This window comes from Lissotriton vulgaris, chromosome 3_1 (genome assembly GCF_964263255.1).
Source record: "Lissotriton vulgaris chromosome 3_1, aLisVul1.2, whole genome shotgun sequence".
Taxonomy (NCBI): domain Eukaryota; kingdom Metazoa; phylum Chordata; class Amphibia; order Caudata; family Salamandridae; genus Lissotriton; species Lissotriton vulgaris.
This window is the reverse complement of record NC_141689.1, coordinates 1385407209-1385479297: the sequence shown is the minus strand read 5'-3', so window position 1 is coordinate 1385479297 and position 72089 is coordinate 1385407209.

The window sequence follows — 72089 nt, the reverse complement described above, 5'->3', positions numbered from 1 at the left end:
CAGTCCATGTTTCATCACCAGTCCACATCTTCAGCCCCGCAGCCAGGGATGCCCCTCTCCCAGTGCTACTCTAGCAGCTCCAGGCCGACGCACCACTCGCCCATCACTGGGCTAGGCTGTGGTATCATCCCCAGCAAGCAGCGCCATCCAAGCTCTCCAATCACCAGTGAAGACGGGTTCCAATCTCATGCCAAGGAGGCCAATCTCATGCCAAGTGGTCCCCTCTGGCTCACAGCCTCAGCCTTCAACAGAGGCAGCACCAACTCCCGGCCACCTCCACCTCCAGCAGCTGCAAGCCGCCACGCTGTGCACCCAATTCAACAACAGAGCTCTGACCCCACAACAGCGTCCGGCTCCTGCCCGGCTTACCAGACTTGAGCAATGAAGGGGTCCCCACCTAAAGGAGAGTCAATCATATGCTTGCACTGATCGACGAGCGTGGATGCCGCTGTATAAGATGGGTAAAAGCAGGATTAGTCCTCCAGCCTGCAGAGGCTCAAGGAGTGTCGGAAATCTTGCAGGTGGGCTCTCTAGCACCCCCCCAATAGCCACCAGATTTAAATACATATTTGGAATGTTAACCATGATTGTTCAGACAGATCTGTTTTAAGAGATTGATGTGCTAATCAAAAAAATCAACTGAGGGATTCCTGGCCCAGACCTCTAAGCCAAATGTTATGTCACTGCTAAATCTCGAGGGGACTCTCTTCCCTCCCATTCATACCTATTACCTACCTCACAGGTTGGCACACATGGTGCTGGATTTCATGAGGGTATTTCTTTGCCCCCATTGCTGGTGATTGACAAACACCTTGGATCCATCAGGAATAGGGTGGGAGTTCTCTATGGTAGTTTGTACGGCACAGGGATTGATTGTAACCCCATACTTTTCTTCGCAAATAGTGTATAGGTCACAATATTGAAGAAACTAAAAATGCATTGACATTTCCACTTAGACATTCAGATTTTTCCTGGAGTGAATGGCTTGAGTGAGGGATGAGGTTCATTCAAGACCTGCCACACGTGGTTTGACATCTTGCTCCCAGTGGCCAGTAGACACAGTGTTTTTCCTTTATTTTAGGTACATAAACATGATTTGAAAACAATGAATTGAGCATACATGGTATGAGTGGTATGTGAGAAGTTGGGAGTGTGATGTTTATAGTTTGTGAGGGTGAAAAAATTCTGTTTGTTTGTATTAATGCTTAAATCATTGTTTTCAGATCATGTTTATGTACCTTAGCCCTTTCGCTGCGGCGGCTATGCAGTGCTAAGGGGCAGGGGGGCCGCGCGGCGCTCCAACGCTGGTGACGGAACTGCTCCGTCACGCCCCTCGGGTGAGCTGTGCTTGTAACGGAGCGAGTCCGTCACCAGCGTGTGAGGGGTTTGAAGAAAAGAAGTAGAGACAATTCATAAAAGTTGTTGTGTTGCTAGATTTGATTTTTGACTCTTTATATAGAGCATAGATTTGGAGGTGGGTTTCATTGTTCTATTTTCCCTGTTTGGCTCCTTTATCAGTTTTCTCTTTTGGGGAACTGTTTTGCTTCTATTGCCAGTAGTCACAGTGTCATATTTATAACTGGAAAATACAGCCATTTTTTGTTTTAAATGGGAGTAATTTAAAGTGCAGAAAAATGTTGAATTTTTTGACCATTTTTGCAGAAAAATGTTCTGCACTTTAATTTCTCGCATTTAAAAAAAAGTTTTGTTTTTGTTATAAATGTAACCGTACTACATATGGCGAAAGTTATGTTCTGTGCCACAAGTACATATTACACAGGCTTTCAGTCACCCATACACATATATTCTATTCATTTACATACATGTTCATACATCCCCACAGATCATGCCCCCTGGTCAAAGTATTTTGTTCAAACCATGTTATCTGGCTCTATGGACATTATATTTAAAGTCAATGAAGCTGGGCCTGGGGTTGTGTGGTCACAATGCGCAGGTTACTTAACTCTCAGTAGCTCACGATGGTTTTCACTTGTCAGACAGAACTTTCATTATAGAAAAGGTTAGAGACCCCTGTACTAGATAAACTCGACTTTGACTTGGTTCCCTCTGTAGTGATGGTACAAATGGGGGGAAAGCAGAGGAGTGGTTATGGACCTATACTGAACCATGGTGGTTGCTCTGATCTTTACCCCAACAGAATATGTGCTTAAATTGAAATGGCAGGACAGACACTCGGAGACATTTGCAGAATAGTCATGGATTGCACTGTGGGAAGGGGCTGGCGGAGGCTTATCCCCAACGGGAGAGAATGTGGCACAGCGGCCAGATCTGCTGACTCAGGAGCTGAGGATCTGGGTTTGCATCTCGGTGTCGTCTCAACATCCTGTGACTCAGGGCAAATCACTTAATCTCTCTGTGCCCATGGGCAGAGCCTGGATACCCTCACGGGTGATAAGCTGTGCTACATAAAGCTACAAATTATAACGAATTATTTGAATTTATCAATGTATTGCATGAGTGGCACTGGGCAGCATCTATGCTGTATCAATTTAAATGATGCCCACTTATAGCTATTGGCGATATGGCCAGGTGAGGCGGAGATATACTGAGCATCCTCAGGTTTAATATTGGGTTTAATGAAGAAATTAAAATGTCCTGTGGGTTTGCGTTCATCATGGTTGCAGGCATGTTTATACTGTACAATGCCTTCTCCTTCTCCTTGTGGCCAATTTCTTTGTGGTAGGGTTTAAAAAAATTAATGTTTAAGTTGAGGCCCAGATTTTGCATCAGGGATGCATCAATATTTTGGAACAAGCCCCCATGCAAAATCTAATTTGATAAATATTCCAATGTGCTCAAATGTACTCTTGATAGACTTGCTAAACATATGTGAGGTCTTAAGATCTGATGTCATTTCCTCTGAGGTCATGGGCTGTGATACCACACGATGTCATGCACTGTGATGTCACACACAGTGATGTCAGACCCATTCCATTCTGCCTACTTGGTGAGTCCCCCACTTCTGTTTTTAGGTCTCGCTAGAGCCAGCGCATGCGCTGCTCTGGCAAGACATTTAGTGAATGGCTGTTCAAAGTGCTACCACACGCTGGCCACTAGCTTGAGGTTACACGCGCGATTGAGATGACTTTTACTTTCACGGCCACAAAACTTTCGGCCAATGCATGTTTTGTATAATCTATTTTTTTGTATTTTAGGTCACACCCCTACTGAAAGCTTTGTCAAGGAAAATTAACGTATATGTTTGGAGGGGATTTTGAGTCCGCTCCTTGCTCGTAAATGAATGGATCTTCTCCCCGCATTCCCTTCTCCTGGTTCAGTGGCTTTTCTCCATTTCTTGTGTGTCCAGCCCAAGGAGAAACTCAGCCTCAATCTGTTTCGATTGCATGAGTCATTCTTCCGCTGCTAATATCATAAATTTGACTTGCAGTGAGTGCATGAGGGTCTACTTTGTGCATCCCCTCTGTTCAGCCTCCCCACTCACTCTCTTTGAGCTGTATTTGTGGCGCCAGTCTCTCCAGCACTCTTGCGCTGTCACTGCTGCGTGCACTGTATTATTGGTAGGAAACCAAACACTTAAGGAAGAAAAAAGCATGGGCAAGGCCAGTTAGCGTCATGCGAGACACCTATTGGCTTTGCGGGGAGTTGTTTAACAGTACTTGCTTTTTGCATCTTTTCAGTTATGTTCTGCAAGGACGTACATAAACGTGTCCGACAAAGCAGCGAATTTTATTTAATTATATCATTTTTCAATTGCACTCTTAAAAAATAAATCCTCCTGAGTGTTTGGCTTACCAGTATAATATCATTAATAATGTTAGTGCAGCCGTTTCTTTATTATTATTTTCCATTGTCTAAACAATCATTTTAATGTTCCAAAGAAAGGAAGCACGAACTCCAAAATTATTTCTCAGTGGACCAATTGACGTGTAAATGTTTTTATGTTACATGTAAGTTGACTCGGTAGAGATAAAATGCAATTCCGAGAAATATTTGTTTAATCTTATTGACATTTGTATTCCTGTACACTAAAGTGTCCTTTTGAGTGAGACAGTTGCTTTTCTCTATGGAGAAAGTCAGATAACTCGGTCTATTGTTTTAATAATAAGAAAGAAAGGATACATTCCTTCCAGCAATCAATGCAAAATGACTGTGTGTTGCTAATATAAGCAGAGCTTATTATTCTGTTCCCCAAACATTTACCCCAGTTTTTCCTTCGTTCTGTTCCTTAGGAGCTTTAAAAATGTTACATAAATTAAAATGTTGTTAGCATTGCCCCAGTGCAAATTGAAGTCTCCAAGGAACATTCTGGCCTCGGACATAATCATTTGGGTTGTAATGAATGCTTCACTAGTATTTAACCCCTCCCCTGCTGATGACGGAACCGCTCCGTCATCAGCCGCGGTGGTGCTGTGCTGATGACGGAGCGGTTCCGTCATGGCCCGCCCGACGCTCCTGCGCAGCACGGATTCCGCGCCTGCGCTGAGCGTTCTATTGATCGGGCGGGCCATGACGGAACCGCTCCATCATAAACACAGCGCAACCGACGCTGGTGACGGAGCGGTTCCGTCACCAGCATGCGCCCGCCGCATTTCCCGCCCCACACCCTTAGCACTGCGGCGGAATAGCCGCCGCAGTGAGGGGGTTAAGGGAGAGGCAGTAACGAAGGTTTGCTTTGATTAACGTTAGAAACATTTATATCTGTGTATTTTATATTATTGGTAAGGGAATCAGGCATTCTTTAAGGACTTGTCTACATACAGCTTTTAATTGTAGCCAGTTACCTATTGTGTACTATACCAATATTTAGTGTTGACTTTAGCGTTTCCATTTCCTTACCATTGTTTAGTATTTTTTAGTCCATCTCATTTTCTTGCATCTTATTCCATAACTTTTCCTTCCTCTTCTTGTGTTTGTGCCTCCCTGAAGCACGGATTTGTTAGCATAATTTTCGATTAAATAACTTTTATCTTTCCAAAGTTTCACATCAGGGAACTTATTTTTATTTGTAGCATTTCATAGGTATGAGCTTTCTTGCTTTCTCCTCCATGTTCTGTCCCACCCCCACATACCTGACACCATGATCTTCATGTCCCCTACTCCCAAGTGTATCTGTTGCTCCCACCAGCCATCCGTGCATAGTTTGTTATTGTTGCTTTTTATGTCCATATCTCCTCTCTAGCTTCTCCCCTGCTCCTCCCTGTCCTTGGTGCTCCCACTGTTCAGTAGCATTTACGTGCTCCCCTACCCACTCCATCGTTGCTGCATCCCACCCCCCATGTTTTTTATCAATTTTTTTTCGTTTTTGTAGAGTTTCGCAGCTGCAGTTTGCTGCTCCTTTCTTTAACAAGCATTGGCATAGCCAATAGGTCTCGCTTTTGGGACCTTATATGTGTTTAATCATGCAACAGTTGATGTTGTTGCACCAAAGATATTGTGCAACAAAACACTTATAAGGTCCCAAAAGCGAGACCTATTGGCTATGCCAATGTTTAGGACTTGAGCCCTGTCAGTGTGTTACTCCTCACCTCTGGTGAATTTCGGGTTGCCGCTTGCATGCTCGATTTTTCCTGAATTCTGGGAAAGACAATTTCTGGTGGCAGGCGGCATAAACTGCTCTTCCTTGCCACACTCTAGAAGCATCACGTTCGATCTCAGCACGCCGATTCCTGTACTAGCTCCGGACTGATTGGAACTATTCCTTATTGTGATTGGCTGCTATATTTCAGTTGTGTAACTGGATGGCAAATTGTCACATGTTTTGGAAGACACTGCTGTGGTGTAGCGGTCTAGTGTTTCACCACGCCGCGAGTGACGTCACAGGACGTCCGGCGGTGGCCATTTTGCGGGGATGAGCGCGGACCTCCGATCGGAGGACAGAGCCTGTGTCCGGCGCTCCCGGAGCATATATTGTTAATTAAATAATAAGTACAGCCAAACAGCCTACTGTGGTTTGTGCCTGATACCTGACGATATTAGGCAACTTTACAATGGTGACGAGGTAGTGAGGGTGCCACAAGTCCATCAGTGCACCCAGAACCCACGCAGGGGCTGTCCACCAGCCCCATCCGAGCCAGGCACGTCCACCGGCAGAGCACACACCGGGAGCATGGCAGAGACACCGAAAAGGCTACAGCGAAGAGCGCCACTCCTCTCCAACACGACAGGACCCACAACTGCCTCCAGGTAGAGACCCTATAGCCGCGGATAGCGCAGATAGGGATAAGTAGAAGGGGTACCACCAGGAAGCCAATTACGCTGGCGCATAAAGGCGTAGCGCATAGAGGGAAGGAGGATAAGTCCCAGGAAGACGGCGAGAAGTCAGGGGACGTACACGACGACGCCACACCTGTAGAACGCAACATCAGCCCTGAGCCACGAGCCGCCGCCAAAGAGAAAATGAGTGCGCAGAACTCTTCCCTGACTAACCCAGTACCGTTCTTGCCCAAGGTAGGCGAGCCGGAGATACCGTGGGAGGACTGGAAGCCCTACTTCCTGAACCTCCTCTCAGCACGGTAGGAAGAAGGTGATGAGGAGTATCAAGTGCACGCCCCAAAAAAGATACTGCTTCACAACTTGGGCCCAGCAGGGCAGAAACAATATGATAGCATGGTCAAAATGGAAAGACCAGCCACGGACACGAATGTATTTCAGCATGCATTAGAGGATCTGGACGCACACTACCGCCCAGTAGTTTGCACAGCCATAGACCGGTGCAATTTCTACCAAAGGAAGCAGGCGAAGGGGGAGTTCGTCGAAGAATATGTAACAGCATTACAGAAACTAGCCCTCACGTGCAAGTTTGCAGTACTACAGGAAGAGCTAACCCGAGACCAGATAATCATGCACACGACCAGCACGTCCATACAGGAGAAGTTATAGGTAAATGGAGACGAACCACTCAAAGTGGTGGTGGCGATGGTAAAGAAGGCAGAAATGTCCAAGAGATGTGCAGAAGCCGCGAAACAAGAAAGCAAACCGGGGACAGCAGTGTACAAGGTGATGGACAGGAACACGACGGAAACCAAGCAAACTACAGGACAATCAGGAACACACAATCAGAAAAGGTACACCCCTAGGCAAAGCAAACAGCAAGAACGGAGGGGTTGGCACAAAAACACATGCTACAGAAGTGGCAGCAATGCGCATACGCCCAACAACAAGAACTGTCCGGCCTTTGGAGCCAAGTGTTCATATTGTGGAATCTTCAAACACTGCGAAAAAGTGTGCGGGAGGGAGGCATCCAGGAGTGAAGTCAAATACGTGGGACCAGACTCGCACAAGGAGAACGAAGGTGGGGAGACAGAAGACGACGAAGAGGTCTTGATGATCGGAGAGCAAATCTTAGGGTTAGAGTGCCCCACCGACAAGAAGCCCGGATGCGAAATGGTCATAGGAGGGGTGCCAGTGACCATGGTAGCCGATTCAGGATCGCCCTACACGATCATGCAGAGGAGCGTATGGGAAAAGGAGTTTGCACCCAGGACAGGTCTGTTACCATCATACATCCACCCAGTGACATTCACGGGAGAGCCCATCCCTATGGTCGGGTACCGCACCATGACATTCATATTCAAGGGCAGGACGACAGAGGGCAAACTATACGTAGCCGAGAAGGGGCCATCCGTGTTGGGCTGGAAAGACCAAGGAGCCTTGGGAATCAAACTAATCCCTGGGGGACACACACAAGTCCTCATGACAATGGACGAGAAAGATCTGGTGGCACAGAAGTGGAGAGAGGAATGCCCAGAAGTCTTCAGGGACTCCATAGGCAGATTGGATAAGTACACGCATAAAATCTATTTGAGAGAAGGAGCACAACCCATGTGCCATAAAGTGCGCAACATCCCGTTCCGGTGCAGGACTGCGGTACAGGAGGAACTGCAGAGGTTGGAGAAAAACTGAGTAATAGAAGCGATAGACAGCGCAGAATGGCTAGCGCCATTGGTGGTCGCACAGAAGCCGAATGGGAAGGTGAGATTATGTGGGGACCTCCGAGACCTAAACAAAAACATCGTGGTTGACAAGTTCCCGCTCCCCAAGATAAATGAGATGCTGGCAAAAACCAAAGGGGCTCGATGGTTCACCACAATAGACTTGACATCGGCCTCTCACCAGATAGTGTTACACAAGTCATGCAACCACCTTACCTCCTTTATCACACCCTTCGGCTGCTACAAGTTCTTGAGGATGCCATTTGGATTGGCCTCAGCGGCCGCCGTATTTCAAAAACTGATGTACCGTCTCTTCCACAAAATGGAAAGCATCCAGTTCTTCCAGGACAACATTTTATTAACTGGAATGACATGAGAAAACGACGAAAGGAAGGTCAGAACAGTGCTGGACACTCTAAGGCAGAGAGGGCTCACCGCCCAGTGGGAAAATGCAAATTTGGAGTACAGGCTGTTTCCTATTTAGGACACGAAATCAGCGATAAAGGGATTGAACTGAAGGCTTCAAACGTGTCCGCCATCAAAGATGCACCCACTCCGGAGAATAAAGAAGATATCAGAATCTTCCTGGGGATGGCGGAGTTCTACAGTAAGTTTGTCCCCCACTTCGCCTCGAAAACTCACTGCATGAGACAGATATTAAAGAACAAAACAGCGTTCAAGTGGACCACAGCAGACCAGGAGGAATTTGAGGAAATGAAATGTAATATCTGTGAAGCCGTGCCCATACAGGGATTTGACCAAGATGCCCTGACTATATTGACGACGGCCGCAAGTGACCGAGGACTAGGTGCAGTGCTGTCGCAGATGTCGTCGGACAGGGAGAATACCACGATAAGCTTCGCATCCAGAGCATTGGCCCCCAATGAACTAAAGTTCAGTGTCATCGAAAAAGAGATGCTGGTGGCTGTATGGGCGATGGAGAGATTCCGGCAATTTCTGTGGGGCGGAAGGTTTGTGCTGCGCACCGACCACAAGCCCCTGGTGAAGGTGCTCACTTCGAGTGGGCTCGAACATGCCACCCCCAGAATAGCGAGAATGACCTTGAGGCTGCTCGAATACGTGTACGAGGTGGAGTATTTGCCAGGCCACAGAAACAAAGTGGCAGACTTCCTGAGTAGGGCAGCGTCCAAAGAAAGTGCTGAGGACCAAAGGGTCAGCGAGTGAGAGGAATACACCATCGCCACGACAGGTGAACCGGAGAAGGCCATAAGTGCGCAAGAATGGGAAGCCGAGTATGACAAAGACACGACACTCAACGCCGTCAAGTCGTACGTGACCACAGGTTGGCCGGACAAGAGGCTGATGGATAAGGACATAAGACAATACTGGGAAGTCCGAGAGGAACTCTCGATTGGAGACAACCCGTGTTTCCTGTTAAGGGGCACCTAAGTGGTCCTGCCCCAATCCCTGACGGAGCACCTGTTGACCATAGGGCACGAGGGCCACCTGGGGATAGCGAAAACCAAGTGGAGAATGAAGGAAGACTACTGGTGGCCAGGAATGGACCTACAAGTTGAGAAACATGTTCGGGCTTGCGAACAATCTGCCAATGCAGACAAGACACAAAGATTACTAAGACCACCCTTAGGGAAGTATGACTGTCCAGAAAACCTGTGGGAAGAAATATCCATAGACATCTTAGGGCCCATCCAGGACGGACAAGGCACGCCGAAGTACGTCACGGTACTAATAGACATATATTTAAAGTGTATTTCAACAAAGGGAGAGGTAGGGAGAATCAAGGACACTCTCTCAGTCCCTGGTTAAATGTACTTCAACAAAAAAAGAGAGGTCTGGTCAGTCACAGGACTGCCACAAATTTGGAGCGAATTATGAAAGGCAGTCTTTCTGGCGTCGCAGCACACCAAAGAGGCACTCGGCCTCTTTGGTGGGGCCCGATGATGAAGCATGACACTGACCAGGTCGGTGTGTGAGGGCTTTCCTACTCAAATTGAGTGAATGTGTTTCCCTTTCATAATTCGCTCCAAATGTGTGGCAGTCCTGTGACTGACCAGACCTCTCTTTTTTTGTTGAAGTATATATTTAAAGTGGCCAGAAGTAGATGTGACGGATAACACAGAAACAGACACCGTGTTATCCTTTCTAACAAACGTCTTCATAAGGGAAGGAATCCCCAAAGGGATAATGAGTGACAATGGGCCACAGTTCGTCTCGGCCAAGTGGCATGCATTCATGGAGAGGAACGGCATAACAGTAAGACACACACCCATATACCACCCAGTGGGAAACGGATTCGCAGAGAGATACGACAGGGTAATCATGGGGTCTGTACAAGCAGCGATCAGTCGGGGGAAGGACTGGGAGAAGGAGCTCAAGAAGCTGATGTGGGCATACCGCATAACACCCACAACCACGGGATATAGCCCGTTCAGAATCCTGAGAGGGCGAGAGCCATTCACAAGAGACAATGCCACCTAGAAACACCAAACTATCCAAAGCCACTGGTCACCAAGAATTTGGAGAAAGCCCAGGCAGTGTATACGGATCAGTACAACAGGAGACGAAATGCAAAGGATACTACCTTGGAGAGAGGAGAATGGGTGAGAATAAGACAACCCACGATGACGAGAAAGGGAGACAGCAAATGTACTCCCCCTCTACGAGTTTTGGAACCATACACCAGATCAGCTCTCCTCAGTGACGGAAAGATATGGTTGCAAGACAGGATGGCAAAGTGCAGTGTCCTAGAGAGTGGGAACACTGTGAATGGAAGTGAGATCGTTACGACAGAGAAGGAGGAGTCTCCTAGGAGAACCCGAAGAAATGGAGGAGCGACAACTTTCGAGAGAAGGCAGAGCGCCACGGAGGAATGCGAAGAACCAGCTTCCCAAAGTCCAAAGAGAGTGGTGCCAGAAGAGGAGAGTGAGGAAATGGACGTAAACACAAATGATACTCTGGACAGGGGACTGGGTATCCAATCACCCTACAGAGGGAAAGGCAGTACCCAGACTCGAAGGGGCAGGAAGATCATTCTTCCCAGAAGATTCGATGAATATTGCATGGGAAGCAAGAAAAACTGTTACAGTTACTTATGGTTGTGTTGTGCAAAGGGGGGGAGATGTGGTGTAGCGGTTTAGCATTTCACCACGCTGCGAGTGACGTCACAGGACGTCCGGCGGCAGCCATTTTGCGGGGATGAGCGCGAACCTCCGATCAGAGGACGGAGCCTGTGTCCTGCGCTCCCGGAGCATATATTGTTAATTAAATATTAAGTACAGCTAAACAACCTACTGTGGTTTGTGCCTGATACCTGACGATATTAGGCGACTTTACAACTGCATGACCTTTCATAACTAAGGATTGACTGGCAGTGTTCTGCCAGTGGATTGGTAATCGCATTTCAGTTGCGCCACTGGCTGGCAAATTTTCACATATAGTTTGACTTTGGATTGGAAAATTACACGCTGTATATAGCAGGATCCTCGTTACAGTACACCAACAAAGTTTCATTGACCTTTTTATTTCATAGTGTTTCCTCAATATGCAAAGTATTAATTCACTGGTGTCTTTTTTACCGGAGCGTGGCACTACAAAAATGAAGTGGCAGCAATGGTACAGATCTTTTTAGAGTTATTTGTTGGCCATGGATGGTGTCAACTTTACCATAGTGACGAAAAAGACAATGCTATGTAACTGTTTAGGAGGGTCAAATAATTATTGATCATCAACCTCAACTTATTCCTCCCCCATCTGTGGAGTGAGATGTTTTCACAGAAGTGGTGAAAAGACTGGAAAATGACTTTAAAGACGATCCCAGTGTGGAAGTTGAAAGGCATACCATTTTCATTTGCAAGCAATTTCAGCATGAACCCATTGACAGATTTTTAGCAGACCTAAAAATAGTATCTCCTACATGTGAGTTCATTGGTCCACTTGATCAATATTTAAGGGATCAACTGGTAGGGAACTGCTTTTCGAGGTTGCGAGAAGGATTGAGAGGTCTGTCATGACTTTAAATGAACTGGGAAAGTTCAGATAGTTCTTAGTCTAAATGTGAACACCATTTTCTTGAAACAAACCCCCCATTGAGTACTGTAGGAGATTCCAGCAGAATTGACAAAGGAGCGAAAATGTTGACTGGGGTTTGTTTTAAATGTGGCTCTAAAGGTCCTGTGGCGAATTCAAGTAACTGTCCTTCTGTGGGAAAAACATGTTTGGAGTGCAAAAAGACAGGTCACTTTGCTTGAGTTTGTGAGACTATGCAAAATGTTGTGTTTGTGGGTGGGCAGGAGGACTCACTATCACTTAAAAGTCTAGAAGAAACCAGTGGCGTAGCAAGACTTGACAAAATGTCAAAAAATGTGTTTAAAACACATATTTTGCCATTTTGTCACCCACCTCAGTGAATATTACTTTTTGTATGTTTATTATTTAGACCCAAAGACACTTTGTTGCAGTAAAATACGTTTTGTAAAATCACAGTTTTCAAGTATAAAAAGTGAACACTGCATTTCTCAAACAGTTCAACGTTAACCTATGGAGGAACAACAATGTTGTCATTTTACAGGTAAGTACAAAAATTACAATTCCAGTCTTCAGGTTTTAGGACTAACACTAGGCAAGGGTCAGGTAAATATAGACACTGCACCAACAGCAGCACTGCGGAGGCTGGGTGCAGAGGTCAAATTCGGTCACTGGGGCCCAATGTTAGTCAAAGGAGACTGGGGGCATGCAAAGAGGTGCCGGTTGGGGGTCAATCACCAGGGGTTAGGGCCAGCACTGGGGGGCCATGAGACAGCACCAAACACACACCCCCAGCGGCACAGAGGTGGCTGGTTGCAGAGTGCCAACACAGTATCGGTGCCCAATCCAAAACAATGAAGACTGAAGATTTTAAAAACAAAGGCTGCAGAATTGGACCAGAAATCTGGACGAAGGGAACCGGTGGCTCCGGAGGTAAGTTTGGATGTTGAAGGGCACCTGGGCACCATCATTCGTGCTCTCCAAGGCCTGGGGGCTACAGGTGCAGGGTTGTCCTTTGAGGTTGGAAGATTCTTACCAGAGTCGGTCGCAGTTAGGGGGGTCCTTTGTGTTGAGGCTGCAGGCGTTTTGGAGTCCAGGAGAGGTCGCTCTGGAGTGGACTCGATCTCAGGCCCGCTGCTGAACATTCTTAGGACCGGTGGGGCACTTTGACTCAGACCGAAGGTGTCGGGTGCAGATTTAGGTCCGGAGGTCTGGTTGTGCAGTTCTGCAGGGCACTGGAGCTCTACTTGAGAGTTTCTTTGTTGACAGTTCTTTGAGAGTTCTTGGTCTTTAGGGAAGGCAGGCAATCCTCCCAGAGTTGTGGAGGCAACTGGGCCTGCAGGATGAGTCGCTTTTTGCCACAGGTTTTTTCGAGGACTGCAGAAAGGGCTGGGTTCAAGTCAGTTGTCATCTGAAGTCTTCGCTGCTGGCATGGCTCTTCGGTCCTTCTTCTTCTTTAGGTCACCATGAATCCAAGGATCATGGTTCAGGGCTGCACCAAATACTCAATTTAGGGGCGTTACATGTAGTGGGCATATATTCGGCATGCTAGCCGGATGCTTAGTGGCTAGCCTGTCCGTAGGCTGCATGTGTTTCTTGCTCTTTGTAATTGTTTCCTGTTTTAATGAGTGTGCAGACCAGTGTTTTGAAACAGATTATATCTTAAGTAGATTATCCTTATCTCCATCTTCCTGGGTCACTTCCATTGTCCACTGCAGCATTTCATGCCGATTGTGCAGCGGGAAGCAGAACTCCTCATTCTGTGATTTGCAGCACTTCTGGCTGGGTTAGAAGCCCAGTGCTCTAAGCAGCAAAATCCCTATATTCGGAATGCTGGACCCGATACGTAGCAAATGCATGTAGTGGCACGCAGTCGGTGTACCAAAGGTGCGCCAAACGCAAGCTCGTCTGTGCCCGTCCATGCCTGGACTGCATCATGCGCCAGGACCCCTGGCCTTTGCACCTGGGATAAACTAGATTTACTTGCCTACTCAAAAAAACAGCTTCTAGACTTACGGGGGCAGAAGAACACTGATTGTCACTTCCTTTTAAATCTGGAAGCTCATTCGACTGATAACACTATCACTTGCTCTGTCTGCAATTTTCAGCTCATTTCCTCTAAATTGGGCCTTAGGCCTGCTCAGTATCCCTCCCTCCCCCTGACCTAGGTGAGAATACCCTCTCTGGATTCTTAATCAATGCCAGATCTTTGATTAAAAATAAAATCGAGGTTTTTGACTTTGTCTCTCATCAAAAGCCGGACTGGGTGTTCATCACAGAAACCTGGGCCAATGATTCTTCTGATCCTGACCTAGTTGATGCTATTCCGCATGGATATACCCTCTCGCGACTAGACAGAATAGGTAATTGTGGAGGGGGGGGATAGCCATTATTTATAAGGGTTTCTACACCTGTTACATCGAACCAGTAACTACTCATAAAGATTCTTATGAAGCATTATTCTTATCACTAAAAGTATTCCCGACGGAATCTTTTGCTGGAGTCCTGACCTATCGGCCTCCGGGGCCTAGGTCTTCTTTCATCCTGGAGTTTAACAACCTTATAGAGTCCTGCCTTGAAAAACAAAATCTTACACTTTTAGGAGATTTTAATTTTCATTTGGATAATACCTCTTGCAAAGTATCTCAGACTCTTAAAGAAACGTTGTCATGTTGTGGTTTATCCCAACTAGTAAATAACAGCCACCTATGATGCAGGACATATTCTTGATGGCATTATTTCTAACGATCTTCGTCTTATGGTGGCTGAACCTCTACCCCTGACCACCACGCTGTTCCTTTTTTCCTTTCGTTTCCAGTAATACCTAAAGCCGCCAATAAGGGAAATAATAAGGTGCTTAAAAGAAATTATGAACAAGCAAGGAATCGTTCTCTTGGGCCCTTAGTAAACAACAATGAACTGAGAATAATGATCCTAATCTGGCAGCCATAGAGGACTCAAATTGGCTCATGGCAGCCATTGATTCTCTTGCCCCCCTCAAAGTACTTTATGTAGGCAGAAAAAAGCCCACAGCTCCCTAGTATTCAGAGAAGCCTGTCGCCGTGAGAGCGCATCTGGTGGAGACACTTTGACTTGACTGAAAGAATAAATCACACAAGTTCAAGTTAGCAGACTATAAAGCAGACATTAAATTAGTCCCCATTTAACATTAACTCTCAATTTGGTCATTTCCTCTGGATGCTATCCTGTTAGCGGAAAAACAGCGGTTGTTAAGCCTCTGCTTAAGAAAACCAACCTGGACCCATCTGAACTCAAAAACGATTCCTCCATTTCCTTATTACCTCTTTCCGCTAAGATCTTGGAGAAACATCTAAATGCCCAGCTGAGTACTTACTTGGAACAACAGCATCTGCTTGATTCCTCTCAATATGGATTCAGGAGTGGCCATGGGCCTGAGACTGCATTAATATCTGCAGTAAACAACATACGCATTCTGGTAGATGCCGGGCAGACTGCACTGCTGATTCTCTAGGACCTATCCTTGGCTTTCGATACTATCTCCCCGACATGGCTGATTGACCGCCTTCAGGAAATTGGGATGACAGATTCTGCCTTGGAGCTCTTGTCCTTATACCTGACAGATAGGTCACAGAAAGTTAAGTTGGACCAATTTTACTCTTATCCTACACCCACCTTCTGTGGAGTTCCACAGGGCTCCACCCTGAGCCCCACTCTATTTTATATAAATGTTCCTCCTTCAGCTAAGCTGAATAGAACCTTTGGGCTGAAGGCATTATCCTATGCTGATGATACACAAATAATCGTGTCTATCACAAAGGATACATAGGCCTCTGCCGGCAATTTTATCAACTGCATGCAGGCTGTGGCATCTTGGATGGTAAATAACTACCTTCGACTTAATGGGGACAAAACTGAGGTTCTGGTCTTTGGTAGCCGACAATCTATATGCACCCATTCATGGTGGCCAGGAATGCTTGGACTATATCCTGTCCTGCTGCCTCGGCAAAGAATCTTGGAGTCATAGTTGACAACAAGCTGTCTTTTGATTTCCAGGTTAATAGGACTGTTTCATACTGTTTCTGGATTATAAGGACCCTTAGGTAGATTTTCCCATTTCTCTCTCTCTCTACGTGCAAACAAGTACCTGTGGCCCTGATTCTGTCCAGGATGGATTTCTGTAATGCACTCTCCCTGGATATTCACAAGACATCTATTAAGAGGCTGCAACTTGTCCAGAATTCTGCAGCAAGACTTATCTTGGACTTTCCTAAATTTCACTTGATTTCTACTGCCATTCGGAAATTGCATTGTGTTATATCCTGCTTATGTTATCTTATCTAGCTGGGTACCTATCTCCCTGCTGCTCAACCAATGTGAGTGTTGGCAGTGGAGTGTTGGTGTGACGATGATGCTTGGAATGCTTGAGTGCCTGTGTGGATGAGTGGTAACAGTTGGAAAATGGTCTGAGCAGCAGGCAGGCTGCTCCTGGTGGGGTTAGAGATTAAGGAACACTAGGCTAATGGACATTTGTACATATTTAATATCCTGCAACAAGAAGTCAATAAATAAACCTACAAAACTTTTCTCAGCTATGACTGGTAAGGTACAACACATTGGCTTCCAGCTGAGAAACGAATCCTGTTCAAGGACCTATGCATTGTTCACAGGGCGTTTCATAACTCAGGTCCAGTGTGAATCAAACATCTACCTCTTCCTGCATTATGTCCCTACTAGACAGCTGCATTTTGCTCATAAAAAGTGGCTTGTTCTTCCCAGGTTTAGGAGGGCAAGGTAAGGAGGAAGAGCATTTGCTGTGGCAGCCTCTAAACTTTGGAACACTCTCCCTATATCAATCTCCTGCCTTGAGTCAAATTTCTCCTTCCCCAAATCTTTAAAGACCTCGCTCTTTGCCCTTTAACTGTTTACCTAGAGGGTTGATGCTCCCATCTTCTGACAGTGGAACCGCTTTAGCACCTTTACGACTTTGGGCAATTGTTTGGGCTTTACAAGATGGTCATTCATTCTTTCATTTAGTGGCAGGTAGTAGCCAAAGGGCTACTTACCTTTAGGGTGACTACACACTTTGTATGTCCACTCCCTTTGGGAACAGGCGCAGATCCCTAATCCTATTGGCTAAAATCCTCACAACCAATATGGAGGATTTTCAAAGGAGGGGGTCACTTAGGGGTGGTCCTGGCTGAAATGGGACACACCTCTCCTGATTACTAAGTTTCCTGCCGACCTTTCTACCAAAAGTGGGGCTTGGTCAGGGTGGCGGGCATCTCCATTTGCTGGAAAGGCCTTGGCTAGCATAACAAAGGGAAGGAAGCTTTTGAGGCTGCCACCTCAGGGGTCAAAAACATGTCTGGAAGTGGCAGGCTGGTGGAGACCAGTCAGCTGTACTTTAGCGGTTGGCTAGGTTTTGATGGGGCACCTCTGAAGTGCCCTTTGAGAGCAATTTTTAATGAATTCAACTCTGACATTAGTTTGGGCTCATTAATCGTAGATGATTGGTACCAAACATCATGGGATTCGGTGAAACGGACAACACAAGCACTAGGATATCTTGTTCTATTCCTTAGCCTTGAACTAAGTGTACTGATTATGTCACAAGAAAGGCTTTCTAAAAACAAGCAGCATGTGCAACACTTCTTAGAATAATACTGTATAAACAATATTGTAGCTAAAACGAAGTCTGCTAAAATGTGTAAAATATAAAACTAAAAAGGAGAACCAAAGTGGGTCTAAGAGGGCTTCCCCACATATGGGCTGCAAGCGGTAATAGAGAGGGGAGACCAGTGCCCTAACTCATTTTCTTTTGGGCATGTAGGACCCAGGTAACCACACCTCTAGGGTGGGCAACCTAGCGTCTAACATCCGAGGAAGCGTGCAAACATCATGAGAGTGGGCAGAATAGTGCACTCTGGATTGCTAGATGCCATGCATATCAAGAAAGTCATCAACAAAAGGGAGGGAACCTGAGCCCATTGGTTAGTGATCACATCACCTCCAGGGCACATTCTAGGGATACATTTGGCAGCCCTGGCATCCTGAACGTCAGATCACGTCAATACTGGAACAAGGACTGAAGAAGGACTGGCCTGCTGACTCCTGGACTTGGCACTGAGATGCTGCACCACCTGCGGGGTTGCACCTGCCGATCCTTAGGCTAGTGAAGAGAGGACTGTGACTGTGACTCCTGGCTCAAGAGTAAGTCATTCCAAAGCCCCAGACCAAAGATGTGACTCCTCGTGGTGATGGAAGTCCTGCTTTGCAGCAATCTACCAGTAATATTGATTACGGTCAATAATAGCCTGTTGTAGATAATAGTGTGGAAAGGTGTGTTGCTCATTGGGTCGTTGGTGGAGGTTCTAGGCACAGGAGGAATACTGGCATACCCAAATATCTAAATGTCTTTGTGTTGTATTGATTGCTTCTGCACCTATTATGAGACACCTGATGTTACTTGATATGAGATGTGTATTACATGAAAGTATCTAGGTTTATTGGTTTGTTTGGCTTAACCATTTTTATTTCTTGTTTTGCTTCAATTTTTTGGGAAAGGGAAGATGTGTTATGGGGTTCCATTTGGGAACTTTGTCTTTAATTAATTAAATGTTTATGCATGAAGTTCTTTCCTTTTTTGACGTAGATCTGTGGATGTTACAGGCCTCTCAGTTGACTACAGAGTCTAGACCAACTGCAGAGAGACGTGTGTTCTCTTTCCCTTTCCCAAAAATAAACTTTTCTCTTCAACATCTTTACCAGTAATGGATTGTTTCTCCTTGCCGGCACAACAGTTAGTTTTCTTTTTTAGGTCTCGCCTGATCCAGCGCGCAGGCGCTGATCTGTGAGGCTTTTCGTAAGGGCTTCCGACTGGGACCCCACGCTCATGCATGTGTTTTGTTTTGGACTCCCACACTATTGGCCTTTGCATGGGTCTTTCTAAAAAAAACAGCACCCAATTGGGCAAATGCAGGTGCATGTCCCACCTTTGCCTGGATTGTAGCTGCCCACGGCCTATGGCTTGCGGTTACGCGCATCCTGCCACACAGCGCCATCTGTTTCCAATTATCGCGCTGGCATTAATTGTAAACAGATGGCAGTCGGGCTGGCAGACCGGGGAACAGGCACCGTGTGCACACTTCTTGTTAAGATAAATGGGCCAATCCAATTGCAATACACTGAGGCTTTTCATTAAAACCAAGAGTATTTTTTGCAGAAATGGTTCTATGTCTATTTGGTGCAATGATCCTTCAATGATCCTGTCTTCCATATCAGGAAGTTAAACCTGTGTATGTCAGCTTTGAACTGCTACAGGCATCGCTTCCCACACGCCACCCCAGCAACAAAATGCATAAAACAGGCCAATGAGACATCACCTGAAGCAGAGGAGTACTGGGCGTGATAACTGCAGTAGAGCTTGATCCCACTCCCCCGCCCAGTGATACGACCCAGAATACAAGTCCTGGCAGAGCTGTGAGAGTGGTGGGGAACTCACAGCAAATGTACCTTACCTGCGCAGAAACTATTGCAACAGGTTCTCAAGGTAAAAGGGGAATCCCTGGAAGAGGTGACTTTCCAGTGCGAGCTGCTCTTGCCGCATCACTGTGCTTCCGTGTAGACAAGACAAAAATTACATGGAAAAAAAAATGGTATAATGCCAGAAAAGAAGCTTTCTAAGTTTAGGCGGGTTTGACTCGCCCGTAAATTACACACCGTTATTTTTGCAACTCACTGGGCTGTGTGACTGCTGCAGGGGGATGTATGTCGTTACAACACATACTTTTACAACGCATACCTTTAGAACGCATTTTTTAAACCGCAACATCCATTACAACGCATTCCATTACAACGCATGCCATTACAACAAATTCTTTGAAACTACCTTTACAACGCATTCCACTACAACGCATACTACATTTACAACGCATACCATTACAACGCATACCATTACATTGCATGTATGGTAAGTATTGGATAGTGTAGGGGTAAAAATTACTATTCTAACTCCAGGGGGGTGCAACAGTAGGTTAAGTGTTGGATAGTGTAGGGGTAAAAATTACTATTCTAACTCCAGGGGGTGCAACAGTAGGGTAAGTGTTGGATAGTGTAGGGGTAAAATTACTATTCTAACTCCAGAGGGTGCAACAGTAGGGTAAGTGGGATACTCAGGATAGGGAAACCCACAAAACTCTTTTGAGGGAATATAAGGCTGAGGTCATGAGAGCAAAGCAGGAGCACTTTTCGAATCTTACCACCGCCCTTACCTCGCCGAAAGAGTTATTTAAGATCGTGGATTTGTTGACTACCCTGCAGACCCCGGACCCCGTCACCTGCACTCAGCAGCTCTGTGACGATATTGCCCTTTATTTTCATACCAAAATTGCTGATATTGTCTCGGCCTTAGAGTTACAAAGGGCCTCAATATCTTCCTCCCCCTCTCAGTCTATTCCCTCCCCAGTATCTGTTGGACCCTCTACTCTGGTCTGTCTGTCTAGTTTTCCCCCTCTTTCCCTACAGGAATTGGATGTCCTCCTGACTAAGACTAGGTCGGGCTCTCCCCTTGACCCCTGCCCTATTAAACTTCTCAAACAGTGTAAGGATACTCTCCTGCCCCCTTTACTGGAGATTATGAACAGGGCAATGCGGGGCCGGGATGGCATTTTTCAGAAAACAGTTTTGAGCCACTAGTTGGCCCGGAAAACGCCTCTGATTCTGATATGCACGGTTCCATCACATTGAGTGTTCAAAGGGCTCAAGGTGTGCAAAGTCAGGCTTCCTCTTCACAGCCCCCACCGGGCCTTTTCGACAGAAGTGCCGAGTTAGGATCTTTGCCAACACAGGAGACTGCCAAGATTTGGGAAAGCTAATGTTAACAATGCCATCTGAGATTAGGCACCGGTTTGTTATCTCCGAGGATAACTAAAAAAAATTCAAGGGCTATGTGAGTTATTGGAAGAGAAGATCAACGGGTTAGTGGAAAGGGTATCTGTCATGGAACATGCGTATGGGCAGCTCGCAGCAAAGGTGGTGGTTAATCAGATGGGATTTACCAAATTACAAAAGAATGAGCAAGAATTGAGAGACACGATTGAATCTCTTGAAAATAACGCAAGAAGTAACAACATTAGAATATTAAATGTCCCCGAAGGGTCAGAGGGGGGGGGACATAAAAACTTTTCTAGTTATGCTCATTCTAGAGCAGAACAGTGATCTTGATCAAGCCTCATTAGAGGAGGATATACAGAGAGTCCACCAAGACCCCTTTGTTGCTCGCACTGGTAGAAAGACAGCCAGAAGAATATTGGTAAATTTGAGAACATACACTCTGAAGGAAAGGATACTTTCAGGTGCACTAAAAGCAGGCTCAAATAAAAAGAACGATTGGTCGTACCATATAAGGTCGGATATATCGCGGACCACGCTTGATCGCCAGTTGGAGCTTGGCAAATTCATTTCAGAATTAAGAGATCTCGGCGCAACAGCAAAAATCAGATTCCCTGCATCTTTAAGAGTGATGTTAAACAATAAAATGCATAATTTTTGAGACCATAATGAAGTTAGAAGTTTTATAGATGAGATCAAAGTACAGCCACACTAGAAAGGAAATTGTATCTTTAAGCCCACTGAGGTAGGGAAAGCTCAAATAGAGGTGTAATATTATACCTCAAGAAGATTGGGAGGGTTCCCCAGGGAGGGTGTGCTGGATCACAGATAAAAAGTTAAAATGCAAAAAAAAAGACAGCAGAATTAGAATTTTCACAAAGGGTGGGGGAGCATGTGGGATTTTTTTTTAAAAAAAAGTCCTCAATTGTTATAGCCTTGATTTATGTTTTTTAAGCTACCTAGAAAGACATAGTTTGTTTTATTTTACGGAATGGCAGTACAAACTAGATTTAGTCGTCTGAAGATAATGACATTTAATGTCAATGGTTTAAGGGTCTTGGGTAGAATACAAAAAAATTAAGAATACTTGAAGCTTTGCGACTCAGATATTATTTTTTATCTAAGAAACACATCTTGTTAAAGAGGAATGGCTAGAAATCCTAAAACACCAGCAATGGTTAGATTCCAGTATTAGGGGTGTCTTTCATAGGTTCACATGCTTGAATATTCCCCGTCGTCGAAGTGGGAGTCCCACGGTACATAAAATAGCAGTAATATATGCATATATAAGTAGAATTATTATAATTATAAAAAATACATATCTATACTACTATTATAAAGAGAGAACTGTGACCTTTGAGCCGGGTAAACTCAAAAACTACACCACCAATCCAAACACCCAATACATGTTTGAAAACGTTAGGACAAGCAGAAGGACATAGGCTATATAAAAAAATATATACAACTTATTTAAAAAATTTACAATTTAAAAAAAAGTAGTCCCTTGGAAGTAGCGCCGGCCGGCCGCGACGTGCGTGCTGACATCAGCAGCGCAGGGAGGAGCGGCGTACAGGAGCCCGAGGAACAGCGGTGAACATGAGCGCGGGGTGGAGCTACAGAGCGGCGAGAAGCGGAGGAGCAGTGGAGCGGTAATATCAGCAGCGCAGGGAGGAGCGGAGGAAGAGGTAAGAGAAGCATCCGCGTGTGCGCACCGAGGGACGGACGGGGGCCATGAACACTGAGTGCTCAAAAAGCTTTTTCCTCAAAGTCAGGACGTAGGGGGAAACAAAGCGTGGGCAGAAGCGTCCAGAACCAACGACGGGCGGGGGCCATAAACACTAAGTGCTCAAAAAGCATTTTCCTCAAAGTCGGGATGTAGGGGTGGGCAGAAGCGGCCAGGACCAACGACTGGCGGGGTCCCTAAACACTGAGTGCTCAAAAAGCATTTTCTTCAAAGTCGGGACGGCGGGGAAAACAAAGCGTGGGCAAAAGCGGCCAGGACCAACAAAACGGCCGCTCTGCTGCACCACTCCTGCTGCAATGCTGCCCCCAGCCCCCTTCTGCCCGGGCAACGCCGGGGCGGGCTGCTAGTACATATATATAAATACAGTAAACTCAAAAGTACCATAGAACTGCATAGGCCCATAGAAAGCCTAAGGGAGATAACTCAACTTAGTAACATATCAGTGTCATTGTGTTTTGGTCCAAATTCCAGCCAATCAGGCTGCAGTTCCCTCTAGAACCTTCTCCTCAGAAGCCCAAGACCTCAGATTTTCTACCGCACGTCGTGTGAAGGGAGTCTCCCTGAGCTCTGCTCAGTTTTTTCTTCAACCTTACCTGTTATTTCTTTAAAATGTCTTCAAATAAGAAATCTTTGTTCAAGGCTTGCCCTTTCTGTGGTAAACTACGTCTTTCCATGAGGATCCTCACAGTAAATGCATTTACTGTCTCTACCCAGACCACGAGGTTAAGAACTGTAAGTACTGTCGCACCTTTCCTCCCAAGACTCTCAGGGATAGAGAGGCCTGTCTCCTTCTGTGGCTACAGAAGTTGAAGACTTCAGAGTCTGTAGTTTCTGATGTGGAAAGTTTTTCTTCAGGCATTTCAAGATCCTCTCAGAAGCGTGGGTCTGAAACTGAGGTTCCATCTCCTTTTCTTAAGAAGAGTAGACTGTTGGAATCCTCCAGGACTGTTTCCCCACAGGATTTGCTTCAGGGCACGTCTACGGGACCTGGTTCTCTGACATCTGCGCCCAAAGCCTTGCCTTCCTCTCAGAAATCCGGCATTGGCTCGTCGATGGACTCGTCGACGCGCCCATCAACGTCTACAGCGACGACGAAGTCTGTATCCTCTACGTCGACAACGACATGTTCTATGTCTTCCACTGCTGCGTCGGCGACTATCTCCTCGTCGACGACAGCCCAGGAGACGAGACCCATTACGTCGATTGTTAAGATCTCGTCGACGAGTGTCAAGTCGATGCCGTCGACGAAGAAATCATCGTCGACGCTCCCATCGTCGACGCGAACTCCGTCGACGGTTTCGTCGTCGAAGCAAATTCCGACGACGAAGATCAAATCATCTAAAAAAAGCTCGTCGACGGGCCCATCAACGTCGACGACAACCTCGTCGACGGCCATCGCATCAGCGACGACGACTCCGTCTACGGCTAGCTCGTCGACGGTTACTTCATCGTCGACGACCAAACCTTCAATACCGTCGACGGCTCCGTCGACGGACAAGAAAACTTCGTCGATGACGAAAAAATCTTCATTTTCTGCACCTCAGGTTGGCCAGACGACTACTGCTGTTACGTCAACGGGCTCATTGGCTTCTCATCCTCCTCCGGCCTCAGCTAGCACTTTTACAGTGATTACTGCTTCTACCTTGAGGACTGTGCCTCTCATTCAAATAAGCCCAATAAGGAGTGGAGCACGTCTTCCTGAAAAATTGTTTCAATCAGGTGGAGAAGAATCCGGCCATGAATCGGAGGTGGAACAACTGTTTGGACAGGCATCTGGTCCATCTGACTTTCACATTAAGTGCCAGGAGTACAGTGATGAGGGTGACGAAGAGGAATACGTCGAAAGTGGGAATGATTTATTTCCTGTTGACGAAGCAGAGACAGTAACTTCAGAACCTGTTACTCAAATCCCTTTATCTTTAGTCAAAGATTTACAGCACATGCTTGATGACTATAACCGCAGGTTCCCTCCATCTACACCTGCCTCCCCAGCATCACAACCTCCCCAGTCTAAACCTCAACCCCTGCACCTGTTCCGGTTCCACCCGTGTCACCGGAAAGAACTCGACCTGACACTGACAATGAGGATCCTGCTTCTCACGACACTGATGACGACGATGATGTCGATATGAATGAGTGGGACAATTATAGGGCTCAAACACCATCCACTCCGCCCACCTCACCTCTTGCATCGCCTCCAGTGGACATTGCAAACTTCCATAATTTAATGGTGCGTGCAGCGAGACGCTTTCATCTCACTGTCGAGAAACAGCAACATGAAAGTGAATGCTTCCTGTATGATTTTAAGGACGTCTCTCAAAGACAATCCCACACAATTCCAATTATTGACTTTATTTGGACAGAGGGTCTTAAACTCATGGAACATCCTAACTCAGTACCTGCAGTCTTGCCCAGATTAGACAAAAAATATAAGGCTCCAGCGTCCGCTCCAGCCTGTTTAGTGTCACAGCCAAAAGCAGAGTCCGTCATTACTCAGGCAGCACAGAAAAGATCTCGTAATCCAGCTACACCACTCACGTCTCCTCCTGATCAGGAAGGCCGCAAGTTGGACTCTATAGGAAAAAAGTTTACTACCATGGCGGCCACTACTGTCAGAGCGGCAAACACCTTGGCAATTCTGGGCCGTTACGACCGCCAAATGTGGTCCGAGATTGCCGCACTGATTCCTCAAATGCCTGAGGCCATCCGTGCAGAAGCGCAGGCAATAATCCAAGAGGGAGAGGTCATTTCGTCTGAAATTATCGAATGTGCGCTTGACATTTCATCCACAGGCTTTCGCCAATTAGCTGGGGCTGCAGTCTTGAGGCGTCAAGGCTGGCTGAAATCTACAACATTTCGCCCAGAAGTACAGACAAAAGTCCTCGACTTGCCTTACGATGGAGAGTCTTTATTTGGCAAACATGTAGACGATGCTCTTGAGGCGATCAAAAAGGACACTGACACCGCAAAATCCTTGGCTACTCTCCAATACAAAAAGCGGCCCTTTCGGGGGGCACGAGGTAGAGGCGGTGGCTCCTCTACTTTTCGTGGATCAGGCCAGTATCGCTCATAGAATACCTACGGCGATAACCGGCAGAGAGGTTCTTATCAAAACCAGAATCGTCAGTCTTCCTCCAGACCATACCAACGGAAAACAACTTATAGAGGTGGCGCAAGCAACAAGAAACAGTGACAGTCTCAGTTCCTTTTGTCTGCCGACTGTGCATCTTGGAGGTCGCATCTCGAAATACTTTTGCAAATGGTCCGAAATCACCTCCGACCAATGGGTCCTGGACGTTATCTCCAAAGGTCATACCCTGGAGTTCACAAAATTCCCTCCCACTCATCCACCTTCAGGGCCACCCTCCCCCCACCTCAAAGAACTTTTGGCCCAGGTAAAATTAATGATCCAAAAAGGGGCCATCGAGGTAGTGCCGCTAGGTCAACGCGGCAAAGGTTTCTATTCCCGGTTTTTCTTAGTAAAGAAAAAGTCGGGAGAATGGCGTCCAATCTTGGATTTACGGGCCCTGAACAAATTCATCATTTGCAAAACTTTTCAGATGTTAACTCTGATTCAAATCCTGAATTACCTCAATCCAGGGGAATTCTTCTCAACGATCGACCTCCAGGACGCATATTTCCATGTGCCAATTCACCCCAGACACAGGAAGTATCTACGCTTCACAGTCGGACACCTGCACTTTCAATTCAAGGTCCTACCTTTCAGCCTCCGTTCAGCACCGAGGGTCTTTACCAAGATCATGGCCCCGGTAGCTACCTTTCTACTCCTACGAGGCATACAATTTTATCCGTACCTGGACGATTGTCTCATACTGTCTCAACTGGCAATCCAGCATACACAGTCTTGCCTCTCCCTGCTTCAAGACTTGGGCCTTTCCATCAATTACCAGAAGTCACACTTTCGCCCATCTCAACGGCGAGATTTTCTAGGAGCCTCTCTAGAGTCTCATCTGGCAATGGTTTTTGTCTCCCAGGAACGACAAGACTGTATGCTCCAGATGGTACGATCCCTCCAGTCAAAACTGTACGTTTCAGTTCGGATGTTAAAATCATTCCTCGGCATGGCTTCTTCTGTCATACATTTGATTCCCCACTGCAGACTTCATATGAGGGTCATCCAAGAGGAGTTAGACAAGCAGTGGAAACAGATTTCAGGATCGTTCAACGACAAGATCTTTCTTACACCCCGCATCTAAAAGGCTCTGGAGTGGTGGGCTCACCCTCCAAACATTTCAAAAGGTCGGTCTTTTCAGACGCTACCCCAACTCTGACGCTTACAACCGATGCATCCCTGGAGGGCTGGGGAGCACATCTCGAAGGCCTGTCAGTACAAGGAAAATGGACTACGGTCCAACGCACTTGGCATATAAACCGCCTGGAGCTTCTGGCGATCTTCCTGGCTCTGAAGTCTTTTCAACGGATCCTTCAAGGTCAATCTCTGCTGGTCAGAACAGACAACACCACCAGCATGCATTACCTGAACAAGCAGGGCGGCACCAGGTCCCTTTTGCTTTCCCAACAAGCACAGGAGATATGGAATTGGGCAATTCATCACCAGATTCATCTCACTGCCATACATGTGCCGGGTGTTTCCAATGTTCTGGCGGACACACTCAGCAGGTCTTTCTCCGACAACCACGAGTGGGAACTCAATCAACCAACTCTGGAGTTCATTTTCCGCAAGTGGGGCCATTCGCAGATCGATCTTTTTGCGACTATCACCAACAAGAAATTCCAACGCTTTGCAAGTCTTCATCCCCACAGAGAGTCGAGCGGAATGCATTTTCGATCAGCTGGTTGAACGCATTCAGCTACGCTTTTCCTCCGCTTCCTCTGATTCCACGCTTGTTGCACAGGATGAGGCTTCAACCCTGTCAAGTCAAATTGATCGCAACCAAATGGCCGAGGCGCCCATGGTTCCCGGACCTTCTCTTGTTCTCCCAGAGCGCGCCAATTCTGCTTCATCCGTTGCCTCACCTCCTCACGATGCAGCAGGGGCGGATTGGCCATCCGGATCCAGCATACCTCCAACTTCATGCCTGGAACCTGAGCACCATGAATTTGCGCGTTCGACCATCGACGCAGACTGTCGGAAGGTGTTAGCGCACGCCCGTGCTCCTTCCACCATTAAAACCTATCAGTTGAAGTGGAAGCGTTTCTGTGTCTGGTGCCATACCAAAGCCTTGGATCCAATGACCGCTAAATCAGAACAGAATCTTCCTTTCTTCTTATCCCTTGCGAAATCAGGACTTTCCCACTCCACTCTGAAGGTCTTTCTAGCGCCTCTATCCCGCTTCTGTCATGATGGCTCTTCCTCGCTATATTTGTCTAGAATTATTAAACAGTTTTTCAAAGGTCTCTTCCGAATGTTTCCACCCATTCGACGTCCTCCGCCTACTTGGCGCTTAAACCTGGTTTTGTCTCGGCTCCTCCTACCTCCTTTTGAACCCATCCATTCAGCAAGCTTAAAATCCCTCACGTGGAAAGTTGCCCTATTGCTCGCCTTGACGTCATCTAGGCGTGTCAGCGACATTCAGGCATTCACAATTCAACCTCCTTTTCTCCAGTTCTCAAAGGAGGCTGTTACACTACGTACTAATCCTACATTTATTCCGAAAGTTCCCAGTGATTTTCATCTTAATGAACCGGTCATTTTAAAGACTTTCTTTCCGGATCCACAAACTCCTGCGGAACGTTCTTTACATTCCTTGGATATAAAACGTTGCCTCAAGTTTTATATTCAGCGCACTGCATCCTTCTGAAAATCTGATCAACTGTTCGTGGCCTATGGCCCGGCTTCTAAAGGACAACCTGTTACCAAACAAACTATTACTAGGTGGATTTCTTCCACTATTGCCTTCTGTCATCAGCGTGCTGGCAAACCTCTTCCAGCTCCAGTACATGCTCATTCAACTAGAGCTGTGCCTTTCGGGGGGCACGAGGTAGAGGCGGTGGCTCCTCTACTTTTCGTGGATCAGGCCAGTATTGCTCATAGAATACCTACGGCGATAACCGGCAGAGAGGTTCTTATCAAAACCAGAATCGTCAGTCTTCCTCCAGACCATACCAACGGAAAACAACTTATAGAGGTGGCGCAAGCAACAAGAAACAGTGACAGTCTCAGTTCCTTTTGTCTGCCGACTGTGCATCTTGGAGGTCGCATCTCGAAATACTTTTGCAAATGGTCCGAAATCACCTCCGACCAATGGGTCCTGGACGTTATCTCCAAAGGTCATACCCTGGAGTTCACAAAATTCCCTCCCACTCATCCACCTTCAGGGCCACCCTCCCCCCACCTCAAAGAACTTTTGGCCCAGGTAAAATTAATGATCCAAAAAGGGGCCATCGAGGTAGTGCCGCTAGGTCAACGCGGCAAAGGTTTCTATTCCCGGTTTTTCTTAGTAAAGAAAAAGTCGGGAGAATGGCGTCCAATCTTGGATTTACGGGCCCTGAACAAATTCATCATTTGCAAAACTTTTCACATGTTAACTCTGATTCAAATCCTGAATTACCTCAATCCAGGGGAATTCTTCTCAACGATCGACCTCCAGGACGCATATTTCCATGTGCCAATTCACCCCAGACACAGGAAGTATCTACGCTTCACAGTCGGACACCTGCACTTTCAATTCAAGGTCCTACCTTTCAGCCTCCGTTCAGCACCGAGGGTCTTTACCAAGATCATGGCCCCGGTAGCTGCCTTTCTACTCCTACGAGGAATACAATTTTATCCGTACCTGGACGATTGTCTCATACTGTCTCAACTGGCAATCCAGCATACACAGTCTTGCCTCTCCCTGCTTCAAGACTTGGGCCTTTCCATCAATTACCAGAAGTCACACTTTCGCCCATCTCAACGGCGAGATTTTCTAGGAGCCTCTCTAGAGTCTCATCTGGCAATGGTTTTTGTCTCCCAGGAACGACAAGACTGTATGCTCCAGATGGTACGATCCCTCCAGTCAAAACTGTACGTTTCAGTTCGGATGTTAAAATCATTCCTCGGCATGGCTTCTTCTGCCATACATTTGATTCCAACTTCATGCCTGGAACCTGAGCACCATGAATTTGCGCGTTTGACCATCGACGCAGACTGTCGGAAGGTGTTAGCGCACGCCCGTGCTCCTTCCACCATTAAAACCTATCAGTTGAAGTGGAAGCGTTTCTGTGTCTGGTGCCATACCAAAGCCTTGGATCCAATGACCGCTAAATCAGAACAGAATCTGCCTTTCTTCTTATCCCTTGCGAAATCAGGACTTTCCCACTCCACTCTGAAGGTCTTTCTAGCGCCTCTATCCCGCTTCTGTCATGATGGCTCTTCCTCGCTATATTTGTCTAGAATTATTAAACAGTTTTTCAAAGGTCTCTTCCGAATGTTTCCACCCATTCGACGTCCTCCGCCTACTTGGCGCTTAAACCTGGTTTTGTCTCAGCTCCTCCTACCTCCTTTTGAACCCATCCATTCAGCAAGCTTAAAATCCCTCACGTGGAAAGTTGCCCTATTGCTCGCCTTGACGTCATCTAGGCGTGTCAGCGACATTCAGGCATTCACAATTCAACCTCCTTTTCTCCAGTTCTCAAAGGAGGCTGTTACACTACGTACTAATCCTACATTTATTCCGAAAGTTCCCAGTGATTTTCATCTTAATGAACCGGTCATTTTAAAGACTTTCTTTCCGGATCCACAAACTCCTGCGGAACGTTCTTTACATTCCTTGGATATAAAACGTTGCCTCAAGTTTTATATTCAGCGCACTGCATCCTTCTGAAAATCTGATCAACTGTTCGTGGCCTATGGCCCGGCTTCTAAAGGACAACCTGTTACCAAACAAACTATTACTAGGTGGATTTCTTCCACTATTGCCTTCTGTCATCAGCGTGCTGGCAAACCTCTTCCAGCTCCAGTACATGCTCATTCAACTAGAGCTGTGTCAGCTTCTACTGCCCTTTTTGCGGGGGTACCTCTGCGACACATCTGCAGAGCTGCTACGTGGTCGAGCAGCCATACTTTTACGAAGCACTACTGTCTGCAGTCAACAGATGCCGCAGATGCAGCAGTAGGACAAGCGGTGCTGCGAAATCTTTTCCATTAAAGGTGAGCCTCTGTTGCTACCCGCCTCCTGTCATAAAGGTTATCTCTCTTTAATATGATATGTCTATTATATGCTTGAAATTACTGTTACCTTTATGACTTATATGATGCTTACTGCTTTCTACTCTTATTCAAGCATGTGAATCTATGAAAGACACCCCTAATACTGGAGAAGAACATAAGTTACTTACCTGTAAACTGTGGTTCTCCAGTATTGGTGTCTTTCATAGATTCACATGCGACCCTCCCATCCTCCCCCCAGAGGCTCTCTCTTCTCCTCAGGCACTTTGGTTACTCTGTGCTACGAAAATCTGAGGTCTTGGGCTTCTGAGGAGAAGGTTCTAGAGGGAACTGCAGCCTCATTGGCTGGAATTTGGACCAAAACACAATGACACTGATATGTTACCAAGTTGAGTTTTCTCCCTTAGGCTTTCTATGGGCCTATGTAGTTCTATGGTACTTTTGAGTTTACTGTATTTATATATATGTATATGTATTTTTTATAATTATAATAATTCTACTTATATATGCATATATTACTGCTATTTTATGTACCGTGGGACTCCCACTTCGACGACGGGGAATATTCAAGCATGTGAATCTATGAAAGACACCAATACTGGAGAACCACAGTTTACAGGTAAGTAACTTATGTTCTTATTGCATATATACTTCTCAAACGGTTACAATAAAAGGGGTTGCAATATTGATTAAAAAAATGTCATAGTATATTAGGGGAAACTCAGGTTGACACATTAGGAAGGTGGGAATAGCAAAAATAAAGGTGCAGGGTATTTGGATAGCATTAGTGGGCTACTAAGGCTCTAATTTAGATGATACAACACCTTTAAAAACACAATGTTTACACTTAATGGAAGTGAATGTTCCCATCTTCCTGGGGGGCGATTTCAACACTCCTTTTAACCCAACACAAGACACTACATCCAAGAGGTCAGCAGTGGTAGTTCCAAAAATTAAGGCAGTAGTAAAGCAACTAATGCAAGACCTAGGCTTAGTGGATATCTGGATCACAAAGGGTGTTAGAACTGGACTAGATGCAGGGAAATATACTTTTCATAACAAAAAACATGGCCATAGGTCAAGAATTGATTTCTTTTTACTGTCAGCCACGATTAGTGATCAAATTAGTAATGTATTGCATATACTAGAACACCTGTCTGCCCATTCTGCAGTATCATTATATTTTGAAATAAGAAATAACATAGACGAAAGAAGATGGACTTTGAGTAGATCTTTACTCTTAGACAGCTTAATATTAGAAAAATTGAAGCACTCCACAAGTGAATTCTATTGTTTTAATCTTAACTCTGCTCCCTTAGACAGAGTCTGGGATGTGTTCAAAGCGTATCTTAAAGAGAACACTAATAGGTATCAGTACGTTTTATAAGAAAAAGGAAAAGATAGAACTTCAGGCAGTAGAAGAGGCAATTAAACAGGCGCAGGGAAATTTAGAGCATTCCCAAAATACAACTAAGGAAGCAGAGTTAATAAAAGCAAAGAACAATCTAACTGACTACTTGGAGATCAAAGTAAGACAAAGATGGGAAGCAAGCAAATTCGTGAATCATGAGAATGGGGAAGGCTGCGGCAAACTGTTAGCCTGGAAAACAAGGGCAGATCAAACTAGGAATATAATTAAAGAAGTCAAAAGTCAAGAAACTGGATTAGGAGTCACTGAAGAGGGAGGGATTAAACAGGCATTTACAACTTTTTTTCAAGACCTCTATACAGAAGACCTAGATCCGGGCATGGAACAAATAGCAGCCTTTTTACAGGATATAAACCTCCCTTACCTCAGTGAAGAACTTAAGGAAGATCTCGCAGCTCCTTTCACAATGAAAGTAAGTCATAGGGTCATCAAAAGTTTAAAGAAAGGTAAAGCTGCAGGTCCTGATGCCCTTCCCAACAAAATGTACTCCTTATTGAAAGAAGAACGAACCCCTATTTTATTGGATTTGTTTAATTCCATCTATATTTTAAAACAAGATCTGCCTGTATCTTGGAAAATGGCTACTATAATTGTATTATTAAAACCCAATAAGGACTCAAAGCTTTGCGAGTCATATAAACCGATCTCCCTACTCAACTCAGATTATAAAATTTTCACACAAATAATTACAAAGAGGTTGGAGAGGGTGGTCGGTCTTTTGATTCATGGGGATCAGAAGGGCTTTATAAAGGGTAGGCATCTGCATGATTTAACTCAGGAATTAATTGGTACAATTGATATGGCACTGCAAATGCTAAACCCCTAACGATTATGACGTGCGACGCAGTTAAAGCGTTTGATAGGGTTCATTGGGTTTTGCTTCAGGAAATAATTCGGCGTTTTAATCTAGGAAAATTTTTTTCACAAGCCATTAAACTTTATACAAAAATCCTGCTGCCCGAGTTCTGGTAAATGGCACCCTCTCACCTCAGATTATAATAGGTAGGGGTACCAGGCAAAGGTGCCCCCTTTCTCCATTACTCTTTGACATGTACTTTGAGCCGCTCGCTATTAATTTAAGGGAATGCCAGGAAATCACCCCTTTCTCATGTAAAGGTTGGAAGAATAAAATAAGTCTTTATGCCGATGACCTAATGATTTTTACGGGCCACCTTCAAGATTCAATAGTAGCCATCTGGGACACCTTAAAAAGTTTTTGGGAAATTTCGGGATATGCAGTGAATCAAGCTAAAACAGAAATTATGCAATGGAACACACAATTTAGTTGTGATCAGATTCTGCGTAGTACCAGATATCTGGGAATAGAGGTAGTGCAGAAAATTGAATTAACGGCGAGGGTAAATTTCGACAAAGTAACATCTAAAGTCAGGACACAATTACAGAAATGGGACTCTCTGCCTCTATCCTTCCTAGGAAAATCGAACTTGCTAAAAATGGTAATTCTACCCAAGTACACTTTTATATTTAATTCCATTCCTCTGGAGTTTAAAAAGGAATGGATAACCAAGGTTCTAGGTCTTTTCACAAGTTTTATATGAGCAAAAAAAAGACCCCGGATAGCTTGTTGAAAGCTTAGGGTAAGAAAAGAGAAGGGAGGGATCGCTACTCCAGACCTCTTGCAGTATCAGAGGGCATTCCATTTAAAAATCTTCAGGCAACTACTGGGTGACACTACTTCTTTTGCACTGTTATTTCAGGCTTTGACATTAGGTTTTCAGTCTCAAGCCAGGTTTTTTTTGTTTCGGGGACCCAAAATACTACAAGAAAGTTAAACTAAAAGTTTTACTGGCAGCCTGTAGAGGTTGGCATCAAATAAGAACTTCTTTACCTATTATAGCCCATTGGCCCCAATATGGAACTCACCGGGAACCCCAACTTGCTTACTAGACTCTCTTGCAGTTGCAATTCAAGAAAATCGAATCGAAAGAGGGGGCGAGCTGCTGGAGGGGGCTGAATTAATCTCATGGCAAAATTTTCAGGACATCACAAAGGGGGCTGTCTCTAAATTTAAATATTATCAATTAGCAAATTGGACTAAATCACTCAAAAAAGCTGGGAACGGTAATGAACCTTTTGAACAAAAGACAGCTATTACTCCTGTGGGGCGGAAAGAAAGTGCTTTACGTATTGGACGCTAATACAATCTCATGAAGATTCTCAGCAATGGTCTGAATCTATCTGGAGGAAAGAGCTGCCGAGCTACGATCGGGATACCTTATTTTAAGTATCTCTATCTGTTTTATGGCAAAGTGTTAAAGCCACACCACTAAGAAAAAATCATTTATTTACTGTTCACAAAGCCTATTGGACCCCGAGAAGATTATCCAAAATTGGTTCCAAAAGAGTGACGTGCCAAAAGTGTGGGGAAGCAGATGCAGATGAAGCACATATGTTTTGGTGATGTCCTGTAATACAAATGTTTTGGGAAAAAGTAGGTGAGACGATCTCCAGTATTGCGGGGTTTGAAGTTAAGGTGGTCTCCCACAGGTAATTTTTGGTGTAACCCAAGACGAGGATATAACAACCAATATACCTAAAAACTATACAACTCTAATCTTTTTTCTAATTTTACTGGCGCGCTGGGAGCTGTGTATTAAGTGGATCTTGCCTCTTCCCCCTGCAGAGTGTGAATGGATCAATTCGATACATAGGGTTACAAAATTAGATAGGGCTATACGAATAAGAAAAAAAAAGAATTTTGGTATATATGGGATGACTGGTGTAAAAGTAGATATAGGTAAAAGAGTAATAAAAACTGCCAGAAGTAATGTTTTCTTAACGCTTTATTGTTTTTTTCTTTCCAGTTGGTAGCTATTGTTTCTTTTGTTTGAATGTTTCGTAAATAGCGCCTTTTTTAGTTAAGGACATCTCCTTCTCCTTCTTTTGTTATATTATTGAATTTAGTCCTATGATTATGCGGTAGCCGTACAGGCCAGGAAAAGTCCAAAAGGTTTGGACTGACAATCCTGGTGCTGAATTTTCTGCGGGACCTGTTATAATGGAGAGAGAGAATTGGGAGGGAGAAAGACAAGAAATGAGGATTAGGGTTTGGAACGGGTGAGGGCCGGAAATGTGTAGCACATGCTCTCTGTAAAAGGAGTGATCGGCTACCCTCATTCTGGCGAACCTAAAGTGGGAAGTTAAAAGGCTCCCTCCTCTGTTGTCTTCTCTCTGCTTTCCTGTTCGAACTCTCAAATATTCACCGGCTAAATGCAAATGAGGACAAAAAAAATAAAAATGGGTACCACTGAATTGGATTACTATCAATAGCTGTTATATCGTGACCCTTTGGGATGGACATGTATTTTTTTTTTCCAAATGCACAGGTCCTCTTTAAAACCTAAGTGGTCATATTGAACTGTGTTGTATTTTGGAACTGTTGAAGGCATGCTGATGCATTTTAAAAACTATCACTATTACATCTTTAGCTGTGATCAATGTATATTCTGGTGCTCAGATCTGTCTGTTACTGCACTTTAAAACCCATAGCTCTGTCCTTTTAAATAATAAAATAAAAGTGGCACGGTAAACCAGTCTGTTACAGATGATGCTTGTAGTTCTGGCTTGCGCACATATGTTCTGATTCCATGCCTGTCTTTTGGATTTTGTTTTATGTTTCCCAGTGAAAGGTATTCTGAAAGACAAAAGGTGTTTATCAACTGTGTCTCTGAGAGCTGCAATCTGAGCCTGGCACATCTCGCCACATTCAATTTCGCAGATTCCTTCCTTTTAGATGCATTGTAACACACACAGTAGCCATTACATACATCCACTTCACTCCAAAACTAATAAGTAAAAAACATTTACAACGCCAATAGCACTAACTCAAGAAAATGTGAGACCTATTGCATTGCAAATGCTTGTTGTTGCCTGTCTGCACTCATCTGCAGTCTAGACGTTTCTATCGGGTGTCTGTCAAGTTTACAATCTTGTGTTTGGGGAGGTGGGGAGGAGGTAGCTAGTAGTCTTAGCCCAGATGATTTCACGTGTATGGGCGTTATGTCTGATATCTGTGTGTGGACCAAGATGTGATGGGGGTCCGTGTGCTGTGTTTTTATCCGGATTTGGTACTGGTTTGTTGTTTTTATTGATGTGTACACTGTTGAACTCTGTGGTCATTTTTGTTTTGTTGTTTATGAATGTCTTGGCAACTATATGTTACATGATCCGAAAATTCAGAAATTAAAGATTGGAAAAAGGTGAATAAAGCTCAGAAAGCCATTGTATCTCAGCAGGGAGTGACACTTTGTGTATGAGACTTTCATATCCACTCTAGCTCCAGAGGTTCGAATCCTGAGTGACCACGTTGGCTGTGTGGAATGAATTCACTAGCTCAGTAATATGCGATTAGTTCCTCCTGGTTGAGCTGCAATTCATGTGTATTTAATTATTCAAATATATAAAACACGGCGCCATTGGTGAATATCGCGCAATGAACTGGCCAGCGCCTCGTCAGAGGGACAAGCATACCGGGGCTGACAGCAAATTCATATTCATTGGTTCTTTAAAAGTCCGCGCTCAAGTGCGGGGGAGTTTTCGTTTGTGGAACATTACCCTTGGCTCCTCTCTAGTAAACACATCAGAGGCTGCGGCCTGCAGCGGGGCCGCCTGCCTCGCAATGATTTGTAATTTACTTCCATGACAGAATCTTAATGAGCTCTGTGTCACACTAGAAGCAACAAAGTGCGATTAACTACTTCGGCGAAGTAATAAATATGGTGGATGTAGCAAGTATTCCTTCAATTCGAAGCAACTAATTGGAACCGAGCTGGAAGCAATAATTCAAGGCATGTTTATTCCTAGTTCTATTTGCATTGGCATTTTTTAAAATCATCAGTGACGGGAAATAGACTATCCTTCACCTACTACCTTCTCATGTCCCAGGTCTGGAACATTTGTCTATCGAGATGAAGGCAGAGAGAAGAAGTGACTAATTTCTACCCCGTGAATGTCGGCAATAGTTGTGAAGCTGACAACAAGAATTAGGATTGCTGAATACAATACGCACCACATATTAACTTGAAGAGAAGTCACTTAATTTATTACATATATAGCAGGCGTCATCACGTGCATGACACAATATGGGGGGTATCTAAAGAAAGTATAGAAAAACAGAGGGGCATATCATCAAGGGGGTTTATCTCCGCTTTTTTGGCTTTAAAAGCCAAGAAAGCGAAGATAAAATTATCTCCCTATTACCTAGCTGTCGCTAACACCAGTTAGCGACAGCTAGTAGGAGATAGCGACCATCTTGGGCCCCGCTTTGCATGTCAGTTATATTTTTCACTAATGACATGCAAAGTGGGCGTGCCAAGATGCTACCGACTGGAAACAGTCGCTAACATCGCTATCTCCTATTACCAACTTTTGGAGATATTTGCGCTAACCACGAATATCTCCTAAAGCTAACACCTGCCCCTGAGCAGTTCTTAGCCATGTTATCCAATGGTAGGTGGATAACATGGCTAAGAGCATTAGCTCGGTAATGCATGAATATCAGCAATATTCATGCATTTCGGCCTATTTTATCGCTTAGGAGATTATCCTCGATAATAGAAAGGCTCCTAAGCGATAAAAATCGCCGCAGCTCAGCGATAAAAATATCCCCGCTAAACCAACATAGCGATAATTATCGCTAGTTGTTGGTAATATGCCCCAATGTTTTTATGCACTCCATACGTCTGCTGAGTTGCGTCACAAGATTTGCATTGCACAGTATTGCGGCCATCTTGAAAGTATTGAAAATAATTATTATTACCTGTTTTCCATAACTTGAGCATGGTCAGTCTCCACTATTGGCTTTGCCAGTTCCGCTGCATTATTTAAAGGATAGAGTACCCCTTGCTGTATATTATATGGCTATTTCAAGTCACGAGGAGTTAAAAAAACATATAGAGGAACAAGGGCGAAGGTCAAGTTCCTTCAGAAAGTTATGGGAATCCGAGAGGACTTGCAATATTCTTATAATGTATGACAGGGGGTATTTATCCCATATAATACATGGTCACACTATCACCTTTCCCATAAACCGCTTAAAACCATGTTGCGTAGCTCTTTAATATGAAAGGGCAAGCATGCTTGCAAAAATGAAGAATACAAATAAAACCTCTAGCGCAAAAATAAAGCATCAAAATCCCGTTCGTTTTTTGCTGCGAACCGATATTAGAAACAGTTCAATACAAGTCAGTTTATTAAAAAAAAAGTGGTACTAGCTTGGAATGTGTAGAAACATGCAGAAGGATTCTAGCTCTTCTCGAACTATCCAAGGAGTGCAAAAAATAAACATGTTCTCTCTGCTTGTCATCGTAAGCTGAAATTCAGTTTTTGTTGCTTTAAACAGCTGCTTCATGACCTGACCTGCCTTTCACCTTGGCTGCTGGCTCTGGCAGCATCATTTAGATGTCGGAACTCAGCTGTAATAACTTATAATAGTCGAGTTATGATGTCTTTTTTTTAAATCGGTGAATGGTTGCGTTGCAAGTCGTCTATTATAGAAAAATTAGAAAGTGGCATTTATACAGGTTTTACAGAATACCATGTATAACAAAAGCATTCAACATTGGTAAGGACAATTGCCGTAAATGCCATGGAGCGAAGAGAGGCAGGGGGAGAATAGCAAGTGAGCGCCAGGTGGGTAGGGGCTAGGAGCAAAGAGGAGCGGGTGAGACATGATGTTGAAGAAACTAAGAGGCGCTGAAGAGTGGTGGCAGTGAGGAACATAAGAGTTGGAGAACAACAATTTGTTTTAAAATGAGCAGAAGCTGCAACGTGAATGGAGATAAGGGTGTAATACAGCAACACAGAGAGAGCAAAGTGGAGGCAAGCAAATGAAAGAGAAGCAGTACACCGAGAGGGGGGAGAGCAAGAAAATATGTAGCAAAGGAAAAGAGTAGTTTTCTGAAAGTAAGCAATGCAAGAATACAAATCATCCAATCAAAAGAATGGTAAAGAATCCATGCTCCTGGCAAAGAAGAAATACAAGAAGAGAAAGGAAAGTCATTAAATAAGAAGCAAGCAAAGGAGATTGACAACAAAGCCAACCAATATTAAGCAGTGGACTGACCCAAAGCTGACTGTAAGTTATGGTATTGTTCACAACAGGTCTTCGACAACAGACAATGAAAAATTGTAATTCTGCTGTGTGGCCCGTTCTTCTGATGGAGCGGGTTAATGAACAATATTTTGTTCAGGCTTGTGAAGTCAGACTTCCATAATGTTTTAATAAAACTAATGTGTTTGCTGCATGTTATTAAATCAACCTGGAATAAACTGTGCAACATGAACATATGGAGCTAACATTATGCTTATTTGTTCAAAATGCAAAAGAAATAATACAATAATTGTTGTCTATTGTCTTTGTCATATACTAACTGCTGCTGTCAAAAATATTAGCATGTGCTTTTTAAATGTGCTGTTGTCTTGTCTTTTCTGTGATAAATGCAGTTCCAGATCGGATTGGTACATCAAAGGTAATATATGCTGCTTAAATTTGCTTTTGCTAGGTAACATAATTAATGGGTTAACATTTAGCAAAGGGGGTGGGTAACAGAACAAATGTCAATTCTTTAATTAATCGATGTTGTGTGTTTGTTTAAATAATAGTTTACTGAAAGAAGCATAGAGTTGGCTGCAGAAAAATAATGCATTCTGAAAAAGTGACGCAAGCTAAAGTGGCGCAGTGACGCAAGCTAAAGAGGCGCAGGAAATTGACGCTTTCTGAAAAGAGGCCTGCTGATGTAAAGCCACATGAGAAAACTTATTTTGAAAAAGATGAGAAGCCTATAAACTTTTATTGTGAAAAGTTTTTGAAAAGAACTGCAAAAGGCGACTCTGTGGAGAGGTTTGCTATTGTGCACGAGAAGCTCAGAACGGACAGGCTCAAGGCCAGGATGTGAGTCGTGGCATTTTTGTGCACTACATGAACATCTTTGCTACAAAATGTAGCAGCCTAAGGAAGTGCCGCCAGGACTCTGTGCATGAACAATGGGTTAGTGAAAAAGCCCGGACCTGAGGAGGAAGATGTCACAATTTACTGTGGCATGAGGTGGTTCAGCCAATGGGGAGCCAGATTTCAGCTGTTGGAATGTGAAAATAGTTAGTTTAGCCTTAGTTTTAGGGTATAAGAATTGGCTCAAGGAGCAGACTTTTGCCTACGCTTCTTGATTCCAGAGGGTCGTGTTCTGCTGACCGACGAACGCACGTAAGGAAAAGAGACTTTTAAAAGACTTTGTTTCCAGGCGATGAGGGTAGAGACAGGGAAATAGTTAGGGTTTGGAAATGCTCTTTCTCACTTATTTCTGTTAATGATTAATATTTCTTGAAACAAGCTCTCTTCATAAATGCTGAATAAATCTTTCTTTATGACATTTTCTGATACTTGTTTAATAAAGTTCCAAAGCCTAAGTTTTCATGAATATGTTTGAATAAACTTACTTAAAATGACAAGCCGGTCTTGTTTATTGTAGATAGTTTAAACAACATATTAGATTCATTCGCCTCATGATTCAGCTGCTCTGTTATTTTAATGGGCCTGGTATTGATTGGTAAGTTTGGTGGTAGATGGTGACATCATTTATGCAGAATATTTGTAGGAGCGCTGGATCAGTTTTTGGTAGCAGAGGATGGTTATATGTTGTTTTTGACATACATGCTACATACATGATAGATATATGTCAGTATAAGTCATAGGATTAATGTTTAACATATGTTGAGTTTTTTGATTTTGTCATACTGCTATATGTAGTTGTAAGGGTTTTTCCAGCAGTGAGAAAAATTCCTGGTTTGCCATGGCAAGAGTAGTGTGACGCTGTTATCAGGACGCTGGTTTCAGGTTACACAGTTCATTTGTTCTGCTTCAAAAGGTGATATCGCCGCATATCACTGTGTTGTGGACATACAACACAAGTTTAGGGTTCTAGGTGTGTTGAGTAAATTGTATGTATGATAGTGAGGATTGTCTATGAAATCGTAGCTCTGAGTATAGGGACTTGGAGCCTGTTTTAAAACTCTCTGTGAAAAGAGTAATAGGATTTATCCAAGCTTGTGTGAAGGGTAAGCGTCGTTTTCTCTTCTAAGGTTATAGTCCTAAGGAAAAAAGATAAGTGTTGTTTTCTTACTGGCGAAAGAGGTTTACTTCTAAGGTTAGAGTCCTGAGGAAGAAACAAGTATGCATGAATAGGGATTTCATTTGTAAGAATGTATGTGTAAATGTGGTAAAAAAATATATATATTATGGAGAAGTAGCGTTGTCTATTTCAAGTGAATGAGTAAAAATCTGTGTGTCTGAAAAACTACTGTCCTTTTTAGGGAAGCAGGCAAATGGTTTGTTTTGTGTAGTTATTAAATTGTTCCAAAAGTGATTGTAAAGTGCTTTGGAGCCTTTGGGTAAAGTCTGCGCTATTTAAATATAATAAAAAGTGTTTTGCGCTATTTTATAAGCATTTTGAAGTGTTCCCGATCGAAAATTGTAAAGGAGGGGCTATTTTGTGAGCGAGAGTGTGAGGGGAGAGCTTGAAGCTGCAGCGGCTGTGTGCATCAGAGCCGCCGCGCTCTGATTGGCTAATGCGTCTGTAGCGTCATAGCAAAGCAGCGCTATGATTCGCTGACAGCGTTTCAATGTTTAGAAGTGGTTGTGCAGTGAATGGCTGATGCGCGTCACCACTGTTTGCCAAGATATTTATATTTTGCAAGTGTCCCCAAGTTTATTCCATATTAAAGAGCAGTAGATCAGCTGTCTGCATGAACTGATTCCCAGTACAGAACACACTCGAATATAGAAAGAAGCCCCCGCTTTGATTTCCCTCGCTACAATCGTGCTGTTGTTTTAAAGGGAAGCGGGTCACAGCTGATGCGTGTGACGAGCGTTGCGCGCATTTTGCAAAGGAGGGGCTGAGTGCGAGGGGAGAGAGACTGCAGCAGCAGCGGTATACGTCACAGCAACAGCCGCGCTGTGATTGGCTGAGTGTCGCGAAAGCCGGGCTCTGATTGGCTGGAGCATTTGCAGCCGTGCTGTGATTGGCCGAGGCATCGTTGCAAATGGCTGATGCACGTTGTTTACTTCTGCTCTAGCGCTAGTGCCCAGAGATTCGTTTTTAAAATACAATTGCTGGGAATTCTGGTGAAATTGCTTCCATCACTCTTCAGTCTACGTTTTCAAGACTGCTCTTTCTGGTAGGATTTGTGCTGAGGAAAAAGGAATTTCGCCTCCTATTTATCTTATAAAATGAATAATAATGAGCCTTAAACGCTGTTCCTATTTAGTAACGGTCTCGTTCCTGACGTAGCGCTCGCGTCTTATCCTTGCCAGCGCAGACCGTCATTGACGTCTTTTCAGAAGCAGAGTCACAGGCGTTTGTTCTCATCTGCCCGTTTATGCCTGGTATCTGCATCTGCTGTTGTTTTCACGAGTGGGTGTGGAAGATTCGGCTAACTGACTAACGTTCTGAGTGCGGACTAACGTTCTAACGGACTAACGTTCTGAGAGCCTAGTGCCTGGCAAAATTTCAGTCCCAGTCCTCTCATAGTTTCCCATCAGCGTGGGAACAGGGCAGTATCTGGTTCAGTGAGACGAGTGTTGCCAGATGCCCTGTCAGTGATGCGCATGTTAATAAAAACGCTCTTTCTCACACTCCATCGGTTTTTCCAATAACGCAAGTCTTTTGAATAGCAGCATTTCTAGAGGGATAAAAGCTTATAATTATTTTACTGCTTTAGTGATAATCTGTTAAGGTACACGTTCGTAGCGTGCTTCACAAAAGAACCCCTTGTTAAATTCTTTCCTGTGCAAGAGAGTCTGTGTGCGTGTTTACAGTTTAATTGATGGATGAGGGCAGCTGTCAAACACCTTAGTGTGAGGAAAAATGTATTCACGTTGAGTAATCATCGGCTCTGTCTAGAAGCTCAGTGTATTTCCAAGCAGTTTTGGTTTTGTGCATCGACATTAGAAATAGCTCAAGGAGACACTTCTACCTAATTAACAGGGTTCATAGCAAAAGCCACAGCTGTGATCTTAAAGCTGGTTGATAGAATGGGGGGGGATCGTGCAGCATAATTAAATAAATAAACATTGAGCCTTTTGCTGGCTGCTGTATTAATCACTGGTGGGATTATAGTGTCCCACAAAGCTGCATATAAATTATTAACAGCAGTGTAGCAGCAATCCAGTACTAAGATAGACGAAGTGCATTAGAGAGATTGCGCTGTGTATAATGTTAAAAAAGTATACCCAGTCCTTGTTCTGTTTTCAGGTGGTTCTGTCCTTGTTTGTGATTTATTAGTTGGATTACTTCCATTGGTGATTAGCTAGTGCCGCAGGGTCAATAAAGTAAACATATTTTTTATTGTGATTAATTTGAATAAAGGTTATTATTTTAAAATATGGATAATTAATATCTAAAGAAAGAGGAAATGTTTTTCTGGTATCAGGAAATGAAAAATGTATTGAAAAATGTTGAAAAGATTGTTGCTATATGTGAGAGCAAATTAATGAATAAACAAGCGAATAATGAAGTAACTAATAAGCATAATGAAGATATTGAAAATAAAGATGCAGTTTTAAAAGACATATATTTTGAAAGAACGGCACCTCCCCCAAAAGAAATAGTTTTTAAAGAAAATGTGATTCCCAAATTGGCAAATCTAAATAATAAACCCGTCAGAGTAGAGTTTATTGATCAGTGTAGAAATGATGTTGTAAATACAGTTCAGGACAGAAATTCAAGCAGACTCCCAGAACAGATTAACGTAACACCAAGAGTCCCAGTTCAGATTAATAGAGTCCCAGCCCAGACCCCTTCTATAGGTGTCACAACAGAAAAGTATGATGAGATGCCTAATGCTTCTGGAATTAATATTCCTGGTTATGTAAATTCAATAAATAATTTAATTGAGCAGTTAACCTCAGACATGAAAGCAATGACAGTTCCTGTGACAATTGGACCTGACCTTCCAGTGCTTAGAAAAGATGAAACTAGCCCCACAGTTTTAATAGTCCCAATTCAAAATTCTGTTGAAAAACTTTATTCTAATGTATCTGAAAGTCAGCTAGTAATAATTCCAACTCAGCAAGAGAGAGTGATGACTCTAGCTTCAGCTAGTGAGGACTCTGATGTTGACCTGATTGACCTGACACAGCCCAATGAGTACAAATTACTGGATGTTGCAAAAGAAGAAATAATAATTGGTACAATCAATACAGACAAATTAAAAATATATCAGGTTGATGAAATGTTGTTTCTTTGCGAAAGAATTACTTGGAAAACAAAAAATAAATATGATGCTGTTGAAGAAATGGCTTTTGATTTAGAAATTGTTTTGAGAAAACAAAAATTGTTTCAGAAAAATTACAGAATGGATTTCACTGAAAGGGAGATTGAAAGCTTGAACGATTCAGGTAGAATTGCCCTTGCCCATACAAAAGATTTAATTTGGACTTTGAGAAAATGGGGTAATTTGAATAAATGGAAAACAAAATGGACGAAGAAAAAGGAGATGGGAAAAGCGTATTTAGCTTTTGTTAGAGTGTAAAAATCCACAGAGGCAGAATGAGATAAATCAGCAGCAACAGCTACAAATACAGCAACAGGTGGTGATTCAGCAGAATGAGATACCTCCGCCGCCATTTCCAGATGAAACGTACAGAATAATACAGGACCTGAAAAAGGTTAACAAGATAGTTATCCCTTGTTGTTCTATTGTGCCCAAACCAGCAAAGATCTTTTGTCAGATACCACATGATGCTGAGTGGTATTCGGTCCCAATGCACCCAGAGAGTCAAACAATTTTTGCTTTCATGTGTTGCCTTCCTCAAGAGTTCATTGAGAGTCCTCTATTTTAAATGAAATGCTGAAAAAGACCTTTGAAGATTTAGAATTACTTGGTAAATCAACATTGGTCCAATGTATAGATAATTTGCCTGTAGCAGCAAAAACAAGAGACAACTGTTTAACAGGTACCATACCCCTTTTGAATCATTTGGCAGAAGAGGGTCACAAAATGTCACCTGCAAAATTGCAGTTTTGTAAAAAAGAGGTTAAATACCTTGGACATAGAATTTCAAAAGAAACCAGACAGGTAACTATTGAGAGAATTAAAATGATTCAGGCAATGGAATTCCTAAAGACACAAAAACAGGTAAGAATGTTCCTAGGCATGGTTGGATACTGTCGCCAATGGATTAGTGGTTTCTCAGTAATTGCGAAGCCATTACAAAGATTGACAAAAGCAGATGGAAAAGACAAAATTGTCCTGACAGAAATTGAACTTGAAGCCTTTGAGCAATTTAAAAAGGGTTTGTGTGAAGCTCCTGTTCTAGGCATGCCAGACTTTAACAAAGAATTTGAGCTTCTTGACCAAATAGCAGTGATAAAATATGTTGCAAATGGAGAGAAAAATAATTATGTCTCAAAAGGCAATGAGTACGCAGGTACCATTGCTAAGTTCTGTGCTCAGGAGAGGGTTGCAATCAATCGGGAAAAATTGAATGAACATGTTTCAAGCATTCTCATATTAATCTTTGTAATTCAGACATGGCAAAAATTAAAGCAATTACAAGATGAGGCAAATGATGAGGAGAAAAACACACGGCGGAAAGAAAGTTGCAGACAGCGAGAGGAAGATGAAATTTGGGTTTACAAAGATGGCAGACCTGTTATGCCCAATTGCATGATTGTTGACATAGCACAAATGTACCATGGTCCAGGACATTTAGGAAGAGACACAATGATTCGACTGTTCAGAGAGACATGGTACAATCCAAAGTTCAGATTAGTTGTGGAGTCACTTTGTCAAAAATGTCTGACATGCCAGAAATACAATCTAGGTCAAAAGACAAATGAGATTTTGGGAACCATAGGCCGGGAGGGTGGTCCATTTACAAGTATTCAAATAAATTTCATTGAAATGCCCCAACATAACAAATTGAGATATGTCCTAGTCATCATTTGTTTATTTTCAAAAAGGGTAGAAGCTTTTCCAACAAGAAAAAATGACAAAATTACTGTGGGAACAGATATGATTTCAAAAGAAAAGGAGCAGGCTCATGATCTATTGCCAGGAGACTGGGTCAGAACAAAGGTTCATCGGAGGAGAAACTGTTTAGTACCAAGGAGGCAAAAAGCAAGACAGGTGATACTAGCCACAACAGATACTGTAAAGTGCAAAGGTATAAAAAGGTGGATACATATCAGTCATACTTTGTGTGTACCACAGCCAGAAAATCCAAATGAAGAAGATACCACAAATGATTCAGACTCTGAAGAAGAAAGTTCTGAAGAAAATCCAGATCTTGAAGATCGACAAGGTGGTCGACATCTGGAGGATGATGTCAATGTGAATGAAACATTGAATGAAAAAGATCTAGAGATTGTGATTCTAGATTCAGAAAATGATGAAGATCTGCTGGAAAAAGAAGCAGAAAAAGAGTCCGAGACTGAAGAGATTAAAGATCAGGAGAGTATTGAAAAGCAGATTAGAAGCTCTGAAAGCAGGAACAGAAATTCTGGAACTGGGAAGTTAGAAGTAATTCCGGAGGAAGAGGAGGATGAATTGCCAAGTACCAGCTACAGAGATGTTGTTCCTAACGGAGTGAAGCTGCCGAGTAACGAAATTCCTACATACAGTATTGAAATCTGTGAAACTGACTCAGACGAGAGTGATGAAGAGTCTGAAATAAGAAAATTCAGAAAAAGGGTTTATGAAATCGAGCCTAAGAAGAAACTCTTGAGAAAAGGTAATGTCTGGCCAAAAGAAGACTTGAAGTTCAAGTTGGTGAAACATTCAAAAGAACAGATTAATAAGATATCAAGTCAGAAGAGTGATTCAGACAAAAAAGAGCAAGCTGGAATGAAAATTGAAGTAATTACTAGAAAAAGCAAAAGAATATTGAAGCCCAATCATAAGTACAAATCTCCAGAGTGGGCCTATATTTTGATTCCACCAGTAGTTGAGGGTAGCAGTAGCAGCCAAGAAAATAGTGACAATGATTAGGTTTTATTTTCTTTGGGTTGAGATTTATTTTTGGCATAAGGCTGAAGAAATTGTGTTAGGTGACACAAGGTCTAAGAAATGGTGTTAGCTGGAAACACTTTTATGTAAGACGCAAGGTCGAAGAAAACATGTTTTAGAATTAAAAAAAAAGAGGGGGTATATACTATATATTAATTTTTCAAAAATTAAATTTTTGTTTTTGTTTTGTTTTATAATACTCAGATTGATATTTGTTTTGTTGGTGCAATTCAAAATGTAGATACCTATAAATTCATTGGGGGTTGGGGATCCAAAGGTGGAAAAGATCTAACTTAGCATTTTGTAGGACTCAATATGTGAGTTGCAGGAATATAGATGAAATTAGAGTTTAAATACTAATCCTGAGTAAGCCTGAAACATGTTCAATAGATAACATTTTAAGTAAAATTTTGGGGTTTTGTTTGGTGATTTTTAAATCACCAGATGAGGGAGTTGATGGTGCGGGTTAATGAACACTATTTTGTTCAGGCTTGTGAAGTCAGACTTCTATAATGTTTTAATAAAACTAATATGTTTGCTGCATGTTATTAAATCAACTAGAATAAACTGTGCAACATGAACATATGGAACTAACATTATGCTTATTTGTGCAAAATGCAAAAGAAATAATACAATAATTGTTGTCTATTGTCTTTGTCATATACTAACTGCTGCTGTCAAAAATATTAGCATGTGCTTTTTAAATGTGCTGTTGTCTTGTCTTTTCTGTGATAAATGCAGTTCCAGATCGGATTGGTACATCAAAGGTAATATATGCTGCTTAAATGTGCTTTTGCTAGGTAACATAATTAATGGGTTAACATTTAGCAAAGGGGGTGGGTAACAGAACAAATGCCAATTCTTTAATTAATTGATGTTTTGTGTTTGTTTAAATAATAGTTTACTGAAAGAAGCATAGAGTTGGCTGCTGAAAAATAATGCATTCTGAAAAAGTGACGCAAGCTAAAGTGGCGCAGTGACGCAAGCTAAAGAGGCGCAGAAAATTGACGCTTTCTGAAAAGAGGCCTGCTGATGTAAAGCCACACGAGAAAACTTATTTTGAAAAAGATGAGAAGCCTATAAACTTTTATTGTGAAAAGTTTTTGAAAAGAACTGCAAAAGGCGACTCTGTGGAGAGGTTTGCTATTGTGCCACGAGAAGCTCAGAACGGACAGGCTCAAGGCCAGGATGTGAGTCGTGGCATTTTTGTGCACTACATGAACATCTTTGCTACAAAATGTAGCAGCCTAAGGAAGTGCCGTCAGGACTCTGTGCATGAACAATGGGTTAGTGAAAAAGCCTTGACCTGAGGTGGAAGATGTCACAATTTACTGTGGCATGAGGTGGTTCAGCCAATGGGGAGCCAGAATTCAGCTGTTGGAATGTGAAAATAGTTAGTTTAGCCTTAGTTTTAGGGTATTAGAATTGGCTCAAGGAGCAGACTTTTGCCTACGCTTCTTGATTCCAGAGGGTCGTGTTCTGCTGACCGACGAACGCACGTAAGGAAAAGAGACTTTTAAAAGACTTTGGGCTAGATGTAGGTAACTCTAATTTACCGACTCATTAATACCCAATGTTACCGATTCGGTATTTATGAATCGGTAAATTGGAAGGAGGGAGATGTAGCAAATTTTTAATTTTTAATTACTGAATCGTTAACATTCGGTATTTACCGATTCGGTAAATACAGAATCGGTATTGCCCATTGATTCCTACGGGCCTTGAAGTCCATAGGAATCAATGGGCAATACTGATTCGGTATTTACAAAATCGGTAAATATCGAACCCTGCAAGGGTGCAGGGGGTGTCACTTTGACACCTTCTAGCACCCCAAGTACAGGCTTGTGTGCCATGTGGCACACATACATGCCCTAAGGGCATGTCTGTGTGTCATATTGCACAGGTGTGCATGCACAGATGTGCATGCACACCTGAATTCGGTATTTTACCACCCAATAGGATTGGGTGGTAAAATAGCGACACTTAAGGGCCTGTGGCACTCTTAGGAGTGTCACCTACATATGGATTTACCGAATCGGTAAATATACCGATTCGGTATTTTACCGATTCTGTAAATTTACCGATTCTGTAAATTTACAGAATCGGTAATATATAGGCCCCCTACATCAGAAAACCCTAATACCGGTCGGTAACGGCCGAATTCGGCCGTTACAGACCGGTATTAGGGCTCCTACATCTGGCCCTTTGTTTCCAGGCGATGAGGGTAGAGGCAGGGAAATAGTTAGGGTTTGGAAATGCTCTTTCTCACTTATTTCTGTTAATGATTATATTTCTTGAAACAAGCTCTCTTTATAAATGCTGAATAAATCTTTCTTTATGACATTTTCTGATACTTGTTTAATAAAGTTCTAAAGCCTAAGTTTTCATGAATATGTTTGAATAAACTTACTTAAAATGACAAGCTGGTCTTGTTTATTGTAGATAGTTTAAACAACATATTAGATTCATTCGCCTCATGATTCAGCTGCTCTGTTATTTTAATGGGCCTGGTATTGATTGGTAAGTTTGGTGGTAGATGGTGACATCATTTATGCAGAATTTTTGTAGGAGCACTGGATCACTTCACACAGTCTGCCACCTTTTGCAGCAGATATTGTGATATCACAACTCAAATGTAATAAATTATTACAGTGGGGCAGCTACCTAATTTTCTTATCACAGGTGACCAATGATGTCACAATTAGGCGGTAATAAGAAAATTAAGGCTGTTTTTTAAATGGGCATTGCCGGCTTCCATGTGTCATTTCACACTTAATAGTATTATCATTCTTCAGGAGGCAACCACTATTTTCAATCCATTCCTTTTTTTAATATGTGTAATCCGTAAAACCCAAACAAGCTTGAAATCTGTGAAATGAATAGCCTGGCTAGACATCTCAAAGACAACCACCCCTCGCCTTTCATGAAGTTAACTCAACCTCCTAACAACAGGAGTATCTTATTCGTGGCAATTTGCAACGATTCACCAGGAAATAATATTCTTACTCAACAAGAGTGATCTACGATAGCTCAATGGCCTTGCTGACGTTCTGACAGTAAATAAATGCTTTGCTTTCTGTTTATATGCAAGTGTAAACTTCATGCCAGAAAATGACAGTCTGGACCCCAATCTGGAGCTAGCATCAAGTAGAGCACACCTTGGATGACATGCTACTTGGGAATCACAAGGCTAAGATACTGCCAAAACCTCTCTCTTTCTAGGAGATGAATGGTACTCAGAGCCGCAGAGTCAACCCATCTTTTATAGAGTTGAGACACTCCACTGGATGTGCAAGAGCGATAACAAGATCAAATATTGACATTTTGATAGCACAGTAATGATAAAAAAAAACTACCCACTTCTGAAACAACAATTAAAAAAACAGGAACTAAAGTTCAGAAGGCATGCCAAACTTATTGTAGCAGAACCAAAACCCATAATCTAACACCTGTAGGTTATCACCCACTGTGTTGCCATGGCCTGCCGGATTAAAACTTTAAGCACATTCTACAAGCACAAGGGTATTTTTTCTGTCCTAGCATAAAACCCTTCTCTGCTAGCAGAGAGGATGTAGGCGTACTATTAGAGCGGTCGACCTCCAAGTTAGGGACCCCGGTTCGAGTCCTGGCAATGACACTCAACGTCCTGTGATTGTGGGCAAATCCCTTAATCTCCCCGTGTTCCTCTGTAACGAAACTGGTGCTAATGTAAAAGCACCCTGATATCTTCATGTCTAGTTTGCGCTAAATAAAACTCTAAATATATATTTTTTTAACACAACCATGTACCCTTACCCACTCTGCACAGCCTTCCCCTGCAATGCTTCTCCGAAAATCTACAATCACTGTTTGTCCCAGGTAGAAATATCCCGGAGGGCAAGATGGTAGACAGATAGGTCAGAGACTACCAACTAAGACAGAATAGAACCAGTAAAGGGAAGGTGATGCAGAGAGATAATGGTGTAAAAACGGGGGAAAGTATATAAAGAAAGAGTGTACAGCTTTTTGCTTTTGACTCTGTCAGCCTGTGTATCTTTCCACTGTTCAATAGCTGCGTCCACAGAATATAAATACTGTACAATAATGGTCCTGCAAATCCTACTTTGAAATTTTCAAAAGATGCAAACGTGGTAGCAAGTTAACAGTTCAGACTACAGCATTATTTCGCCTGAGGCTTGAGCCGGGCAGTTCTTTTTTAAACCTAAAACCTTTTCTGTAATTTTAGCACTTGCCCTGTGTGTCCGGTCCCCTCCCCAGCACCAGCGCGCCGATTTAATTGCGACGCTGAAATCGCACCGAAGTAAGGGTGTAGATCACATTTTAAAAAGCACATTTGCACTTTAGTTCGTACTACCTAGCAAACGCTGCCTCCCCCCAGAATTTCCAGCCGATTTTCGGGCTGGGATTCCAGGGACTCGGGTGGAAGTGACTACGGCGGCCATCTTGGGTGAGTCACCGGTATATAAGTAAAGCAGGAGCTCAGTTCTCGAGACTAAGCATTATTTCGCCTGAGGCTTGAGCCGGGCAGTTCTTTTTTAAACCTAAAACCTTTTCTGTAACTTTAGCACTTGCCCTGTGTGTCCGGTCCCCTCCCCAGCACCAGCGCGCGATTTAATTGCGACGCTGAAATCGCACCGAAGTAAGGGTGTAGATCACATTTTAAAAGGCACATTTGCACTTTAGTTCGTACTACCTAGCAAACGCTGCCTCCCCCCAGAATTTCCAGCCGATTTTCGGGCTGGGATTCCAGGGACTCGGGTGGAAGTGACTACGGCGGCCATCTTGGGTGAGTCACCGGTATAAAATCAAACGGCCATGGCTCCGCGCAGCGGACGCGTTCAGCGGGCGCGCCGCATTCGCGCCGGAGGTGCGCCAGAGGTAAGCCCGTCTGTGCCCGTCCGTGCCACGGCCGGGCACAGGGCCCCTCCCCCTGGTCAAAATGTTCCTACTACTCCATATACAAGAGAGGAGCTACTCTCATTAAACATTACTAATGAGAAATGTCTAAATACCATAAATGTTGCTAACTGTCAGGGTCCAATTCTCTGTAGTTACTGCGGCCCGCTTACAATCCCTGAAAACTGTAAAACCACACCCGACTTTCCAAAACTATGAAGGGAGGCTTAATCAATGTTAGATCCATGTGCAAACATGCCGCACACATCCACGATATGATCGAAGAGAAAGACCTTGATTGGCTCTTCATCACAGAAACGTGGCTGAAGGACTGGCGCACCCCCGATGTGGTTAACGCCTTACCACAGGGTTATCATATCCAACGCTCCGACAGGCAAATTAAACAAGGAGGAGGAATTGCTATTGTGCACCGAGATTCCATAAAGTGTACCACCTTCGACCTCCCTGACGTAAAAGGAGCAGAGTGTCTAGGCTTCTGCCTTCATACACATGAATCTAATATCTTCTCCGGAGCTCTGTTATATCGCCCTCCCTGTTCTCATAAGGAGTTTCTGGAGAGCTTCACCGAAACATTCAGTAATATCATCCCTAAATATGCAAATTTCACTATTCTGGGTAATATATACTTTCACTTGGACACAATCACTGACCCTAACACTAGGGAGTTTCTAGAACTTCTCAATATGTGGGGGCTATCGTTATTAAACAGAGACCCTACTCATGAAGCTGGTCATATGTTAGACTGTATCTGTACAAATCTAATGACCCTTAAGGCAAATAAACCATGCCCCCAGACATGGACTGACCACTCGCTGATTCCCTTGGAACTAACTATAGCAAAGGAACCAGCGAACATAAGGCAGCTAACTGTACCTCCCCAAAATAAATACGACTGGAGCAAAATTAGTCAGGACCCAGACTTTCAGGATCTTATGAAACAAGGCAAACCCACCCTGACGGGGGACACTGAGGTAGACAATGAGACCTTTAATCACTGGATTACGACTAGCCTAGAACAAATTATCACTAAAGGATCTAAGAACATGTCTAAGAAAAAGAAAAAAATAGCACCCTGGTTCTCACAATCTCTTAGAGAGAAGCGTGTTGAGGTCAGACTATTGGAAAGAAAATGGAGACACTCATACACAATAGAAGAACGACAAATTTACAAAGAAGCAAGAAATCAGTATCATGTACTGATTAAAAACGCCAAAAAAGCATTCTTCTCTGAAGCAATTCTGTCGGCAGAAAATAAGCAGAAGGAGATCTTTAAAATAGTGGATGACTTCCTAAATCCAAAGATTACCAGACAAGACATCCCCCCCTCTCAGACCCTCTGTGACTCTATTGCAAACTATTTTGAGGCAAAGGTCCAGGATCTCACAAAAGCCTTCCCCACACCATTGTTGGGATATAAAATAGGAACATCAGACCCAGATACCAGAAAGGCGGAGCTGAATGAATTTCTGCCAATTAGTCTGGAAGACAGCCGCCAGGCAATCTTGACTGGTAGATCCGGTTCACCTTTTGATCCATGCCCCCCCAAGATACTACACTCTTTGATTGATCTAGTGAACCCGATTATCAATAACATAATAAATTCCTCTCTTACATCAGCCAAAATCCCTCAGGAATGGAAGTTAGCGGCGGTCAAACCCCTACAGAAGAAAGCGATGGCCGATCCCACCACTCTATCAAACTTTCGGCCAATCTCATTACTACCGTTTCTCTTCAAACTCACCGAGGCAGTTGTAAACAAACAACTGACCAAATTTCTGGAGGATGAGGATCTGTTACACCACAACCAATCGGGTTTCAGAGCCGCCCACTCAACGGAATCAGCTCTCCTCTACACAACGGAGACACTGAGGGCCGCCATGGACCAGGGGGACAGGGCAGTCCTTGTTCTCCTGGATCTGTCGGCGGCCTTCGACACGATCTCGCATGAGATACTGATCAACCGTTTAGCTACGGTGGGCATAGGGGGCACGGCCTTGGCATGGATGGAAAATCTCCTTGCGGACAGGAAACAGACTACTGTCCTGGGACAATATCTATCTGCAAAAAAATCGAATCCAACAGGTGTACCCCAGGGATCAAGGCTAAGCCCGGTGCTGTTTAATCTATATATGACACCTCTAATTGAGCTAATAACATCATTTAACATCAATACAGTATCATACGCAGATGATACTCAGCTCATCTTAGTATTAGACAGCAAATCTACAAGAGCGGAGGAGAATCTTGGAAAATGCCTCACCGCAACCTTTAACTGGATGAAGACAAACCATCTGAAATGCAACACGGGCAAGACTGAAATTCTCCCTGTGGGTCCCCAAAATCTGTTTTCCCCCCAGCTATGGTGGCCCCCTAATGAGGAAATTCCACCAAAAACAGTACTATCCGCACGTAACCTGGGAGTCAGATTTGATGAAAAACTCTGTTTTAAACAACAAGTGAATGCAGTGGCAGGATCCTGTTTCAACATCATACGTGGTCTTCGAAAGTTTTTCAACTTTATCCCTTTGGAAGCAAAAAAGACAGTTGCAGTGGCACTAATTGCATCACGTTTAGACTACTGCAACAGCATATACGCAGGAGTGAATAGATCTACCCTGCACAGGTTGCAGGTTGTCCAAAATGCTGCTGCACGCCTGGTGCTTAATCTTCCAAGGAGATCTTCTGCTTCTGCTGCCTTAAGACAGCTACACTGGCTCCCCATACATAAGCGAGTGCTCTTTAAGATACTGGTAATTACCTTTAGAGCATACCACAAAAAAGGGCCTAAATATCTGCTCCCACGGTTCAAGCCGTACATACCAAGTCAGAACTTGAGGTCATCAGACATGTGTCTTCTAACAGTCCCCAGATTTAGACTAGCCACAAAAGGAGGAAGATCTCTTGCCGTCCTTGGTATTAAAGCCTGGAATAAACTCCCACAAAGCCTACGGCAAACCCCTACTGAAATCGAATTCAGGAAAGCCCTGAAAACCTGGATTTTTAATCTACCAGACACGGTTAGTAAACAGTTAGTCTAGACTCAAATAAACCTCCAGGTATTTTGAAACTGATGTGATTAGTATTTCCGGCCCACCATTCTAGGCTACGGAATTACAGCGCCAAGATGCTCCTTGGAGCGATAGTATGCGCTTTACAAAAACTACCTTACAATTACAATTACAATTTACAATTACAGTTCGAACACCTTTGTCCCAATGGGAAAGCAGTACACTTGTGCTCCAATAACTTCAATCTGAGTGTAGGCAGCCATTGGCTTGAATCACAAAGATAGCCTCCGCTTTTGAGTCAATTACTTTTGTGAGTAAATATACTACTTTTCGACTAATCACAAAATCTGTCGTGCAAATTTACTCCAGAAGTGTAATTTACATGTCTCTGCCAGATTCCCCCCCTCCCCAATGGTATATGCGTCCTTATAAGTGTGAATCAAGAAACTCATTTTCGACCCCCCCTCTCCCCCATAACTCAGCCAAAGAAAGAAGGATATGTCTTGGTGCTTTCTCAGTCATCCTCAAAGGGCATTTCATTCTGCTCCCTCACTTTCTGGCTACAAAAGCATCTCATTGTCTTTCTGTCTTTGGGGATTAAGTGTGATTGACAGGGGTTGTAAGCATTTTGTTTCTTCTGGAGTTCTTCTTGGGTATCTTCCACTTCTTGCGTCGTTACTTTTAAAATCTGTGTGGCTTTTTCTCTTTAGTAGTCTCTGTGTCTTTTGTAGAGGATGAATAATAGGCAGAATGGAAAGCCCCAATAACTGGGATGTTGCATTTATCTCTGATGTAAAAACATATGTCTTGGAGTTTTTTAATACTTTTAGTCGTGCCAGATCCTGTAGAATTGCTTGGCAATTTTTGCCCTGAAAGAGTCTTATCAGCTGCTATAGTTTCCACCTTCTTTCCATTATGACATGGCAAGAGTATGGCCTAACCAAAGACGCATGACCATCCGCTTTCCTTTTCAAGTCTAGGTGTGCTCTCTCAAATACTTAGATCCCGATTCACAAATCTAAATTTAAACCTGATGTCTAAGTTTATACCTAAGGTCTAAGTTTAGACCTGAGATTTAACTTTAGACCAAGAGTCTACTTTTAGACCTGAAGGCTTAGTTTAGACCAAAAGTCTATCTTTAGATCTGTAGTCTAACTTTAGACCTGAAGTCTAACTTTAGAACTGAAGTTTAAAGTTAGACTTCAGGTCTAAGTTTACCTTTGTGAATCGGCCTTTTATGTCTTAATGAAAAAAAATCTAAACAAACCCAAAATGGGTCAGGATGTTTGATCAAGTTCAGAGGCTGTCCGGGCAGCTTGTTTGAGCATTTGATGGTATCTATGTGCCCACTCTATTTGATGCTCCCAGTTCCAATATAACAGCTCTGGAAAGGCAGATTTAAATAGTTGTACAACAAATTTCCGAGCATCATTCCCCTCTGCGCCCTCTGCTATGCCCAGATTTCTCAAGTTATTGTGATGTTGTCAGTTTTCAAAAACGTATAATTTCCATTGTATATTAGTAATCTGTGCCTCGTGATCAGTGACTTGTTCCTTGGCTTTTACAGAGTCAGATTCTAGGGCCGCAGTTTGTTCAATTCTGTTAGTCTCTCTGCAATGTGAATACATATTTTAGAAATCTTGCAAACTGTACCATGAAGCTTCCTTGATGCAGCCATGCGTTCTGGTTGTGTTGGCATGTCTCTTCTCGATGGGCCATAATTCCATGATAGATCAACTCTAGTTTGGGGATATTGTCTTGCTAGCTCTTGAGGAAATAATGAAGGAGCATGAGCCAACACTCGTGTGACTGGTTGAGTCATAGTATAGTCCCATTTTAGTGCAGAAGGATGAGTAGTTTTAACTAATTTAACTAATAATGCCTTGTTTTCTTTATGGACAGTACCCTTTAACCTTTCATAGGCCTCTAATGACAGTGAGTCAGTCTCTGACTTGCTAGAGATGCTTTTGTCAGAAAGATCAGAAGGTAGATTTGGGAATGATAAGAACTATTTAATCACTTTATAATCTTGTGAATTGCCAGCTATACAATGCCTTTTAGCTCCTTCCAAATATTGCTTGCATTACTTCTTAAAAGCACTTGGCTTATTATTGCAAACCTCAAGATTTCAATTTGCATGCAAATTCATTTGGGTTACCAAACCTTCCTCACAATAAGTCTCTTCAATGTTAAGATACTCTTGCAATGACCGCCTCTCATCGATAATAAGCATGGCATTTATAGAGGCCCCCACCTCTTGGCTTAATCTCTGCCCCCAAGCCTGTCTCCTTGATTCCATCCACACTGTTCACACTGTAGGGACAAGCATGAACCTGTATTGGTTTTTTTGCACTTACTAAATTTCCTTATAGCACTAGATTTCAAAGTGTCATAACCAAGAGTACTTACTACGATGTTTCTGCTTTTGCCACCAGAACCTGCATCAGTCAGTTCTTTGGTTAGTTTTAGTGCCCATAACTATTTAGAGTGCCACCAGTTTTCCTGTCTGCAGAAGCTGGGCATTCAAGGGCCAGTATGTCTGCTTCTCCTGTAGGTAACAGACAATCCAGAGTAGAAGAGTTTCCAGATAGTGTAGGCAGGTCTTGCTGCTGGTTCCCATTAAAAGCTCAGCGTCTACTTCTCACAGGGCGACTGACTTCAGTGCCTCATTGCCCTGCTGGAAAGAACTCCATGATCACAGCTTTAGCCTGTGTCACATTTTTCCACACAAACATGTGAGGGTTGGATACAGATGCCCACATTATTTACTCCCAGCAGAAATTTCCTGGATTGGGCAGGGACCCCTATGCCTAGCTAGACCACCGGATGCCCGGACAGACTTGGGAACTTTGGGCACCATTTTCATCCACCACGGTCTAAAGCGAATCAGCTCGGAGCTCTAGAAGGACCTTCCTAGGCCTCTCTAAAGTACAGCAGTTTACAAATTCCTCCTAGCAGCACAGCATAATGCGGCTGGGCTCAATGCACACATCTTCCTGCCGTAGGCCAGAACGAGGGAGTTGAGCACAGCACAACCAAGGAAACAGCTGCCATTATCATTTTCCATTCTGAATTCAATCACCTGTGATAATTTAGTCCAGTAACATATCTTCCAACGCTGTGGGTATGTGCTTTTCAGAACTGTCTGGGTTTGGTAGCTTTACCTAGATGCCCGCTGAGCCTGGAACCAAAAATGCAGGAAACTCCCTCGCAAAACCAAGTCTTTTTGTCATCAATAATTTTGAAGTCTCCACAGAACGCTTTGGGCCATTTCCTGTTGTGGACACTAGGCCTACCCACACAAATGAGGTACCATTTTTATAGGGAGACTTGGGGGAATGCTGGGTGGGTGGAGGTTTATGGCTCCCCACAGATTCCAGAACTTTCCATCACAGAAATGTGACGAAAATGTGTTTTTATTTTACAAAGTTTAAGGTTTGCAAGGGATTCTGGGCAACATAACCTAATGGCAGCCACACAAGTCACCCCAACCTGAATTCCCCGTGGTGTATAGTTTTAGAAAATGTACAGGTTTGCTAGGTTTCCCTAGTTGCCAGCTTAGCTAGGGTCCAATATCCACAGTTAGGCACATTGCAAAAAAAGGTCAGATTTCACTGGAAAACTTTGCTTTGTCCACATTGCGTTTTGTGGCGTTTCCTGTCACGGGCACTAGACCTCCCACACAAGTGAGGTACCATTTATATCAGGAGAATTGGGATAATGCTGTATGAGTAGATGTTGCTAGCTCTATGCAGATTCCAGAACTTTACATCACAGAAATGTAAGGCAAATGTGTTATTTGTTTTACAAAGTTTGAGGTTTGCAAGGGATTCTGGTTAACAGAACCTGGTGAGAACTACACTTCACCCTATTCTGGATTCCACTGTGTATCTAGTTTTAAAAATAGGCAGGGTTTCTAGGTTTCTGTAGGTGCCGGCTGAGCTAGGGTCCAAAATGCACAGCTAGGCACATTGCAAAAAAGTGTCAATTTTCTGTCACAAAATATGATGTATCCACGTTGGATTTTGGGCTGTGTCCTTTCGAAGACACTAGGCCCACTCAAACAACTGAGGAATCATTTTTATCAGGAGACTTGGTGAAATGGTGGGTGGAACTTTTTGACACCCCACAGATTCCTGAACTTTACATCACAGAAATGTGAAATAATTGTGCCTTTATTTTACAAAGTTTAAGGTTTGCAAGGGATTCTGGGTAACAGAACCTGATGACAACCACACATCACCCCATTCTGGATTCCCCTAGGTGTCTAGTTTTAAAAGATTTACAGGTTTGTTATGTTTCCCTAGGTGCCGGCTGAGCTAGGGTCCAAAATACACAGCAAGACACATTGCAAAAAAAGTGTCAGATTTCACCAGAAAAATGTGATGTGCCACATTGCGTTTTGGGGCATTTCCTGTCACAGGCACTAGGCTTATCCACACAAGTGAGGTACAATTTTTAATGAGAGACTTGGAGGAATGCCGTGTGGGTGGGAGGTTTTGGCTCTCCACATATTCAAGAACTTTCCGTCACATAAATGTGAAGAAAATGTCTGTTTTTCTTTTTACAAAGTTTGAGGTTTGCAAGGGATTCTCCGTAATAGAACCTAATGGCAGCCACACAAGTCACCCTAGCCTGGATTTCCCTTGGTGTCTAGTTTAAAAAAATGTACAGGTTTGCTAGGTTTCCTAGGTGCCGGCTAAGCTAGGGTCCAAAATCCACAGCTAGGCACATTGCAAAAAGACGGCCAGATTTTATTGGGAAAATGCGTTGTGCCCATGTTGCTTTTTGGGGCATTTCCTGTCAAAGGCACTAGGCCTACCCCCACAAGTGAGGTACCATTTTTATCAGGAGGCTCGTGGAAATGCTATATGGGTGGAAGTTTGTGGCTCTCAACAGATTCCAGAACTTTCCATCAAAGAAATTTGGGGAAAATGTGTTTTTACTTTACAAAGTTTGAGGTTTGCAAGGGATTCTGGGTAACAGATCCAGGTGAAAGTCACACATGTCACCCCATCCTGGATTCTGGGTAACAGATCCTGGTGAAAGTCACACATGTCACCCCATCCTGGATTACCCTCAGTGTCTAGTTTAAAAAAATTTACAAGTTTGCTAGGTTTACCTGAGCTACAGTCCAAAATCTACAGCTAGGCAGACTGCAAAAAAAGGGTTAGTGTTCAGTTGAAAAATGTGATTTGTCCGCATTGCATTTTGGGCTGTGTCCTATCGCAGGCACTAGGCTTACCCACAAAGTGAGGAATCATTTTTATCGGGAGACCTGGGGAAATACTGGGTGGGTGGAATTTTTTGACACCCCACAGATTCCAGAACTTTCCATCACAGAAATCCTAGGGAAATTTGTTTTTTTACAAAGTTTGAGGTTTACAAGGAATTCGGGTAACAGAACCTGGTGAGAGCCACACAATTAATCCGATCCTGGATTCCCCTTGATGTAGAGTTTTCAAAAATATACAGGTTTGCTAGGTTTTCCTAGGTGCCGGTTGAGCTAGGGTCCAAAATCCACAGCTGACCACATTGCGAAAAAGGGGTCCGATTTCACTGGAATAATGTGATGTGTCCATGTTGTGTTTTGGGCCATTCCCTGTTGCAGACACTAGGCCTACCCACAAAAGTGAGGTAAACATTTTATCGGGAGACTTAGTGGAATACAGAATAGTAGAACAAGTGTTATTACCAATTGACTTTCTATGCAATTCTACCTTTCAAATGTAAGACAGTATGTAAAAAAGAAATCATTTTGAAAAATGCCCTCTAACTCACATGCTAGTTTGGGTACCCACAATTTTGGAGTTGTGCAAATAACCACTGCTTCTAAACTCTATAGGGCATAGTTAAAATGATCGCCATTTCAGCGGCAGGAAACTGCAGCTAAAACAGCGATAATGGGGTTGCTAATATGTGTTAACAGCAATAATTTTAACAAGGTTCTTGCTAATATGCCCCTAAATTTTGTACACATTTCGGAAATACATAGGTTTCCTTGATACCTATTTTTCACTCTTTATATTTTACCAAATTAATTGCGATTACCCAGTATACAATGAAAAACTATTGCAAAGTGCAGCTCAGTTATTGCCTATGGGTACCTTGGGTTCTTGGTAAACCTACAAGTCCTATATATCTCTGCAACCAGAAGGGTCCAGCAGATCTAATGGTATATTGCTATAAAAAAGCTGCTAAATTTAGAAGCAGTAACATGTGAAAACATAGGCACAAATTGCAGTTTTTTTCAACTCAATGTCATGATTATTTTAATTCAACTGTTACTTTCAATAGGAAAACCTTGAAGGATCAACACAAATGACCTCTTGCTGAATTTAGAAATGTGTCAACTTGTCAGAAATGTATAGCTTTCCAGAATCCATTACTGGTTTCACACCCATTTCTACCACTAACTGGAAGGAGGTTGAAAGCACAAATAATAGGAAAAATAGGCTATATCCCAGTAAAAGGCCAAAATTGGGTGGAAGATTTCGATTTTCTATCGAAAGTATGCCTGTTCCGGAAAGCTGGTAAGATGGTGATTGTAGCAACACAAACGCTTTGTTGATACCATCTGTAGGGGAAAAACAGACGTTTTCTTCTGAAGCACTTTTTCCATTTTTTTCCCCAAAAATAAAAATGTAGCTATATTTTGGCTAATTTATCGGTCCCTTCCAGTGGTATCCACAAACCCTGGTTACCTTTAGAATCCCTAGGATGCTGGAAGAAAAGGAAGCAAATTTGACGTGGATACCATATGTGGACAAAAAGTTATGGGATCCTAAGCGCAACCTACCCCAAATAGCCAAACAAAGGCTTGGCACGGGGGAAAAGGCCTAGAAGTGAAGGTGTTAACAGAGAAGAGGATGTGGCATAGTAATCTGTTATTTTCTATAGGAAAACCTTGAAGGATCAACACAAATGACCTCTTGCTGAATTTAGGAATTCGTCTACTAGTCAGAAATGTATAGCTTTCCAGAATCCATTTTGGTTTCACACCCATTTCTACCACGAACTGGAAGAAGGTTGAAAGCACAAATAAAAGGAAAAAATAGGCTATGTCACAGTACAAGGCCAAAATTGTGTGTAAAATTTTGGTTGTCTGACAAAAGAATGCCTGTTCGTGAAAGCTGGGAAGATGGTGATTGTAGCACCACAAACACTTTGTTGATACAATTTGCAGGGGGAAAACAGACACTTTCTTCTGCAGCACTTTTTCCCTTTGTTCCCCATAAAAAAAATGTAATGTATTTTGGCTAATTTCTCGGTCCCTTCCAGGGGAATCCACAAATCCTGGGTACCTTTAGAATCCCTAGGATGTTGAAAAAAAAGGTAGCAAATTTGACGTGGATACCGTATGTGGACAAAAAGTTATGGGGTCCTAAGCGCAAACTACCCCAAATAGCCAAACAAAGGCTTAGCACAGGAGAAGGCCTAGAAGCGAAGGGGTTAACAGAGAAGAGAATGTGGTATATTAAACTTATCTTTATTATTTCTGAGTAGATGCTATGAATCGAATAAAAAAAAAACTTCACAGAATCACACTTGTGAACGTCAAGGGGGGGATCTAGTGGTTCCGTTCCAACATTCAATGAAGCATGGAAATAAACTAAACTAGGGGGGTGGTGGGCTAAAGCAATATCAAGGAAAGGTGGGTAGTGGATAGGTGAAGGGCCAAGAGGGCAGATGTATAAAAGGGAATGGATGGACGAATAGAGGAGGACCACTATGGAGAATTGAATAGTGTGATGATGTAGTGATGGGGATAGAGCTAGGTCCCCAAGACCCATGTCTATCTAACATGTTTAAATTCATCTACCCTGCTTAGGATTCTAATGAGTTTAGGGGGTAGGCTGGCTTGATAATGTTTTCTGAATACATGCTGCTCATACTTGCTGCTTTTGGTCTCAGCAGAACTAAAACATAATAAGTGAAGCTGTTAAGTGTGAAAAGGAAGAGTAAGTAAATGTAAAGGGTGGCACTAAAAAGATGTTTTAAAACGTCCGTGATTTTTAAAATTAATTCAAGCCAACTTAACAGGAGCCAGACTTAAAGATCCATTGAGTCAGGACGTTTCTCTACAAATCACCAACTATATACCCAAAATAATCTTCAACCCATCTGCTTTACGTATGGCCTGGACAAAGATAATTCACAACAAGATTCCACGGAATCCTGCTTTAAAAGCTGGTAGAGCAAGGCAAGGAAAGTAGCAAGCCAGCCGTTCCCCAAACGAGCACATTGAGGTCTGATTCAGGGCTGAGCAATACTTTTGACGGTGCAACTCGCTTGGAGCAAGAAACAGAGATGGAACAGAAAGCCTTTTAAAATTTTTGTAGGTATTTTCCACACATCGTCAGGGACTTCTAGAACTAAAAGATCATGATTCATTACAAGACACCTGACCATCTCCTGAAGGACTTGCTCTTCTAGCTCAATTATACGTAGAAACTGAACATGGGTGACTTTACCAGGTACATTTTCAATTTTTTTGATGATTTTAACTCCCGCATCATGCTTGCTAACAGAGTTGCAATGAGAACTTTAAAAGAATATTGTGTTTGTCTTCAACATATTATCAACATTTTTGCAATGTTTGAACTATTTCAAGTAATAGTTTTACATAGAAATATGTTCTGAGGGGCGTGGCTAAGCCAGCCGCAATGGCGGATGCTCTTGAGTAGAGCTCCGGCCACCAGCCTTTGCAAACGTTGAATTATCTTGGTCGGCAGTCCCTGCCGAAGTACGAGACAGGAGCCACGGGTATCTGTCATCCTGTGGTGTGGCTACAAAAGGAGAAGCAGCACTGGGAAACGATGAATGGGACAATGAGAAGCCAAGGCTGATGGGCGTCAAAATGGAGGCAACCAGCAGCCTAAGAGCCACGGAGCTAAGTGGCGCTGTCAACGGCTTTACATGCAGGGCAGGCAAGCATTTGCCCATTGTTGAGCCAGGGACGCGCCAGCAACGGCAATGCAACAGCACGGGTGAGCGGCACACCGGAGGCACATATCTCTGCAGCGGCACCCAACTCAAATGCCAGCCCCATGGGGAAATGGAGAGCAGCCAAACACTCCATCCTGGTAGGAAACAAATACCTCTACCTAACATAGAGCCCGAGACACGCCTGCAACCACAGCACAGAGACATGCTGGCAACAGCAATACTGGTGAGCAGCACACCGGAGGCACATATCTCTGCAGCGGCACCCAATTCAAAATGGCGACCCCTAGAGAAACGGAGAGCAGCCGGTGGGCCAAGGAGTGAAACTACGAGCCGCCCGGCAGCACGTCCTGTTAGGAGACAAATGTGAGAAGTTGGCCTGATATATGATGCTCACTAGTTCTAGTGATCACCTTGTATCAGTCCAAAATCTCTTATAGTGATTGGTTGTAAGTCAACCTTATAGACCAGCTATCCTAATGGTAGCATGGACAAAGCAGTCTTAGGCTAAACTCTTTTGGCATGTGAAGCCAGCTGTTTTACCACATATAACTCCTTGAATACCAGATGAAAGGACACCACACAGGTTATTATGAAAATAAACAATATATTTATTACTAATAAACACCTCTGAACTCTTTATGAGATCAGAGGGCTAAGCACATAACAATACTCTTCAGAAAAATACAATAAGTCGCACAAATTACAATGGTGCCCTAGGGGCACGGCAAACCATATACTAAGTAAATGGTATAAGTAGAATGATAGAAGAAATGAGGATGCCCAGAGGCTGTAGAATCGCTGGGGCTACACTACCCTAACCTTAGGTAAGGAGCAGGAGGCCCACAGGACGCTTGTGCAGCGTTAGAACACACACGCAGGTTTCAATGCAAAGTCAATTGGCACGAACAATTTACAAAATAGGTGAGTAAGGACAGTTCCGACTGGTTGAGACTGAAACTACAGGATACCTGGACACTAGGAGAGTCAATCTACCTATGAGCATCAAAATGCTCTCGTTACCTCACCCACGGGCTGCGGGTGCATAGGTGTGAAAGTGTGTCAGGTTTCCGCGTTGAAGTCAATGGAGCCTTGGAGAAAGATGCTGCAGGAGACCAGGAGGAAGATGTCCGGAGTGATCCAAGGGCGGATCGAAGAAGATGGAGACCTGAAAGCAGAGGGGACAATGTTCAAAGTCACTAGCCAGTGACCGGAGTGGAACCAGGAAGGAACCAGATGATGTCGTCGCAATCAGGTGAAGAGGTGACGCTTGACTCTGCAGCCACGTGAACCAGGAGGTATCTTTGACAACCAGGATGGAGGCATGCAGGCTGTCACTGTCGGCGGTGTCTGTTCCAGGATCGGAGTCAACAGGCCTTGGCAAATGCAGCCCACGCGGCAAGTGAAGATGGAGTCTGGTGCGGACCAGGAGGGTCCGGGGTGCTTTTCTTTTGGAAGGAAGCAAGGGCCAGTCTGAAGCAACCAGACCAGCGGTGTAGATTTTAAGGTTCGTCGTCTAGGAGGCCACTAGCCAGCCGGCAAGTGACCAGACAATGCATCGAGTAGCAATCAAGCAGAAGGGCCCCACGCAGATCTCGTGGATGCTGGAGGGCTGGTCTTCGGTACAGGAGCTGCTCGGGCTGGGGCTTCTCAATCCCCAAAGCACTTTCTCGAGGGTGCCTCAGAGGTCGTGCTGGAAGCAAAGTGCAGTTCTTCAAAGATGGCCGGTCCCGCGTGTCTCGTTGCACCCACAGGTCTCAGCTGTGCTGCAGATGTGGGTAGAGGTCGGAGAGGTCTGGGAGTCCGGGTCTTGTCAAGCTCTGAGGTCTGGTTCCGGCAGGAAGGGCGACAAAGTTAACCGCTAGGATGCTTGATGGTGCCTGCTTGTGCAGGGTGGTCACTCCTTGGCCACAAGGGAGATATCTTCAGTCTTCTGTGGAGCAGAACGTCGAAGTCCAGAGTTTCTTCTTGTAAAGTTGTTCAGGATAATCTAATCTGGAATGGGGCCACCTCCTACCTTTATTCTGCTAAAGGGGCTGTACTAGTGACTAGGTCCCTCCCATGGGTGGGACCAGGAAGGGGGGTGGTTACACCCCCTATCCTTTGTCAGGTTTCGTGCCAGACCTGGGGCTGGAGTGCCCCAGCAACTGGTTTTAACCGGGGTATGCACAGGGACACCTTGTGTGCCCCAGGCATGTCTCATTCCCTTCAGCCTTGCCTATCTGGATACACAATGTCCTGTCTGGGGTGGTGCTGGCACCTCCCCAGGCAGGAAACCCTTTGTCCAGGCCTCCCTTGCTGGAAGGACTCCCAGCAGCAGGAGGTCAGACTTGTGTCTGTGGCAGCAGCGTCCATTTTGTGCTGCTGAGGCTCGGGATAACTTTAACCGGGTTCTAGTTCTGTACATGTCGTGTCCCTCTAAAAGGGTGGAATGCTACCCCCATCGCCAGAACTGGCGAGGGGGTAGTATTCCAAATTGTATGACAACTTACTCGACAAGTTTTGATAATGTCAAACCAGAGTTAGCATTTGACCGCGAGGTTCATAATGCACTTAAGAGTATATGGTATGACGCTATCAGGAAACAGCTAAAGGACATGGTTTCGAAAGCTGCAGACAGGCTCAGATCATGCTAGAGAATCATCTCACACATAACCAAGCACTCTGCCTCCAGGTTTGATAAGGCCTGCCTTAGGAGTGACTTATAGGTTATTGTGTGTCCTTGTATAGGTTAGGTATAGAGATACTATACCTAAAGCAAAGGGTGATTACACCACCTTGCCCCAGCTGAGTGATCAGCCACTTGTGTCAAATAGTAAGGCCAGGCCTTGGGTGGCACAATACGTGCTGCAGCCCCTGGTAGGCCTTGGATGCACCTATGCCCTGGGTACCTAGGGTACATTGTACAGGGGCTCACAAGGTGATCCATGTTCCAATTGGTATGTACCTAGAGTACATGGAGTCCATTTTAACACAGAGAGCAGAGGGCCTGGGGTCCTGAATAGCAGGGTCCCAGGTCAACTAAGTAGAAAACCAGCTAAACACTAGGCAAAAGGTTGGGGGTAACCATAGTCAGATGTCCACCTTCCTACAACAAACACCTACCCATCATAGAGCCAAGACACGCCCGCAAACACAGCAGAGGTGAGAGTCGCGAATGAGGCATAAACCCAGTGATGGTAACGTCTCGGAGTGCGTCACTGGGAGACCAGTGCTAGGCGTGCCTGCAATGGAGCTGGGGGCTGCATTGAAAGACCTTCACCACTGCAGAAATCTGAAGGGCAGCTGAACCCTGCACAGAAAGGGTGGGGGATGCAGACCCTGGGGGCGCCCCCTCTCCAGAAGCAAGAAACAAGAAGTCCGAATCAGGGTACTGCTGAGGGCCGGGCCTAGCAACCCGTGTGAACCCATTAACATAGCGAGGCGCCCACCTCCAAGAGAGCCTCTATTGGAGTAGCAGAAGCCCCCCAAGGAAGCAGAAACAGGGGAAGGCGAAAGGTCAGCAGCCTCCCAAACTGTTGGGTGGCAGGCGATCAGCCCCTGGATAACGTGAGGGGGAAGACACCAGCGAACACCTCACTAGGGGAGGCTGACAAAAAGGGACCCTCCGTCTGGACACCACAACTCAGCCAGGCGCCCGGAGAAAAGGCCAGTCCCCCAGGGACAAGAGAGTGGCCCTACCTTCAGTCCTCCCCATGTCCAAAGCCTGCAGGAACATCCAAGAAGGGAACACCAGGAAAGGACCTCTGGGGGCAATCGGGCCCAGGCTAGGAGAAGAAACTCATCATTGAGCACCCAGTGACACAAGAGGGCCACAGCCTGATCCACGAGCGTGAACCTGAGATACTACGGGCAAACGTAGGGTGGGCGCTGGCAGTCCAGCACCACACGATCGATTCCTAGGTGCGACACAGGACAAAGGAAGCTGACAAGCTTGGCGCAGAGGGTGTGGGATTTTTCCTTGAGGAGCCGCCATGGTCTCTGATGCCCTGCACCCAGAATGAGTCCAGTGGAGAAGATAGAGAGGTGCTGGCCCCCACCTTCCACTATAACAGAGGGACTAGCTTACCGGTGAAGACCGTGCTGGTTTTGCTCTCTGTGCTGGGATATACACAGTCCCTAAAATGCCCTGACACTTGACCACGGGGAGGCAGAGGCAGCACGCTGATGGATACATAGGCTGGCAGGCGCTGAGTTGCCCCGAAGCAAGAATGAGTAGACGATCTTGTTGCACGAACGAGCAGACCATGGGACGCCAATGCTAAGCAACTAGACCACAAACTACAGCCGCAGAATGCCATCCACCCTCATCAGATCCAGGCATATCCTAAGCAACAGACAAGGCCACTTCACAAGCAATATCCGATAAATAGAATAATGTGCTGGCGGCAATTGAACACTCCTGAATCACCATGGAGGATAGGTTTGGGGCCTGTCCCCGGATCTCTTGTTGCTCCGGGATGATCATTGGAAGCTGTCTGATAGGGTGTCAGATGGTGAAAAAATATTGCCCACCCTACAGCCCCTAGTTAAATCACAGCAAGACAACCTGCGACACCTTCGCACCTGCATAGTCAAGCTGGAGGAGAGGGCGGACGACCTAGAATGGAGAAACCGCTGCAGCAACATTCGAGTGAGCAACCTATCGGATGGGTAGAATGACCTCATTTGTAGAAGTACATTGAAACTTGATTCAAATCGTTCACCCCATACAACAAACTTATGCCCTTTTTCTCAGGCGAGAGGGCTCATAGAGTCCCGGCCCTGCGGCCCCCTCAAGGGACACCCGCGGCCACGCCTTCTGAAGCGACTCCACTTTCGGCACCGCAATATGGTGCTGAGGGCAGCCAGACAGCATGGCCCGCTTCAAGTAGAAGACAAGAGGGTGATGCTCTTCCCAGACTACTCCAGGGCAGTGCAACATCAAAGGACCATCTTCCTGGAGGCAAAAAAAATGCTCCACCAAAAGGGGATACAATATTCGCTGCTGTTCCCAGCTCGTCTTAGGGTCATACACAATGGAGGACCGCGGTTCTTTACAGACCCAAAGGAAGTATTCAACTGGGTGGAGGCCAACATTTGGGGCAGCTCGAGCCGGGAAGCATCAGGCAGTCTGAGAGAACCGCAAAGCTGACGCCTTCGAGGGAAAAGAGGCCCCAGAAGGCAAGGACTGAGCAACCAGAGCTCAATCACAGGTCCCCCTAACCTTGAGGAAAAGATAGAGGAGCGCAGGAGAGCCCTTCAGGCAGCGGCAAATCTGGACATGGTCGTAGTGAGCTCGGACAGGGATGGCCCACACATCTTCTCATCCGGGGACAACGCCATAGACACAAGCCTAGCCAGGGCAGATTCTGTGACCCCGCCCCTGGTGACCCCCAGATAGCAGACATGCTCATCTAAAATGAAGCTCCACCCTGGACTTTAAGTCAGCCTTGGTGACACTCTTACTTAAGTTTATGTTCGATGCACAAGCAAACACCCACCTGCTATCCATCCCAAAAACAGACATTTTCCCCCTCAGACACCCCAGGCCCCACCGTCACCACAGTCGACAACATAGGCTATAGAAAACGTTCAGGCACAGCACCCTATACCCCAATCCCTCCACAATACATTAGGACATTAGTTGTAAGCAGTTTGGACACATCACCAATTGTGAAAAACCCTAAAGGTTGGAAATAGGTTGCCAGAGAGCAGTTATCAATCAATCAATCAATCAGGAGTTTGTTAAAGCGCAACTACTCACCCGTAAGGGTTTCAAGGTGCTAGGGGTGGGGGGGGTGCAGGTTCCATTCCATCAAGGAGGGGGTCTGTCGAAGAGCCAGCTTTTGAGGTTTCTTGCGAAGATGGGGAGCGATGTTGTCTGTCTGAGGTGGAGTGGAAGGGCGTTCCATGCTTTGGCCGCGAGGAAGGAGAAGGAGCGGCCTCCCGATCTGGTCTTTCTGGTGCGGGGGACCTCGGCGTAGGAGAGCTGGGCTGATCGTAGGGTCCTTTGGGGTTAGTTCATACTCCAGTAGCCACTGATACCTGTTGACATATCCTCACCTGGGGAGGATTCCATTACCTGACACACTCACATGTAAAGGGATCAAGGGGACGGTAGGGGTGCAGCGATATCCCCCTCCCCCTACACTCACATCCCTTCACCCCCGAATACATGCTGAACTATGCTAGCGCACGCAGACATTAACCTACTAACCCTCAATGTCAGGGGAATGCACATGGTGCAGAAGTGATATGCAGTTTACTCTCATGCCAAGCTCCAGAAAGGGCAGATTCTGCCGCTACAGGAAACACACCTCTCAAAGACCAAACTAGACCTTGTGCAGAGGCGTTGGCGTGACACCTTTTGTGCTACCACATACTCAGCATTTGCTTAGGGGGGGCTGATTTGGCTCAGGCCAGGGTTTCCATTTAAATAAACCTGCAGTGTGGTGGACAGGGAGGATTGGTACGCATCCCTGGAGGGGTTCCTAGCCAGGCAGCCTTTGCTTTTAGGCAGCATTTACGCCCCCAATGTCGACCAAGTCCTAGCACAATTTAGGTCATCACCATGGATACTTGGGGGACTACAACATCCTTGGATCAATCACACCTCCCAGGAGCTGGCTCCTCTGTTCAGGCGCATGCGGCTCAGCCTTCGTGTTTATTTCACAGTGCTGTGTGCTTTGTTCATTTGGGTAGCGCTTTAACGTAGCTGCATTTGGTAGCGCTTTTTACATATTTGTAGCAGTATTCAGTCCTTTGCGCTCTCACTGCTTACAGTGCATTCCTTCATAGCTGGCATTGTACTGTGTTGGTTTCGATTCCTATCCCTCCCACCATTTTGTTGTTGTGCTTTCCCCTGCCCCGCCTCCCCGCTACCGCCTCCCAGCTGACCCGCCCACGCTCCGCCCCCTCCACTATCCTTTAAATGCCAGATGTTCCAACGCGCAGCGTCCACGCGCTTCGGCCACGCCAAAGGTGCACCAAAGGTAAGCCCGTCTACGCCCGTCCGCGCCTGGACCGCGCCCAGCGCCAGAGCCCCTGGTCCTCGTAATGCCCACCCCTCCCGCATTACCTACGATGCCACCACCCTCCTAGCCCTTAACCCTGACCGCTCCCCCATCTGCGTCCAAGCCGCCCCTGGACACACCCATGGACCCTTTTCCTGCTACTCCTGCAAGTTCGACGGCACCAAGAACAACTCCTCATCTACGAACACACAACAGATTCCCGATCCCAACCACCTACAATGCATCCTGCTCAACACCCGCTCGGTCCACAGACACGCCATTGACCTCTGGAATCTACTCAACACCATCTCTCCGGACGTCGCCTTCCTAACAGAAACATGGATGAATGCCTCTTCAGCCCCAGACATCACCATTGCCATCCCGGAAGGCTATAAGATCATTCGCAAGGACCGTACCGGCCACACAGGAGGAGGCATCGCTATCGTCCATAAGAAATCCATCCGCATCTCAACCAGCTCAGACGTCAATCTCGCCAACTCTGAACACCTTCACTTCCAGATCCACATCGACCCCAAGACCACACTCAGAGGCACCCTCCTTTACAGGCCACCAGGACCCCGCGCACAATTTAGTGAAGACATCACGGACTTCATCACTCCACACGCGCTCCCCTCCGAGGACTACATCCTTTTGGGAGACCTCAACTTTCACCTTGAAAAGAACAACGACCGCAACACCACCACCCTTTTGGACAACCTCGCAAACCTCGGACTTAAACAACTTGTCACTACCCCCACCCACGTCGCAGGTCACACACTCGACCCTATCTTCACCTCCAGCAAACATGTTTCCTTCAGCCACACCACAGCTCTCCTTTGGACTGACCACAGCTGCATTCACTTCACCTACAACAAGCCCACATCCAACAACCAGCCCCAACCCACTCTGCAAAGAAACTGGAACAAAATCACCATCGACCAGATCTCCTCATCGCTTCTTCAAAAGCCCCCCGCCCACTCCTCAAACCCAGACCAAGCAGCCACCAACCTCACCCAATGGTTATCCAACAGCGCCAACATCCTAGCACCACTGAAAAAACGACAAATCAAACTAGGCAGCAAGAAGGCCTCCTGGTTCAACGATGA